The sequence below is a fragment of the Coptis chinensis genome, chromosome 1 (genome assembly GCF_015680905.1).
Source record: "Coptis chinensis isolate HL-2020 chromosome 1, ASM1568090v1, whole genome shotgun sequence".
NCBI classification, from domain to species: domain Eukaryota; kingdom Viridiplantae; phylum Streptophyta; class Magnoliopsida; order Ranunculales; family Ranunculaceae; genus Coptis; species Coptis chinensis.
Window position 1 is genome coordinate 31,065,954 of NC_141456.1, and position 72,089 is coordinate 31,138,042.

The 72,089-nt window shown below is 38.9% G+C and overlaps 3 protein-coding genes and 1 pseudogene across 3 annotated transcripts; 2 read left to right on the plus strand and 2 right to left on the minus strand.

The window, feature by feature from the left end:
* The first annotated feature begins 6,085 nt into the window (after nucleotides 1–6,085).
* Nucleotides 6,086–8,118, plus strand: LOC147523436 (RNA exonuclease 4-like). Its single transcript, XM_086562207.1, has 7 exons — nucleotides 6,086–6,150; nucleotides 6,441–6,592; nucleotides 6,701–6,821; nucleotides 6,909–7,139; nucleotides 7,231–7,437; nucleotides 7,531–7,611; nucleotides 7,702–8,118. Exons 1-7 carry the CDS (start codon nucleotides 6,125–6,127, stop codon nucleotides 7,952–7,954), a joined length of 1,071 nt encoding a protein of 356 aa, XP_086418333.1. The 5' UTR covers nucleotides 6,086–6,124; the 3' UTR covers nucleotides 7,955–8,118.
* Nucleotides 8,119–22,652: 14,534 nt separating this feature from the next.
* Nucleotides 22,653–23,663, minus strand: LOC147523437 (F-box protein SKIP23-like). The gene has a single exon (XM_086571058.1). The coding sequence runs from the start codon at nucleotides 23,661–23,663 to the stop codon at nucleotides 22,653–22,655; it is 1,011 nt and encodes a 336-aa protein (XP_086427184.1).
* A 476-nt stretch (nucleotides 23,664–24,139) lies between these two features.
* LOC147523438 (protein trichome birefringence-like 25) lies at nucleotides 24,140–28,710 on the minus strand. Its single transcript, XM_086598551.1, is given in 4 exon segments — nucleotides 24,140–24,938; nucleotides 24,940–25,277; nucleotides 27,326–27,603; nucleotides 28,156–28,710. Coding segments are annotated over 4 exon segments (1,302 nt in total). The 5' UTR covers nucleotides 28,409–28,710; the 3' UTR covers nucleotides 24,140–24,505.
* Nucleotides 28,711–49,381: 20,671 nt separating this feature from the next.
* LOC147523439 (V-type proton ATPase subunit d2-like) lies at nucleotides 49,382–52,667 on the plus strand (annotated as a pseudogene).
* Nucleotides 52,668–72,089: the final 19,422 nt, after the last annotated feature.

The window sequence follows — 72,089 nt, forward strand, 5'->3', positions numbered from 1 at the left end:
AGAAGCTAATAAGGGAGTTATTGAGGGAGTTTGAGTAGAACTACTCCTTTAAAATAAAATACATGAAACACCCCTTCAAATAAGGCCTCATTTAAAGCGTAACATAAAGGGAGGAGGATTCTATAGGGTTTTTTGTAGCCCTAGAGCCTAGAGAAGACAGTAGGATAATAAGAATGCATGTCACTGAACCCTGATTGATATCCTAGACCAAAAGCATCTTTAATGGTTTTGGCTAGACTGAAAATTGTCAAGTAACTGTACGGAAAAACTGCGTCTTCAATGTTTATGCATCAAAGTGGTTGTCTTCAATTCTTCACACATGGAGCAAGCTATCGAGTGTTAGTGAAGACTAATAGAGTAATAAAATAAGAATGTCACTATAACACATTAAGCCCCTTTTTAATATATCGTGACTGATCGGTCCCCCCAAATGTGTGTTTAATTACATTTACAATGCTTCAAATATGTTTTTCTTCGCGTAATGAGCAACAACTAACTCATAGCTTTTGCTACCTTTTGCAGGATATAGACCATTTAGGACGTATACTTCTAATGCATGCATTTAAGCGCGCGCAAAAAAGAGTATTATCGACACTTCTTGGGAAGATTCCAACTTAGGAGAAAAAGTGTCGAAAATTCAAAGTCAAAGTCAACGGTCAACAGTTAGGGACTCAAAACTAAAAGACGGAAATCATGTACGTCCATAACCCACAAGACCAAAGATTTTGTCCTCAACTCAAAAGTTGGCATCCTTAGGAAGACTTGTTCAAGAAGATACCTAAACCCTAATGAGATGTCTTATTTTTAAAGGATGAGGGCAAAGTTGTAATATGTAAATGGTGTAGTATATAAGCCAAAGTGAGAGGAGAAAGAGCTTACCCTAGAATTAATCTTTGGTCATTAGGAGTAGATTAATATGTTTTAAATTAATAGTTTAATTGTTATTTACTTTGTTTTCCACTTTCATGTTCTTCAAGCTTTAGTTAATAAATCAAGTTCTTATTTGTCTTCATACAAGTTTTCAATCTTGTTTTCCTTTACTCTTATCTCTTTACTTCTTTCTAATTTGCATTCACAACCCCAACACAAGTTCACTCATTTGACAAGTTCAAATGTGTGTTACTTGGTGACTAAGCAATCTAAACAACTTCTTCCATACATGTTTCACCATTAAACAATCTTAAAATCTAGTCTTCAAGCTTCTTTTCAAACAACAATAGTTTTTCTTTGATAAACAAACCATAGTTGATTAGAAAGGCTTAGAGAGTGAGAAATTCCATCATCAAAACCATCCCCATTTACATAGATTTAAGATGAACAATACAAAACCCTTACTCCACTTTTTACACAAGTCATAGACTAAGAGCATATCTAGTAGTCTTGGTAATTAGTAGTCACACAAGTGATATGATATGGAGTGGAAGACCAAAACACCAAGTATATGCCAAAAATAAAGTTGCATCTGTCTCAGGTAATCTTCTTACTTTTAAGGTGCAGTGTCCAAAACACTTACAATGACAGGAATCAAATTAAAATGAAATAATGTGCTGGGAAGCAGGACCTTGCATGGTCATAAGCCTGATTAACCAGGAACTACTGAAGATGGTTTATTGTGTATTTGAATCCAAATGGGAATGGGGGCATAGGAGGATTTATTTGGGAGACGATCTAAAACCTTCGAAGCTCCAAGCATGATAAGGCCATTTTATTATATATATATATATATATATATATATATATATATATATATATATATATATATATATATATATATATATATATAGTCAGGATATTAGACGTATATACTTATTTTAAGCTAAAATAAGTACGTAAGTAAAACTTCAATTAAAAAATGAATTCAAACGCATTTTTTTGTGGATATGATATATTCATCTCCATAAAATTTCAGCTCATTTGGAAATTAAACCTCTAACCATAGTTTATATCATACCCCACAACTTCACCTACAATGTGAATTATAACATAGTTTTTTGCACAATTGATAGAATCCCACAAAATTTCATCCTATTTGGATATGTCTAACTAATCTTATAAAAATTAGTGTTCAATTTTGAACATTTATCTAACGGTCCAGAATTTTCCGATTTCATAATAACATTCGATTAGGTCACACATATTTGAATGAGTCAAAATTTGGTGGGCATGTTATTCATGGTGGGGAGATCATATCTACAAAATTTTAGCCCTTAATTAATTTAATTGTTAGGATGAGATATGGTTTTGTAAGTCTTTTAGAAGTCTCTCTCTCTCTCTCTCTCTCTCTCATATATATATATATATATATATATATATATCAGAATCGCAATCTATATTTCTAAAATAAATTTATCCCCTTTTTCATTTTGACATGGAAGAGAAGATATCGGTTTGAAATCTTTTGATATAGTGGATGGTGTTATAAAAGGAAACATTTGGGAGTTCAATGTTTGATCACCATGTACACCCTGTGGCATGTAAAATATGTTAGTACGAGTGTTGTAACTACCGGTACAATGTACTGGATTTTTTATTGCAAGAAAATAGTCCAGACTCCAGAGGACCAATTTTGGGCCAAAACAACTCTAGAGGACACCATTTTTTTAGTCACACTCACAAGGACAAATTCTAGCATTAAATAACCCATGAACCCACAATTTCAATTTTAGTAACCCTCAATGACAAAATAAGTTGGCCAGGCCTTTTTTTTACTTTTTTTTAAATACCAGTTTTACCACGGATATAAAGCATAGATTTTTTTTTAAAAAATACCAGTTTCACCATTTTGTGTTATGTTTATAAAGTAGAGAAATTTGACGATTGTTCGTACCCAAATAGGCAAACATACATCATACACTATGTTGATAATGTATCAACAATACATATATATTTATTGTTCATACTCCAATAGATGTTTTTACTAATCATACATTGTGTTGATATATGAATAGCGATTGTGCATAACTCATGCATGATTGCATGTTAAGGTATGAATAGTAAATAGGTATGAACAATGAGTGTTCATACGAATAGTGATTGTTTATAACTCATATTGAGGTATAAACAATATCCTAAGTATGAACACTGAACATTTATTGTTCATAGCTCAGGTTGATGTATGAATAGTGATTGTTAATACCCCGAATATGTATGAACAATAATTGTTCATACTCCAATATGTGTTTTTACAGATCATCTATCTAATAAAAATACTTGATGTGGGGCCCACAGGGCCCCATCCGGCGCTACAAATCCTTCTCACAAGTTATGACATGACAGATCTAAAGTTTTATAGGGTATGTGCAGTTTAAAATATTAATTTAAAAGAGAATTGGATCATTGTTGATTTGGTCAACAATGGTTGTTTTGTCGGCTGAGTTTTTATCATTCGGTTGGTTGGGATACTTTTGGGCCTAATTTGAAATAGTGTCGTGGGCACGGACTATATACTAGTACATTATGTTAAGATTGTTCATAATATACACACCATGTCATTTCGGTTGGACAGAGCCGTTTATTATTTTGCGGGTATACTTAACCTTTTATCTACACGAGCTATTTTTTATTTCGCGTCAAAGCACTTTATAACCATTACCATGTGGCATGTTGTACATTGTAATGGCCTATTTATTTTTATTTTTTTTTGAAATGGCCTACTTATAACCATGCATTAACTAACTTTTCAATTGGCCTATACTGCTTTGACATTTCTACGGCGATGTGGATGGAAAATAGGAGTGTCAGACTAGTGATGGTGGTTTCTTTTCTGAACTTTGAGGTACTGTGCACATTCTTTTTCCTAAAAAGAGTGAGGTATCTTCTCCAAAGCAGAATCTGAGTTATGGTCAAAAGAAAAAGACTGTTGACATTCTCCATCAAGTCAAAAGTCAAAGTCCTTTCGACCTTTCCTCTTCGTCGTCTCCATTATTTAGAACAACAAAGTTAAAAGGGAGTTATCAGTAGATATCACCTGCATTTCTATGTGGGAGGAACATAAAAGTTTCATGCTAATATGCAATACATACTACCAAAACAAGTCCATCATGCAACCTTATCATCACTGAATATACTTTCCCCAAAGTTTACATTTCATAACATGCAATGCACGGGAAGTATAGCTAGCTATATATGAGGATAAATGGATAATGAAGATAAACTTCTGATTATATTGACTATAAACGATAAGTCAAAATTATTATTAAAATCATTTAGCAAAAGTGTTCTGACGTGATTATTGAAATACCACAAAGGAAAAAAACAAAAAAACAAAAAAACAAACAAACAAGCCTCCAGTGGGGAGGGTAGTTTGACAGACCCCTGCCATGACTATAGTGGATCCTATCGTCTCAATGAATAAACCTTTTCGTTAGACGTATAAAAACTTGCTTCTCTGCACTATAATGACTTAAAAAATTTTAATCCCAACTTGTTGAGGTAGCATACAAATTTTAAATTTCAGCGTGCGTGGTATTGTCAAAATTAGAACACCGATTTGTACGACGAAATATAAACAATACAGGACACAATTATCTCGTGATCAATACTTTGGAATTACATCATATCAATGGGTATAATAAGTGTATACCTAAGAATTTTTGGATTCTCTAATTAGTGTACGAGTGATCGAAACATATCCTCAAAAAACAGAAAGAACTTACCAAGCCTTATAAACACATAAATGTGATTCTTATCCCCACTTTTTTTTTTCTTGTCAAACTATTAGAGACCGATCTATCATAATCATAAGACAGTGATTTTGTTTGACTAAACACATTGGGAAAACTTCGTGCTAAGGAATAAAACAGAAACAACAATCGTGTCTCAAAATGTTCTGCCCCTACGACAAGTTATTTTCTGTGACTGTTCTAATGCTATATCTTGTCCCTTTTCACTTTCTTTTTCTTAATTTCATTCTATCTAATAGTAAGGTTTTTTCCAGCCCTTTACTATAGTAAACGAAAAACTATAGGACCCTTTGCTACTAATTCTCTCTTAGACAGTTACACATCTGCTCAATGCCTTTGTTATAACCAATAGGAAGGAGCTATCAAGAATGAGTGAATGACAAAGGTGCCAGAGGCATCTAATCCCTGCTTGGAGATTCATCTGCTGATCTTGAGCAACATTTTACAAGCAAAGAAGATAATATGACATCACTGAATTTGTCTGAATCTCATGGTCAACACCCCAAGCAAATATTCTTCCATGATTGATTTACACCCCTAGTTAGATCAAGGGAGGTCAACTAGCATCAATAATAGTAGATTCTGAGTTGGACCTTTGAATGTGTGGACTGTGGATTGCTTTCGAATGTTTTTTGGGTTTTTTTTGTTTTTTGTTTTTTAATAAGAGTTGGGGTTACAGTCCCCACTGTTTTATTAAAACCTCGTGTAAACTTGTCCAGCTTTGTCGTCATCCACAATGAGTTGTTGTTGAGCAACAGGGGGGGTTGTTGGGTTTACAAAATAATTACAACCATTACAAGACTCTAATGCTGCCAGATAGTCTGAAGCGTGATTACACTCTCTATAGACATGAATGAAAAGCACATTGGACATTCTACTAACCACTGTCCACTTCCAGTAGCAGCTTTAGTGTCCCAACATATCCATGGTGCAGCCTCTTTGTTAAGGAGAATCTCTATGGCCCTCTTAGAATCAGAAGCAACGATAATGTTACTTTGTCCAAGTTGTTCACATCCTCTTAATCCCATCGAAGAATCTCTATATATGCTTCGAATGTTAATTACCAGACTTGAAACTTCAAAAGAGTTGCATGTTGAAGAAAACTCCAAAAACTATACACTCATGGTCAGGAAGCTTTATTTAATACCTCTTTTCTTACTTAATTGAGGATTCCATCATCCATGCTAACCTGACCAATTGTCGGGAGGACAAAAATGAAACTGTTGGATTACCTAAGGTTTTAACGCAGGTAGGGTCATGCCATAACCTCAAATCTATCTTTTTTTTTTTTTTTTAAAAAACAAAAAAAACTAACCCATGTTGCAGCATTCTTTATCTCTCTTCAACATCTATATATACTGGTATGTCCAGACCATTCTTCTTCAACCAAAAACTTCTTCAAGAATCTTAGTAACACTCTTTATATTATCTCATTGATTATCATGGATAATTCTTCTGAGTCTCTCAGGTACATTACCCCCCACCCCCTCTCTCTCTCTCTCAAGAATATCCAGGGCTTGTTTTTCTACTTCGAATGTTACAACTGTAGCCAGAGGATTGATGTAAAGTCGAAAATGCTGTACTAATTCAACTAATATCTCTTGGGAGTACTACCCATGAGATAACAGATTCGGACTTGTTTCTAACTAAATTAACTTTCATAATGACCTTGGAGTCATAAACGTTATACTTATCATACATTCACTTCTCAGTGTTTACTTGGGGACCTTGTAACCATATATTACTTATTGTATCCAGGAACAAGTGCGCAGCATGCTTCAGGCAATTCAATAAGAAGGAGCACCTTGTAGAACACATGAGGATCACATATCATTCAGTTCACGAACCCATGTGTGGGATTTGTCGAAAACATTGCAGATCTTTTGAATCACTAAGGGAACATCTTATTGGTGTGTTTCAACCCGTATTACTATGACTTTTACTACCACGTACATGAACTTGGTTAGCTTTGTTCTTGAATCACAAAGCTTGTAAGTGTCTGTTCTTATTGTCTCCAGGTCCATTACCAAAGGTGGAATGTGCAAGGATCTTCAGTGTACGCGGATGCAGTATATGCTTGAACATTCTTGATAATCCCAATGCTCTTCGGTATCACCGTGGAAATTGCCAGTTCTCAAAAAATTACTTCTGTGAGTTAATTAATATTCGAAACTTTTGTTAGCTAATGTAATTTTCCATGCTTCCTTTGAAGTTTACATTGATCTGTTTGTCGCAGGGACTGCTTTCCAGGATGTCTAATTTGGGCATAAAAGACAACCTTAAGATTGATATGGGAAGAACAAAAGGCCCACAAGTAGTTGCACTGGGTTGCAAAATGGTGGGTGGTGGCAGTGATGGATCACTAGATCTTTGTGCAAGGGTGTGCCTTATCGATGAAGATGAGAACACTATCTTTCATACCTATGTGAAGCCACAAATTCCAGTCACAAACTACAGGTGAAATTCAGTTTCCTAGATGTGATCACTTATAATTCCTGATTCTGTCTTTTGTAAATTACTATGTAAATTTGAGCTCAAAACCTTCTAGGTATGAAACCACTGGCATACGACCAGATTACTTGAGGGATGCAATGCCACTAAAGCAAGTGCAAAGGAAGATTGAAGACTTTTTGTGCAATGGTGAACCAATCTGGAAGATACGTTCAATGAGCGGTAAAGCAAGGATTCTTATTGGCCATGGCTTAGATCATGACCTTGATTCCTTAGGAATAGATTACCCTGCACACATGATCAGGTGCGTTCTTAAAGAATACTACAAAAGATTTTATGATATTAAGGAACGTCTTAAACTAGTTTATTGCATACTAATAAATCTGTGTACTCCCAGGGATACAGCCAAATATCCTCCCCTGATGAAAACAAGCAAGCTGAGTAACTCACTCAAGTACCTAACACAAGCTTATCTTGGGCAAGTATCCTACATAACTAGCTAGACCAGTACATAAAATGATAATGCCATAAAAATTTGTGCAAAGAGACTCATATTACATTTCAACAGGTATGATATTCAAACTGGCATTCAAGATCCATATGAAGATTGCACAGCCACAATGAGACTTTATATGAGAATGAGGTCCCAAGTTCATCAAGCAGAGGATTATGTAGCGGCTAGTGACGCACCAAATCGGAATAACTTCCCAGCGTGGAGGCAAAATGAATTGGAGAGGATGAGCCCTGATCAGTTGTTGGAGATTTCAAGGTCTGATTACTACTGTTGGTGCTTGGACAACAAGAAAATATTAGAACCATGAACAGGTTCGAGGGGACAAATTATTATAGAAAAAGGGTATAAGTTATCTAATGGTCATTAGGAAATGGTAATAAATTGGGAAAAGATTTTCCTATCAAGTATTAGGTGTCAAGATATGTGTTATGAGTACCTCTAGTACGTGTGATCGATCTTATGTGTCGGGTCTCCACTATCAAAAAATATATCTTATGTGTAATTTTAGTAACAAAGATGTATTGGAAGTAACAGCCAAGTTGTGATTTCTCCATCACACTGTAATGTTTACTGTTACTTAATAATAAAATTTCAATTATCAAAAAATATTATGGAACAATAATGAAGTATTTGGAGTTCGACTAAGTATATATATCCTTAATTTTTACAATTTTACTACGAATATCGTTATGTGCAGTGATACATTAATGTTTGAAATATTGTGATCTAGAGGGGAAAAGGCATCAACCATAGATCTTACCACTGGAAAGTCGATTAGGTCTGAAGGTTATTTAATCAGGGACTAGCTCCACCTTATTACCTTATAAATGTCACAGAAGGACATGGGGTGACTTTGTAATCTTCTAGGTTTATTTCTAGATTTTCATAGAAATTCTCTGATTTTATTTTTCATCATCACCTATGCCTCAAAAATTATGTATCAGGGCGAACCAGGGTAGGGCGAGGGAGGCCTATTAGGAGTTTGAAAACCCCTACGTAAGTATGAAGAATTAAGATATCAAGGATGTGATGTGATATAGTCACATCTTCCCTCTGAAGTTTTACATTCACCTTATGCCCTTCATACGATTTCGTGGTTCAGCAACCATTGGAGGTGCATGGTAGTATCTAGCTAGTTAGGCTGACAGTCCGAGACCATGTGTTTTGGGAAGAACAGACAACAATTTTAGAGTCATTGACCGATGTTGTTATCAACATTCAAGTATTCATCACAGCTTATAAAAAAAAAGTCATTTCAATCTTCTTGGTAGAGCAGATTGTAACAACGGCTAACAATTCGCCATCAATATTTTAGATATAGCTTTCGGTGTTGGGGAAAATGATAGCAATCGATCCCCACTAAAGTAGCTTGAATATGAACATTTTAAACTCCAATCGAAAAATCTAAATTTTCACTACAACCAACAACCACAAACCTAAATTATGGAATTAACTATCACAAATAAACAATAACAATGTAAAGTAAAATTTACCACAATGAGACACAAAATGTAAATATAAAGTAAAATTTATCACAATGAGACACAAGATATAATGTGGTTCGGCTAATGATGCATACTTCCATAAGAGCAAATCATTTTGTAAGTGTGGGAAGGAAGATTACAATCACTCCTCTAAAGTCTCTTCAAACTTACTAGATTTCCCTTCACTAACCTCTCCTTACAAGTTTTATCTTTTTGTAAGAGTTTTCTCTCAATTTTAGTTGTTCTCAAAATTGGTTTTCTCTACCCTAACTTCATATATATATATATATTCCGAAATTTTGATGTGAAACGAAATTCCAAATCAACTCGGGTTTGTCTCTTGAAAACGGGACTCCTAATCGCGGCACGCATAGGAGCCGACTCCTTGGGCTAGGCATATTAGGGGCGGGGCGTACTTGTGTAAACTTGACCCGGCAACATCGGTTTCAACCGATGTGAGCAGATTGTTCAAACTCCTCATAGTCGATCCCGTAAAGGAGCGTTTTGGTTTTCTCCCTAATTACTACCGGGATGAACGCGGGAAGGGTTAGGATTTTTGATGTGACCGAGGTCGCCGTGAGCTTAACCGCCCCACGATATCTTCTCTCGTTTTTCCTTTTTCTCGGGGAGAGAAGAATCAGTCCGACGAGTTCCAAAGAGGGTGGTATTTATAGAGTTTTGAGAGAGGAGATCCTTCCGACACGCGTATTCTTTTGTACAAATGTAGGGTGGAGATCGCGGATGAGTGTTGGGTTGGATCTGTTATGATTGGGGGTAGATCACGGTAGTCCCTATTTCCGGTGTTGAGATTACCACTAAGATATTGGCAATCATTACCCCAGTGGGATGTGTTTCTATCCGGCGTTCTATATCCGATGAAGTGTTCAAATGCTTGAGATGTCTTCGTTCGCACCACCTACTCGAGCTACTCGCAGAGTCGGTCCGAGTGCCCGCTAGAGGCTTGTTCTCGAATTCCGTCTTGGAGGTCGATATCTTCGGTTAAACTTATGCTCCACGCGAAAAGCGATGCCCTATGAGGATATCGCTCCCCTACTGCCCTCTCCCGGTAGGGGCGTTGGTGTAAGGAAAACGCTACTATTCTTGTAGAAAGAGTCGGACGGGCGTGGTGGAGCGCGAGCTTAACAAGAGTGGATGAACCGACCGGTAGAGCGCCACTTTTGAATATTGTGGCCGTGAACCGGGGGGAAAAGGTAGTTGTATCTTACGCACGCGATAAATCGTGAGCGCGAAGCGAACGCGTCAACGCTATCGCGAACTGCCGAAAAGGACGATGCCTTGGAACACGCGGTGCGGGCTATAAGCGTAGGATGTAATGATTACTCCTTGGTAACCGAACGGGCGGTTTATACAAAATCAGATTTGGAATACGAAAAAGTTACCGTGTTTTCTTCTTCTTCCGCAAAAACCAAACTAGGGGTTTTCCAGAGTGCTCCCCGCCGTTTTTTTTCCCATTTCCATTTGCTTTCCTTTCTCTCGTCCGCCTGTTATTTTAAGTAAGTAGGTTACTATAGGGTTTAGAACCGAATCTTTGATAGAAAAGGGTTGTTATAATGTCCGATTCGATGACACTTTCGGTCGGAGGAGGTCCGAGAGATATCTTTGAGTTGTGGAGAGTACGAGGATGAAGAATCGCGAAGTGTCGGCGTGGGGGAAAGTTAGAAGAAGAAGATAGGATGGGGGGTAACGCCCGATCTCGGTCGAGAGATGACGCGGGCTAGTACGTCAGTCGAGGGGAGAGGTCGGCATCAAGCGATGTGCCCCCCTGAAGAGTGAACCGTCGCGGTTGCTAACTCTTTCCCCGAAATGGGGGCAGCGTATGGGATTAATGTCCCCGACACGGAGATATACGAGCCAATGATCGAAAGTGAAAATGTTCAGAGGTGAGGAGTATAACCCGCCCGAACGGTGGAGTTATAATCTGTGAGGGTTACGGAGAGCGCAGATGCACATACCGCTCTCGAAACGGTATGTGACTTCTTGGCGCTTTGTTGGAAGTCGCCACAATCGGTTAAGTGGGTAACACCGGCGATTATTTAAGGTGTTCGACCTCTTTGAACGCGAGTGGGGAATATGACATAGGTGTATCCGATATAGTGGAGCACTATGTGATACGTCGATCGGGGAACATGAACTTTAGCTTGCAAACCATGACGACGCCGCGTTCGCGTGATCGATGGAGTAAGCAATGAGGCCCGGACTAAGAGACCGTTGTTACTAGTTGGCAATTACCGCGGTGAGCGGGTGTATACTGCGAACTAGGATTTGTAACATATCCGGTGGGTAGGAATACTTTTCGTTGTTATTTTTCGGAACGTTTGATAGCGCTTCTAACAGTCTTTGTTTTGCTTTGGCCGCAGAAGTTTTCTCGTGAAGCCGCGAACCGATCGTGGGAGATAGAAAGATTCGCCGGCCGACTCGTCTTTGAAAAACAAAGCCGGGTTGCCCGGTCGCTCATTTCTTTGAGGAAAAGGGGAGGGCCGCGATCCCGGAAGAAGAGGAAGGTGCAAAAGGAGCGGGCTCTAAGTCGAACGGCGAAGGGTGATGGAGAAGCGTACATAGTGATCCGATAACACGAGAGGAGAGGCGGGTGCGTGCGGGGAGCGCAAAGCTGCCTGTGAGGGGAATCCTCGTGAGTCGGAGGATCGGGCAATCGGCCCGAATGGGGTTCGATTGAGGCTCCCTGTAGAGTTGGAGCCGGTGGTTTTGATCGCCGCTAGAGGGCAGGTCGGAGAGGAGGCCCCGCGACGCCTCGAAGCAGATCGGACGAAGCCGCGAAAAGTAGCTCGACATGCTCGTGGAGATGGTGCTAGCACGGGGGCTGATCTCGATGGTGGAGCGGCCGGGGCCTGGTATCTCGGCCGTGAGTGGGGCCCGACCGAAAGTCATGGACTTGGCCACTTTTGAATGGGGTCCGTGCGCCTCGACCGACGCGATCCCATCCGTGAAGAAGGCCAAGGCTCCACGTAAGGCGATCGAAAAGCGGTGGCGCTCTTGGACGATCCGAAGGACATTTTGTCTATCCGACGAAATGGGGCGCAAATAAGACCGCGGAAACGGCTTTAATCGGCTTTGCCGCGATCCAAAGAAGATAGCGGGTTGTTTGCTAGAACAAATAGCTCTGGATGGCAACCGCAGAGAGCTAGATGAGAAGGGGTTAGCTGACAACTTGAGACGAATGGAAATTGCGCAATGCGTGGTATGTCTATAACTTCATCTGAGGTACTTGCTTGCTTATGCAAATTGCTGTTGTGCTAACCATGTGTATGTTCGTGCAGCTGGTGAGCGGATTTCAGAAGTTGAAAGAGATCGCCCGGCCGCTAATCGATAGGGAAATGGTCTTTGAAGCCGGGTGAGGAGTGAAAAATGTCGGGGCACGCCGCAGATGGAGCGCGAGGAACTGGAAGACTTGAAGAGAGCCCATGAAGCGTTGACTCTGGCCAAGCTGTTGAAAGATACGGAAGCGGAAGAGCTGAGGCAAAAGCTAGGAGGAGCTGAAGATAATGTGCGAGCAGCTACTGTGGAAATTGGAAGGTTGAACGAAAGCACTTTGCACCGCAAGAAGGTTGCTCGGGGCGCTAATCGCCTATGACATCGCCGGACGCCAGACTTCGTTGAACCGAGACCGACTACAATGCCTTGAAGGAGGAACACGCCACGGTAAGGCCCCGGCCCCTCGGTGGAGGAGGTTCCAGGGGATGCCGGTGGGGCGATTGCCTCTTCTGTGAGCGTGCCAGAAGCCGGGGTTGCTCGAGCTGAAGCTGTTGCACCTGATGCAGTGATGAGCTTAGAGTTGGATGGCATAGCGATCATTGTGGACGGGAGAGAGGCTGAGGTCGATGAAGCGTTTGAGCGTGGAGGAGTAGTTAATGTGGCGGGAGATGACGAGTTGTAAAATTTGTTCTTTGTCTGTTTATCAGCTTATATGCTGTGATACAATAGAACTGGTTTCCTGGGGTAACCTGGGCAGTTCGCCTTTCTTATGTTTGTGTACTGTAATCCTGAACAAGTAGGTGTTTCTTGCTGATTCGGGTAGCGAATGTGACGAAACTCGTGTGGGGCGGGTTGGATTTCCGAAAATCTCAAAGAACTTCGGCTCAACATCGAAATTGATGATAAAGCTATTAAACCAGATTTACCCTTGTTTATATGCGATGGTAAATAGTTGTGTTGTGTGTATGTCTGAGTCGTCTGCCCACTCATAGTGATGTAGGATGACACGGCTTAGAATGGAACGTGGTAGGCCCATTGTGGTGGACGACCTCCTTTACTTATGATTGGTAAAATGGGGAGCGCCCCCGTTGTTGGAGTGCTTGAGATTATTGGCGCGACGCCGCTAACGTGAGCATCGATCGCCGAGTCCGCCTCGAGATGCGGTCGAATTGCTCGATTCGCCGCCAACCGCCGCGTTGTTCCGCTCATGTCGCGATGACACGCGGTAGGGAGACGGCGGTTCATGGGACATAATGATGGCGGCGTATGGCGTTTGCGCCTCAAGGTGATAATGAGGCACTTAGGAAAAGACGCGTTTCCTAAGGAATATAAACCGCCGCACATATCATCAAGAGGTTCTCATCATTGTTTTGCCTAAGCTTTCCTTCCTCATCGCTGCTCGCTCTTTTCAGACTGCTTTTCTCATCGCCGCTTGTTCATCGTATGTGGCTTCTTCTCTATCGCGTGTTATTCAGTTTGAGAAATACCTAGAGTAAGTATTAACTTTGCCGGCCGCAACTTTGCGCTAGGGTAAGATGGCTAGATGTCGTGCGTTTGTGAGAGAAACGCCCCCATCAATGGAGGAAATGGAGTTTGAGCCTCATGTTCATGGCGATCGAGGGAAGAGGAAGGTTGTCAATGGAGAAACGGCGGTCATAAGCGAGCAAGGAGAGATAGTCGCCCGTCCGGGCGAATTGTCTTCAATTCGCCACACCGAGGTGGCGAATGACCGGTCGCCGACCGAAATAAGCAACGAAGGGCAAAGTCGCCCGATTAGCCATGTGAGAGTTCGGCCCCGCCATGTAAGGATGTGGGGAGCGAATTCTACTACCTGGGAAAGACGGGGAAGAAGCGGATGGTGAAACGCCGATCAGAAGCTTCCACTTTCGGCCCCATAAATAACTAAGCGCTCAAGGGGATTGTGCTAGATGGAGATAAAGCGTAAGTCGGGACGAGGACATGGGGACACTACTGGGGACGATGGATATGGCCGCTTGTTTGGTGAGTTCCTCAGAGCTTAAACTGTTGTACCGACCTCCAGGGGAGGCTGGTGTTCTAATGATGTTCATGCAGTTTCTTGCAGGGTATGATAAGCTGAAAGAGGCCGCGGCGCCGCTTCAGAGATCGATGGTAACCCGCGACGTGGAGCAGGGTTGATCGCGAGCTAAAGGGGGTGGACAAGAAGAAATCGAAGTGATGTCCACCAAGTACCGAACGAATCGCCGAGAACGCCAGTGATCGGTGGACGGATTTGACGAGCCGGAAAAGGAATTGGCGGCCGCGGATCGCTTTATGCGAAGAAATGTCGGGGTGGCGCTAAAAGCGAAGAAGGCGATAATCTTGAAGTTCTGATAAGCCTATGCGCCCGACGAAAAGTATGACGCTACCGAGGAGAACGAGTGCGGTAAGAAAAGCCCGAGATGCGTGTGATCTTTGAGGTCGGCTCGGCATACTGCTTCGACTAGCGCAGCCCCTGAAGACAAGCACGTCATTACTGAGAATTGATAAGGTGATCGTCCTGTGACTCTGTTAAAAAATGAAGTTGTGATTGTAGTTTACATTTCTCTCTATATCGAGCAAACAATAGAGCGTGTTTTCGGGCTTGCCCGAAAGCAGCTTCGACATTTTCATTCGGGCGAACTGGTTTCCACGAAAGTGGCAGTTCAAGACTTGTTGAATTTTTGTAATGATCATCGATCTGGATTTCCTGGGTAATCCCAGCAGATCGGTGGACGTAGTTGTGATGACGTATTGTCATGTAACGTTGTTTTGGATGTGTATGCATGCTGCTGTGTGTTTGTGTGTAACTAATATCTTGATCTTAGAAATATGCGTCCTGTTAAGTAGTCAACCCTAGAAATATAGGTCGTTGATGTGACAGGAACTGGATGGGTTATGGTGCCTGTGAGCTCCGGAGAGCGTTTGCTCGAGGAGAGTGTTCTCGTATGGTCGACCCTAGAAATATAGGCCCTCGACGTAACGAGAATTGTAGAGGCTATGTAGCCAGAGAGCTTCGTGTGTGCCGGTGCTTTCGCGGAGGCGTTCTCGCGTGTAGTCGATCCTAGAAATATAGGTCCTCGACGTAACAAGAATTGGAGAGGCTATGTAGCCGAGAGCTCGAGAATATGTGCTTTCGGCGAGTCCTTCGAGTCGATCCTAGAAATATAGGTCCTCGACGAACAAGAATTGGAGAGCTATGTAGCCCGTGAGCTCCCGAGCCGCGCTGCATTCGGCCGAGAGCGCTCTCGTAGTCGATCCTAGAAATATAGGTCCTCGACGTAACAAGAATTGGAGAGGCTATGTAGCCTGTGAGCTCCCCCGAGTCGCCCGCGGAGGTAGCGTTCTCGTGTAGTCGATCCTAGAAATATAGGTCCTCGACGTAACAAGAATTGGAGAGGCTATGTAGCCTGTGAGCTCCTGAGAGCTGTCTGCTCGCTGAGAGCGTTCTCGTGTAGTCGATCCTAGAAATATAGGTCCTCGACGTAACAAGAATTGGAGAGGCTATGTAGCCTGTGAGCTCCCGGTAGTCGCCCGCAGAGAGCGCTCTCGTGTAGTCGATCCTAGAAATATAGGTCCTCGACGTAACAAGAATTGGAGAGGCTATGTAGCCCCGTGAGCTCCCGAGTCGCCGCCGGCGAGCGTTCCGGTAGCCGTCGCGGTAGTCGATCCTAGAAATATAGGTCCTCGACGTAACAAGAATTGGAGAGGCTATGTAGCCTGTGAGCTCCCGAGTCATGTTTGCTGCACGAGAGAGCGTTCGCGTAGTCGATCCTAGAAATATAGGTCCTCGACGTAACAAGAATTGGAGAGGCTATGTAGCCTGAGCTCCCCTCGAGAGGCTACGCTTTCGCTGAGAGCGTTCTCGTGTAGTCGATCCTAGAAATATAGGTCCTCGACGTAACAAGAATTGGAGAGGCTATGTAGCCTGTGAGCTGTACCAATACAACTAACTGGAGTAGATAGTATCAGTCAGCACAAAAACTTGTCTTACATTAATGAAAACAAAAGATTTACAACATGAATGGCGCTACTGATAAAATTTTTTCAGTAGATAAGTATTCCAAGGTCGAGGCAACATCTTCCCTTCTTGGGTTCTTATCCAAGATGCTCCATTGCCAACGACGCTCGCTCCACGATGTAGGGGCCTTCCCCATACGGGGCTAACTAACTTGAGTCGCCCCGCCTTTTTGAGCACTAGGTCACCAAAGTTGAAAAAGACCTAGGATGAACTCGCTTTGTTGTAGGAGTTCTTCGTGAGTTTGTCTTGATAAGAGGCTTACTCGACGGCAAATTAAGTCCCGCTTTTCTTCCAAAGAAGTCGACGCCTCGCGGATAACACGGAGTCGTTATGCCCCTCGATTCGACAAGTTCCGATCGAGTTGTAGTGACGGTGGGTTCGGTGGGAATTACGGGCTTCGTGCCATAACATAAGGAGAATGGCGACTTCGCCGATCGGAGCCGGTAGTTGTCAGCGCGAGCCCATAGAATGTTTTCCAACCGATTTGGCCATTGGCTCTTATTCTTCTCAATCTTTTCTTCAAATTTTCCAAGATAGCTTTGTTATCGGGCTTCCTTGACCATTACATTACTCCGAAAGCGCATCGCTGGAGTAGAGAACGATGAATGATCTTCCACTTGGCTAGGAACTCTTTAACCGCTCGCCTTTGAATTGAGGCCCATTGTCCATTATTACGGTGTATGTGGTAACCCAAATCTGGTGATAATATGAGTCCGTATGAAGTTTGGACATGGGACTCTTTGACGGTATCGAGGGAATGGCCTCGACCCACTTTGGTGAAGTAGTCGGTGGCAACTAGGACAAAGCGGAAGCCAAGATTTTCGTGGGATGAATGGTCCCATAATGTCCATGCCCCACATGTGAAATGGCCACCGCTCGCTATCTTGACCGGGCCATTGTTGGATGATATTGTGGTCGAACGTTTGGCATTTGAGACATTTGAGGGCGATGCTTTAGCATCGATCGCATCCGGCCGAAAATATCCTCGAGAGATGGCCTTGTGAGCTAATGAAATGTCACGGCTGATTTCCACATTCTCCTTCGTGGATTTCGCAAAAATTAATTGACCCCGCTCGGGTAATGCATCGTAAGTGTGGGCCACCGATTTCCTGAATAACTTGTTTTGGACTAAACAATAACGCGAAGCTTGATAAGAGACCGCCGGCCTTTGGTATCGCCGCCTCGTGGAGCCGCGTTAAAGTCGGCGGATATAATCGATGATGGGTCGCATCCATGTTTGGCCTAACCGACCGGGCGGAGAGAGGAAATAGGTCGCTTATCATCAAGGTGTGGTCGACTTGGTATGCGGTCGATCGACTACCTCAATGAGAACTTGTCGGGAACGCAACTCGGGTCCGGTAGCCAAATAAGCTAAACTATCTGCGTGGCGGTTCTCCTCACGCAAGAAATGATGTATATGTACCTGCTTAAAGGAAGGCAATAACTGATGAACGACCTGAAGATACTTTGAAAGGTTACCTTCGTGGGTAGTGTACTCTTTTGCAACCTGGCGAACGACCAGTTGCGAGTCACTAAAGACTTGGAGCTCTTCGACACCGAGCTGCAGCGCCATCCTTAGTCCCCTAATTAGTGCTTCGTACTCCGCTTCATTGTTGGAAGTAGCAAAGTCAATGCGAACTGACTTTTCAATCATATTTCCGTCGGGGGAAACTAAGACGACTCCGATGCCGCTTCCACCGAGGTTACTCGAACCATCCACAAAGAGAGACCAGGGCGATTTGACTCGCGTTTGCGTGTTTGGGAGCTCGGTTTTGCTCCCGGTTAAGGTCTTCGACCGAAATCATGAGGAAAGCGAACGACCGACCTTTCGAGTCGCGGGGGGACGAACTTCGATGTGGTGTTCTCCGAAGTTCTTCGGCCCAAACTGCCATTCGAGTAGTCTTGTTTTCTTTATGAAGGACTTTCTTCAATGGAAGGTCGGTGAGAACTTTAATTGGATGTGCTTGAAAGTACGGTCTGAATTTCCGTCGCGGAATACAACAAAGCGAAAATGCTCGCGTTCGGAAGGAGTAATTCTTTTCGGGCCGGCGTGAGTGTCTTACTCGTGAAGTAGATCGGCTTCTCTGAATTGTTTTCCTCTTTAAAGAGAACCGAAATACGGGCGAAATCGGATATGGCGGATAAAGCCCGGTGTCTCCATGTAATCGGCTTGGCTAAGGCGGGGCGTGGTGAGATACTTTTGAGAGTAGCGAATGCATGATGACATTGATCGCTCCATGAGAACGGCTCGCCTTTTTGAGGAGCGTAGGAACGGTCTACACTTATCCGAGGCCCTTTGATATGAACCGGTTGGCCGCGACCATTCCCCGACAACTTCAGATCTGTTTCTTTGTGCGTGGATCGGGCATATCCAAGAACGCCGGATCCGGGTCGATTGGCCTCGATCCCACCGCCGCGACACCGATACCCTAAAAACTTGGGGGACGCCCAAAGAGGCATTTTTCGGTTCAACTTCATGCCCGTCATTTGCGAATTGGAGAACGCTTTGTTCGAAGTGGGTGAGGTGATCACCGAATTTTTGCTTTTGACCACCATGTCGTCAATGTAGACCTCCATGGTGTCGCCTAACATGTCTTTGAACATGTCCGTGACTAAAAGCGTTGATGCGTGGCTCGGCGTTCTTCGACGAGCAACGGAGGACGTTGTAACAATAGATCCCTTTGTTCCGCGATGAACGAAGTTTTCTCTTGATCTTCCTTGGCGAGTGGGATTTGGTTGTACCCATCGTGACGCGATCCATAAAGGAGAGGAGTTCGTGACCACAGTTTGGTCGACCCGGTTACCGTCAATGCGAGGCAAAAGGAAAGCTATCTTTAGGCGTGGCCCGATTGACATTTGTGAAATCGACACATAAGTTTAACCGTGCCATTCTTTTTGGGGGACGCAACAATGTTGGCAATCCACTCGGGGTAGTCTACCTTTCGATGAAACCGACTTGCTTGAGTTTTTCGACCTCGTCATTGATGGCTTTTGAAAACGCAGGATAGTCGACGTGGTCGCTGTCGGACCGGTCCGGCATCGGGGTTCACATTTAATTTGTGGCATGCGGGTTAGGATCGATTCGAACGCATCGATATACCACCAAGCAAAACATCTTTATTCATAGATAAGAAATTTACAAGTTGTGATCCGAGTGTGGGGTCGAGGTTAGCCCCTACATACACAAACTTGGGGTCGCCTTCGTACCAAGATTCACTCTTTCTTTTTTCTCTCTTTGGAGGCTTTACGGTGATGGCGGCGACCGCTTTAACAACTTCGCCATCGGAGGAGATCTGAACACCGGTGGGACGACTGACCGGTCGCCGAATGTGGAGCGACCTTCGGCAACGCCGCCGGGTATCCACGACACAGGGAGGGGCCCCGCCGCAAGCACATTGATGGAGCCGTTCATGGGCGACAATTGTGGCGGCTTGATATGAAATGAGGGCGATCTCTCAAACTTTAACCGACAAAGGTATCGACAAAGGTAATCGACGTTGGTTCGATGCTAGATAATACGGGCGTATGCGCATCGAGGACTCGGAGTGCGAAAAGCGGGTATCGGCATTGGAGAGAACTTCGCCGGAAGAGCCCCCGTTACGCTTGCGGTTGGGGTTGGACTTCTCGCGACTAAGTCCGCGTGCCATTGTGTAATTGGAGGGCTCCCGTATGGTGGGAAGCAATTCCACGGCGAGTGCATCCGCTGATTTGACCTGGTTGCAATGGTACGCCTTCAAGTTGATTGCTTCAAGTTCCATCATGCCTCGAGGTCCCGGGAAACGGAGAACTTGATGTAAAGTAGATGGTACGGCCGGCGATCCTCGATGAATCCAAATACCGAGGATGGCATTGTATGGCGAATTTGTCACGAAACGCGAACCGAAAGTATTACGGGTAATTTTATCCTCTCGAGATCCCACCGATAATCGGTAAGATAATGTCACCAATGGGGTCGGCTCTGGAGCCATTGAACCCGTAAAGGGGGGCGATTGGGTCAACGAGAACGGACTTGGGGAGGTTCATCTCTTGCATGGTGTGGTAAAATAAGATGTCACAAGAACCGCAGGTCGATCAGGGCCAGACCGCCCGGTCGGCGATTTTGACATGAACGCGACCAATCGTCATTATGAGGAAGGCAAACTTTGCTTAAGTCGGCCTCCGCGTGAAAGTGATATCGCTGGCCGCGACTGAACCACACGGGCGAGCTGCCTGTGAAGTAAAATGATAGACTTCTTGAAGAGCCCACCCGACGCCTTTTCTCGGGAAGAGGTCACGAAATCGTCCGGAAGGTAATCACATGAATAGTGCGAGCATTGTCACGATCGGACGAAGTGTTGCCTTCTCTCGACGGCGAACGCGATCACGGGGCGTCCTCGATGAGGAGAGACGAGCCCAGATCCCTTTGGCGGTGACGGGGGGTGGAGATCGACTTGCGCATACCGCATTTGAGCCATCAACTTGTGGACGCAGTGTCGCCATCGAATGCTAATGTAATGTTTGATATAACCAACTTCCACCGTGTCTTGGAGATAATGCTTGAGCCCCCAAAGATGCATCGGGCTTCATGGCACTTTGCTTTATGAAATGCACAAAAGGCTTGCCAGTCGACCGCGGTGCCCGATGGTTGGCCGGAAAAATGAGGCGCTTTTTTGAATCTTATCCAAGATGTGGATCGGGAACGTGTCGACGATGAACTCTCTATTATCCGATCGGGCACGCTGCCGGGGCATGCGACCGGCGCTTCTTGCCCCGTGGGGAACGATCCGAGACTTCGGCGACCTCGTGGCTCTCTGCTAAACCATGGAGTTTTAAGGTTTCCGCAACTTGATGTACTTTGTCGACACGAAATTAGAGCTCGGACGGTGTCTCTGGCGTTTCTTCATCAATGACCCTAGCAAGGTCACCGCTTTCGCTCTCGGCAAGCATTAGAAAAGGCCAGTGTGGCGAAAGATTCTTTCAAGCCACTTTCCATGCACAGCAGTTCGGCCTTGAACCGTCCTAGGAATTCTCGAATAGTTTCGCCCTCCTTGAATGATAATTGAAACAGAGAATCAAGATCCGCTTCTTCCGCTTTGTTGTGGATGCGTCTTGGTGGGGCGGCGAACAAATCGATAAAGCTGCTTCGAAGGTGTTGATAGAATCGGACTCGAAAAAAGAACCATCGAGAGCGCCATCCTTGAAATCGGGCGGAAATAATCTGCAGATGGAGATAATCAAACTTCGGTGGTGAAACGTAAAGTGCCGGACTTTGAATATAGCGAGCCACATCTTCGACCGAGGCGGTCTTTAGCGTCGCATATAGGGAAAGCGTGGGCGGATAAAGTCGTGTGGAGAGGATTTCTTTGAGGACCTCTGCGGTGAACGGAGATGCGCGATACGTCTTAAGCATCTTGTGTACAATCTGTGTCGAGTCCTTCTTCGCAGAGGTCTGGCCAATCCTTTGGGACAACTCGTTAAGCTGCTGATTAACGTCATTGATCTGTGTTCAGCTCCGTTTCCGACTTGTTGTTGCTGATAACTATCCACCTGAACGCGTAACGTAGCATTTTCCTCCCTGAGCAAGGAAATGCTCTCATTCGTTACTCCTAACTGGTGGGCGAGGTTCTGAACTTGATCTTCTATGCTAACCATGCTTCGTGGGGAGAGAGAATAGATGAGATGATCTCGAGTGGCTCTCCGAATGTCGAAACCACGCACGGCGCGCCAATGTAAAGGAGCGTTTTGGTTTTCTCCTAATTACTACCGGGATGAACGGGAAGGGTTTGGAATTTGATGATGTGACCGAGGTCGCTGCGAAGCGAATCCTTCTGCGATATCTTCTCGTTTTTCCTTTTTCTCGGGAGAGAAGAATCAGTCCGACGTAGTTCCAATAGGGTGGTATTTATAGAGTTTTGAGAGAGGAGATCCTTCCGACCGCGTGTATTCTTTTGTACAAATGTAGGGTGGAGATCGCGGATGAGTGTTGAATTGGATGCGGTATGATTGGGGGTAGATCACGGTAGTCCCTATTTCCGTGTTGAGATTACCACTAAGATTTTGGCAATCATTACCCAGGTGGGACGTGTTTTCTATCCGGCGTTCTATATTTTGGCGGTGTTCGTGATGAGATATCTTCGTTCGTACCACCTACTCGAAGCTTGCCGCAGGTCGGTCTTGAGGTCGCTTTGGATTCATCTATCTTTGCGCACGTGTAATACGCTAGGGCGTTGTTCTCGTGTCCGCCTTGGAGGTCGATATCTTCGGTTAAACATGCTCCTCGCGAGTGCGATGCCCTATGAGGATATCGCTCCCCTACACAAATCACGAGATGACATAGAGAAAGATTCGCCTTGTCCCACGAACAACATGCGATCACCTAAACTCTTTACTTTAGACCATGGCGATGAGACGTTATTAACATTCAACATGAATACCTTGAATTTAACAGTGTTGTAACTTTTGCTACTTGATTCAAAAAGCCGATCAACCATTAGCAATTGGCCTGACGATTCCACCAAATAAAAATAATCGGAAATAAAATCAGGTCGATCCGGATTAGGTGGACTCGCAAAGAGGGTTGCCTTTGGGCAAGAAGCCCCGACTTCCTCGTCAGGTAAAATGATCACCCTTCCAATGTAGTCTAGAGCATAAAACTTTCCATCAAAATGTATGATATCATCAAAGAAACACCATCCTCCTTCAACAGTTTTCCATCCCTCATCTCCAATTCTACACCAAGCCAATTCGTCACGATCTCCATATATAGCCATGGCTAGGCAATTCTTTCCTCTAGGACTCGAAGATAACACCAACTTTTTAACACAAAAATGCTTCATCTCAGCCAAACTGAAAAACCTAATCTCTTCTTCTCGCATATTTACGGTCATGACTGAATATTCCGCACCAATTCTCTCTGGGATATACTCCAACACATTTGGAAATGTCGTCAAAGGTGGAAGCTGCATACGAGTACTAGTTAGCGGATTTATAAGATTAATGGAAGGGCTATTTTCTAGTTGTACTAGCCATCCTTTAGAAGATCCTTTCCACAACCACTGTTCAGTCTTTGCTAGTTTCAATTTGTGAACCTCACTGGCTGCAAAGAAAAGATTGAACACTTCAGAATCAGTGTGGTTGCATGGGAGCATAAGACCTGGTAACGTGAGTGGTAGATATTTTGGTATTTTTGGTAGAGAAGATTTCCAAACCGGGCAGACTGCGCGAAGGCGCACATAGTCACTATAAGAATCGAGACGCACCACGATCTCGTCTAGCAAATAATCAGCTATATCAGACCAATCCATCTATCTAGAACCGATTCTGCTGTTGTTTACACTAGAGTTCTTCGTGTCCAAATCGTACACACGAAAGGGGCTTATTGTTTCACATAGCTATTTCCGCAAACACTCTTTACTATAACTCTATAAGTATTATATTGAGATTCTAAACACAATTAATTTGCTAAAAGATATGACGGGAGATACAATGTATTTCCGTTGTCTTTTGCACGCTCAATTACAAGATGTCAAGATCGAATCGTTGAAAAACTAGGACACTTTAATTACAATATCGATCAATATTGTAAGAGCAAGAGTTGGGGTGGGGTGTGATTGGAGCTGATCATCAAATGAGCTGCTCAAGCTTGGCTAGTATATTAAATTAACAAGCTGAGCCAAGCAATAAGAGATGGTATATATTCATGCTTATCGTGCTGACTGCTGAGCTTTAACATAACCTCACTGAAGAGATGGTAGATAGTCAGAGTCAGTGAAAGAAATAATTGCTTGTATAACTCACTGAAGATGTTGATGTTGTGAAACAACTTCAGTAAAAGCCTTTGTTGCGTGGTTATCAAGCAAATTAAGTAGCATTTTGCCAACAAAATTTCCATCATAGTTGCTGCAGACCTGTAAGAACCTTCATTACATAAATAAAAAGAATAAGCAATTTTCATTGAATTGACAGGCTTCCTTACATCTCAAGTACAATGAACCACCAATAGTTGCAGCAGGATTAAGAACACAAGTAAGAATGACAAGTTGGAGTTCATCAAGCAGCATGTTGGTCCTCCTATCTTCTGGAAACAATCTTTGGGACTCAATAACTCCATGAATTCTGATTCATCGGAACAAACCTAAATCATGTGTCACAAGTTCAGTACCATCTGCATTACCATGTCATTCCAAGAGTCAATGGGCCCAGGTAAGCACCAATGCAGGCAGTCGTTCTGAACTGTCGCATTTATATCTTTCGCAAACGGGTGGAAATGCCTGTACGGACCTGGATGTCCGTCAGGCCTTAACAATGACAGTTGACTAGTGTCCAACAGTTTTATAGTTAGTCCCCTTTGGGATCCGACCTCTGCTGCCTTCTCAAACTCCTCTAGTTCAATGGTGCGCATCATTGAATCGATGTCAATCAAATCCATTTCACCTTGTTTAAAAGGAACCATTCTCTTGCAGGTACCTCCACTGAACCATTCCCCATTCTCAAAGTGGTCTGGCGTGGCAGCTCTAAACATAACTGTTGCATCATGATCCGATGAAGTGATGAAGTTGAAAACCATTTGAAGAACTTTGGTAAGCATAATCCACTCCAACTTCTGTCAAGTTCTTCCCTGGACAGTAGTGGCAACCCTTGATTGTTTTGTTCTCATAGTAGATTGCTGTTTTGAGAAACCATTTCCCACCGGCAATTACCATGTAATCATAGTTCTGATATTGGTCAGTCCACTTCTTATCGACTTCATCGAGATACAACTGAATTTCAGCAGATGAAACTCCATCACTGTCTTCAAAAGTTTCAGCGTGAGCAAGAAAAGGAGACCAAACAACTGAGAGGGTGAAGTTGTGTGATGGGAAGTGCCATATCTTTGATCTGTATTCCTTATCATGATAGACCTCAACTGCTTCTTCCACCTAGAATGCATGAAAGTTGACTTAATCAATCACCTTGTTTCCATACGAGACTAATTTGGAATCACAAGATAACATTGGAATCACAATGTTACGTAAATAAAAAAGTAGACAAATTGCCAGTACTACACCCACCCGAACCCAGCAGACTGGAAAACATAAAATGGCATACAGTGCATATATCTACACATTCAGGTAGAGATTTTGATTCGTTGATGCAAATTGTTTAGTGGAGGAATCAATATCTCGACTGGAGCTTCTTCCATGAAGGCAGGAACCAAATTAACTTGAATCAATAGTTGTGACAAATGAGAATTTTTTGGAAGTAAGCTAGTGTTTTTATTCAAGATAAGATCTCACGAACTGACAAAGTTTTACACAGGCCAAAATCCTCCTCTCGTTGGACCACCATTCTAGTACATCAACGAATGGCAGTGGTGAACTAGGCCATTGCATATTATTAAATTTACTAACTTGTAGAAACCTGTTACTAGATGAATGACAGAGATGGGATTTCATTGAATATTCAAATGCATTGTGCGGTCTTAATATGCAGAAGAATCAGTAAGAATCCCTAGTGATAACTGATTACTAACTAATACAACATATCTGTAGTGGTGTAGGGCAAATAATTAATTAAGCTAACTCCTTGTTATGGGCTCGCAGTCTGTAAATGTGTTTACGGTGGTTTTAAACTTTAAAGGTGACGGAACTATCATGCCATTAATATACTAGAAGTAAAGGACTAAGTAAGGAAGGAGAAGTGATTCAGATCTAGATCGTCATGGTTGATGTTAAACAGGGAAGAGATAGGGGAAGAAATTGGTGCATACAGTCAACAGATAAACCAAACCCACAAAACATACTTCTCCTTTTTCTCTTTACCTATTTTGTGTTAGGTAGTGAGAGAGAATACTGGCAAATAAACCATAAAGAAAACTCGAAAGTATAAGAATAAACAGTATATGAAGTGCCAAGTATTGGAATTTTTAAGGTCCAATCTATGAGCAGATCTTGGAAGCATTTGGCACTATAAGCTACTTCTTTTCAAGAGTTCATAATAAAACAGTTCCCTCCTTACTTTGAGTATGTGCTAATTGCATATGAACCTGTGTAGACCTCTCCTCTCATTGAGGAGGTTGCGAGTTCAAAACTCACTAGCGTTGGCTGGGGAGTTGTCCCTCATGTATATGTTTAAGCCCTTAGGGCTGGTGATGGTAGTAGCCTTCAGGCCACGTTTTTCGAGAGTCGGTTACAGCCTTCGGGCCAGATTAACAGTGACGTAGCTACTTACTAGGACCATAGGCGAGAGCAGGTCTTTGTAGAGCTAAAGGCGATGAGACTACTCAAGTGACGCACAAGGACATGTTCATGTTTCATTCGTTAAGACCTAGTTGCTTGGGTTGTAAGCAACAACCTCTCTCTACAAAAGAGGTTTCTGAAAAAAAAATAGAGTATACCCCTAGTAGGTAAAAGGGCAAGGAGTTCTCCTAATCTTTACTTGTGCTGCAATTAACATATGTTTAGATAGAATGATGGACTTTTTGTTACTAATGCCTAAGCAGTTTCTAAGAATAAGCAGGTCATAATTTCAGGTTGCCAGACGTATACCCTTGTTAACTGAAAGACGGCTGTAAACAGTATACTAAGTCCATTTTGGTGTAGCAGTGGAATGAAAACATATGTAGGAGAAGATAAAACTAGTAACAAGAAGTTGGATGTAGCAATGGGATCAGACAGGTAAACAATCCAGATACAGAATTATTATATAAGATAATCACCACTTTTCAAAGGACTAATTGCATATGTAGTAGTAATGCTGTTCGAAGGGGGCATGGGGCATGTTTTGTCATGGAAAGAACTCCCATAAAAACATACTGCCTCTCTCATTTTGCAGACTGCAAAATCTTTGCCTTCCCTCTTGCCTATTTACTCCACTTACCAAAACTTTCTTATTTTCAGTATGTAATCATTTGCATTGTATGACGCAAAGGCTCTAAGTTCACTCAAAGTTATTGGATAACATATTTCCAAGGTAGAACCGTAGTTACCTTTGACAGAATGCAAAGCAATGATTGGACATGGTTACGTGAAATTGAATCGCCAATAAATGCCCAAGACTTATTTCTCATCACAACAAGAAACCTCTCTGCATCAAACTGTGATAGCTCGCAATCCCGTGGCTTCCACCTCCAGTAAAGATAACCAGAATCCGGGCGCCCATTCCTCATACAGTTCTGGGGCTCCTGTATAACATGACAGGTCTCATTGGTGTAAATTGGCCCTGATGGATTTGGGATCCAGTCTCCAGTAAAAATATCACATTTTTCTGCATTATGATTATTATATGGAGTAAGACCTCACAAAGGAAAAAAGTACGATAATAAGCTCAATAAGCATAAACACTTCAATAACGCATAACTCTATCTTTGGAGACATAAAAAAGTATATGAAGTGCTTTATAATATTTCCAACTTTCAAAAAGAAAAAGATTAATTTCACTGTATGAGAATGAATAAAGTGCAATGTAGCACTATCTCTGGGTTTCTCTGAATCATTAGCCCAAAAGGCTTAACAGAATTAAAGCATTTTCAATCATCAAACAAACTTAATGTGAGCTTATTAAACAAATTGCCCAAAACACCACATTCTTATTAAAAAGTAAAACAGTGAGTGCAAATCAAGTTTTCTTGAGATCCCATTTTTAAATTAGTTGATCTCCTTCTATCTTCAGTCTTTCACAAAAGCCCAACTCAAATCTAAGAAAATGAACATAGCACTATTTGGACAAATATTACAAATTTAAAGTAATGAATCCATTCTACTTGTCATCATTCACAAAGCCCAAGCTCAAATCTAAGTATGAAGAAAACTTTCATACCTTTCTGAGCATTCTGATCTCCAGCTTGTAAGATCTCAGAAGAAACAAGAGTTTGAGCAGGAAGTACTAGTGACTCTACACTTGGTTTTTCTACTTGTTCTACACTGATGGGCAAATATCCTATTGAGTGAGAGTAAAGAAGACGAAAAGCAAGACCCATTAAGAAAAACGTAACAGCAAACTTAGCTATAACATGATTGTTCTTGTTAACTGAACTGCATGGGTTCCACTCAAATCTCATTTTCTTCACCATTTTGTTACTTAGTGCAAAAATGATGATGGGCAAGAAAAAAAAAAGTTCTTGAGTGTAGAAGCTTGGTAACAGTGTTAATGATCACGGTAGTGTCAAGAAGTTGAGATTTGAGGAAGGAGAAAGAGATAAACAGGATAGAGACAAAAGGTTGGAATTTAATATAATGAGTAAAAGATGAGTTGTCTTCTTCTTCTTGGTAGTTGGAATAGAAAGTGTAGTAAGCTTGTTTAGTAGCTGTAGTTAAAAAGAAGAGGAGTGTGAAATATGAAACGAACATCTACTGGTGTCACTAGTCAGTGCTAACCATTTTTTCTGTTACTATTTTGTGCTTCTGCCCTTCTAATTTCCGACTTTGTTATTAAAATGTTATTAAATGTACAGTTATTAGTGTCTACTTGTCTAGTGATTATAAGAGAAACATTTGGTGTGGAATCAGACAATCAGGTTGTGATTATTTTAGGCGGATTTTAATGAAAGGGAAATTTCTCGAGCAAGGCACAATAATAACAATAATGTCAATTTGTTCTCAATTCGGGAATTGTCAACAAGTTATTAGTGCAAAACCTGTTGTTTGCGAAATGGAGATAATTATACTAATCTACCGAATTCAAATTTGTAAATCGACGAATACATGTGGCAAACGACGAGTCGGCAAATGACCATAGTGACATAGTCTCTGTAGGCCACTTCTATAAATTTACTGTCGGTAAATGCAACTACTCTGATTAAAAAGGAAAAAGTTGTACACTCGTACCTCATGCCCAACAATTCTAGCTATCTTTTTTCTCATGCTGTAACTTCACTCCCATAATAATGGTTTCTTCATGTGGAAAACAAACGAGAACAAGACAGAGATCTCCAAAACAAAACTACATAGATGTGTGTGTGTGTGCGCACTTTTGCGGCATGTTTTCTTTGACAATAATCATTATTGAATTTTTCACGGACGTTTATGCCACTTCTACGGATTTATGCACTAAAAATCTTTGGAAATGTCAAAAATGTCCATCGAAAATTCAGTTCCCTTACTTAAACTTCGTGTGCAACTTGGGTTTGTTCTGAGTACACTGGCATACAGCAAAGTGATTCCAAAAACACCACAAATCCTACTATGTCAGACTTGCCTAACAAAACCTCTTCCTCTACAATCCAATCAACAAAACCAAATATAATCAAGTGAGCAGAGGGAACGTTTTTGGGCCGAGTGGCTCAAAAAGTATTTTGGTTGGTTTCTGTTAGTCTTCATTCTCGAGCAATTTCTCCTTCACTCTCCCTCTCCCTCTCCCTCCTTCCTTCTCAACCAAACCCAACTCTCTTTCTCCCCAGCACAAACCCATCTCTCCCTCTCTCTTCTCCACCTCTACTCACGCCCCTAGTGCTTGCAGTTATCTAGTACGTATTTAGATTCTATCAATTAGTTTCTACGTAAAATCATTCCAGTGGAATGTCAATGTAACATCAGCAAGCTGCAAATGAAAAACTTTAGGACCATCATTGCTTGGAATCTATCGCAGGTAGCCAAAATCATTTGTCTTCTGGTACTCCTATTGAGTGCCTCCAACGAAGTGAAAGAACAGTTCGAACACGAGTAACACATAGGAAATGAGAAACCATAGGACCAGCCCATTAAATGCTCTCAAGTCTCAGCTACAGCCTAGATATATGGTCACTCCTAGAGAAGCTAAGTGCATTATTGGCCCCGTGGTGTTCCTACAAAGAGCCTTCAAAATCAATACCTACCGTCATAAAAATAACTAAAGAAGAATTTAGGATTTCAGGATAGACCATTCTGATGGAGGCTTGTAGGCAATATTTTGTGTTATAAAATTTCCCATCCCTACTATTTTTCACAAGACTAAAACAAGAAAGTTGTGGATCACCGTCATACAAGAACACACGGAAAAAAAACGTGTTAATACATTTTCACAATAATTCATCACGGATAACTCTATAAGCATTCAAATCATTGTAAACTGTAAATGATCTAAGGCTTAAGCAATATACAGGATTACAGCGGAACTCTTCAGTCTTAACGTCATGGACCACTCTAATTTGATTCTTCAGTCAGACAAAAACTGAACTTAATGTCTGGAGTTCAATAGCAAACAAAGAAACGCAGGAAATTAGCTTACTGCTTACTGTGAGCGTGCATTGTCCGAAATGGTTGCAAGAAAGTTAAAAACACATCTTCTTACTTTACTCCGTTAACTCTACACAAAGGCAAATATCTAGTTATCTACACTACTTCAAAAGGCAAATACCACAATAGTCCTCCAGTGTCGCCAATATAATTCTGCCAAGCACTAAAAGTTCGATTCCTACTAAATTAGCTGTTCTACAATACTAAAACACGAGTAAGTCGCTAAATTCTACATATTTCAAGTGGAATAGATGGTTTGGAAGGGAGGAATCTCCCGTGTGTGTGGTGTGATGGTGGTCTTTTTCTGTGTAAGATGTTTCGGTGAGTAAAGAAGATGCACAACAACCCATTGACTCAGTTCAGCTGAATGGGTCAGTGAGTTGCAAATTGTGAACCAAGGGTTGTTTGTTAAATTTTAACTAATAAAAAAGAAAGGAAAGGAAATAAATGGTTCAATGTAGAAATGAAAACAGTTTTAAAATTGTGTCTGTTTTGTTTTGTTTTTTTTTTTCCCCTAAAATTTTTAGGTTTGGACCATGGACTCAAAATCATTTCCATTTCCCTAGTTTTGTTTCCGTATGAAAGCAGCCTTTCCTTTCCATGGGCAAACAAACAATAAAAAAATTATGGAAAATGTGGACCACACCTCTTTTCATTTTCTTTCCTTAGTATTTCCTTTAGAACAAACAGCCCCAAGTGAAACACGAAGTATATGAAAAGTTGAAATTGGTTTCAGAGAATAAAAATCGTTGAAGAGAGAAATTTCAAGGATGGGTGCTTTTTTTCTACTATTTTGTTTTCTGTGTATCCGTGTGGGTCAGTTTTGAAAACTAGATAACTGATAACTATGTAGAACGAAGATTGGACACTTGTTTTTTTTTTTCCTTCTTTCTACAACAACACGTCCATTGTCAGTCTCTGATAAATACAAATTTAAGCAAATTAACTATCTATGCGTAAACACAAATAATCAATTAACTAAATAAGTGCTTAATCAATATTTCTACTCTCAATTCATTATACAATATATAAAGAGTACGGATTCGTTCCACTCATAAACTATCAAGACATAAATAGAATTCAACTAATCAAACAAAATGAACAATGATGAGAATAATATATGATGTGAAAACAATAGATATAATGATGATAAAAAGGTATAGAGAAGATTCAATCCACCACGCAATTTGATTGACCATTAGGTTGATTATCGAATTGCCTATTGATCTCTAGTGAACACCAAGTCCTCTCGGATTAAGGCTTCACTAGCATGAGAGTTTAGCTCCACCACAAATCTCTTTGGTGGTGGCTCTAAACTCTAGTTCAAGTCTTATGATCTTTACCTCTAAACAATCAGAAGAATCAAACTTAAAACGCTAATACAAATCCATAACCATACTAATTACCAATTATCCTCACATGGCTCTATAAACCTCCTCTAATGGAGGTTTAACCTTGTGTCATAAGAATAATATTAACTAAAGATTGAATAGAAGACATAATTTAAAGATACTTGAATTAAAAGTAAACTAAAGCTTTTATTAATAATTCTAATGGAGGCTACAAACTAAATTTATAAACTAAAACTGAGAGAGAGAGAGAGAGAGAGAGAGAGAGAGAGAGAGAGAGCCCTAATTTATTCTAAACTAAAGAGGGGAGTATCCCATCTTTGCTTTAGCTTTAACCCTTTTTATTAGGAGAGGGTTAGGTTACAATTTCGTGTATGGGCTTTTAGGCTAGGTTATTGACCCATAAATCAAGTCCATAACCCAATTGGGTAAATATAATCCAAGACTTTCAATTCTGGTCGTGTTACTATAGCACACGATTTCATTAACTTATACTACTCTGATCGAGTCAAGGTCTAGACCATTGGAAAGAACTTTCTGAGCCGGTCATTTTGATATAAAATGGGCCTAATTCCGAGGCCTGACTCAAAATATATGACCTTTTGAAGTTCTATTGACTTTTCTTCAGCTCTCTAATCCGGTTTGACTTTCACTTAACAGTGTTGACTTGGGCTTTTTAAGGGCTCTTTCTCCATCAAACTTGGGCTTTCTTCATGGAACTTCTTTAGCAATCATTTTAGCTCCTTTTAGCGCCTAATTAGTAACGAATTGACATTTATTCAACTCCGAAGCCTGAAATACTCAAAATATGTAATTAGTGATAAACCTATATTATTAATAACATAATTGGTTAAATAGAAATACTATTAAAGGGTTTAAACTACAGTTTTGGGCTCTTATCAAACCACCACCAAACAACATTTTGCTTTTCCTCAAGCAAATATGTGAAATTAAAATAAGTGGCCAAAAATTTATTTTTAACTAGTCTCGTTTCGCTGAGTGCGACTGCATTGACCATATGCAATAAGGCCTTAAACCACTAGGAATTCCCTAGTGGACGAGTTATAGCCTCGTGAGAGTTTTCTAGAGAAGGTACTCACAAACTTCATTTATACTACAACAACTAAGAAATAAAAGTAATTGCTCCCTAATTTTATATCGGAATCTATACATCTCACTAGTATTTAAACAAGGATGATCATTCTAAAACTTAAACTAATACATGCATAATAATCAAATCATCTTAAGAAAAACAACTATACAATGAACTATGATATGAAATGCAATGGCAGGTCCGTTTCTGAAACTTTTGAGTAGCGTGCTTAAGTAGGTTCTCACAAGGAATGTGTCAAAACACATAACACTCTGATTTTTCCACTCAAGTTTGCTAACTCCAGTGTGCAGTGGGTACACGTTTTCTCACAATCTCAATGACAATCTAAGGAAGCCGAGGTCGATCAAACACATCTACCACTTACTATCACACAAATCTATTCCTAATTGAGCTAGATGTCTTTATTAGGTGATACGGGGCGTAGATGTTGGTTAAAGAAGGAAGGAAATGGATATTAAAAAAAAAACAAGTATGAGAAAATAGGGTCTTCATATTATGTAACTAGAGAAAACCTCGTTCTTATTTTACTTCTACACTTTGTTTCCATCCTTAGCCTTTTTATTTTGGCTTTTTGACTCATTTTATTCTATTTTTAGAGTTTTTATTTTATTTTATTTTTCTTTTCTTTTCTTTGGATGGAAACTTTTTTTTCTTTTTCTTTTCTGAAGTAACTAACTAATTTTTGTTTACACATGTTTTTATCTTTTCTTTTCTTCACTCATCCTATTTCTCAGACTTATCCAGATAGGTAGGTTGATTTTATTTTTTTTTATTTTGTTTTATTGGGTAAATGATTTTTGGTTTGTGAAAAGGCTAATGAAAGGCCCAGTGGGGCGACTAGCGGATAATAAATTTCATATATATAGGTGTGAATTTCTGGCTATATCGATCCAAAGAGGGCCTAAATTCTCGCTTAGAATATGGTATGGTGATCAATCAAGTGGATGTGTGATTTCTCTACTTGGAATTTACTTCTCCCTTGTGTCATCACTCAGATATTTTACTCTTATGAGGCTTTTAGGCTAGATGCTCACAGGATATGTATTAAGTACTCTAACCTAGGTCTCGAAAAAAATCTTTAGTGATCTGATCAAAGATGCTCATGCAAAATGTTAGTGAAAAGATCAATGACTATTACCTATATATTAATCTAAGTTTCAAAAATTAAATCCTAATTCAAGTACTACATGAGATTTCTAGACTAATATCATCATGGAGAAAGGAACAATACCATTATCACTAAGTGCCTAGTATAAACAATATTTATGATTTTTAATATTTTATAAAGAAAAGTGTGTAATTTACATCCTAAAAGTGCCTAATTTTTGCAAATGTTTCTATCCCACCCCCAAATAATCGAACGCTTTGTCCTCAAAGTATAAAGAGATAAAGAAAGAATTTACCATAGAAATGTGGCAAAAATTGGCGACTGCACATAATTGAAATATTATAAAGATGATATGATAACATGAAGCACAATTAAACTGCTATTGCATACTAACTAAATTGGAGTAAACATGATGAGGAACAATGGGTGGCAAACCATTTTGAAATGAAATACCAAAATACGCCACCCCCAAACAAAATTGGAAAACTCTTTTTAAGTTTGAAATTTTTTTTTGGCCTATACTCTAGAAAAGTGGTATTGTATAAAAACTTGGGTCTTTTAAAGTCGGATTCCCTAGACTTAATGTGATATATATGTATTAACATGCAGTTTATCATATATCAATAATCTAAATAATTGTGGATCTTTCCATAAATAGTTAACATGGAAAGCACCATCAAACAAAATCAAGCAACAAGATTTCCTATGACGTGGTTTAGTGGAATGGGAGTGAATTCTGATGGATCTAGAACCTAATCGAGCATACAGTTTCTTCTTTGTCTTCCTACTAAAGGGATGCCAAGTGAATGAACGTGAGAAAATGGATGGTTGTGGAAGATACATGGGATGTGGATAATTTTGAGAAGGAAAGAATGGAAAAAATGAAAAAGTGTCAGGTGGCTTGTCCTTGGGTGTTCCTTCTTCACCAGATGGGTTTAGAAAGTTATGAAGCATAGGAGAAACAAGAAGGTCAAGTACAAACTCAATGGTTCTTTGAAAAGGTAGAGGGCGAGGAACATTCATGATGGAAGGTGAATGAGTGACATGAGGATGTGAGGTGGGTGAATGGTGCTCAACTAGTGTTCTTAGTTCTATATCATCAGAGGCCTTGAGATATACAAGACATTCCTCAATAGGTGGGTAAGAAGAATCACTGGGATAGAGGGTGAAAAATTCTTCTTCCGTCATGGCGTCAAGAGATGAGTGGATCCCAATAGGAGGGGACTCGCGAGGTGGCAAAGAAGGGTTGCAAAAGAGTCGAAGGAAATCTTTCTCGATGTTATCTACGTCTAGAGAGTATAAATTGTGATCCTTGTCTTCTTCCATAAGAGGGGTATCTACTAGTGTGGGGACTAAAACATTGGTCGCACTAATGTGAGATACAAAACTCTCAATGGACTTCACCTTTCCTTATACAGGCAAACCTAGTTGTCCCTGTTTGAGTCTAAACATGTTAACCTCCACAAAAAGATTTCCAAAAGAAAGAGTCATTGAGCCATCCCGACAATTTATTTGGGCATTGACAGTTGCCAAGAAAGGACGCCCTAAGATGGTGGGAATAGAATCATGAGCATCTTCTGTGTCAAGAATAACGAAGTCGGCTGGGTACTAAAAATCCTGAACTTTAACGAGAATGTTTTCAACTACACCCTTGGGATACTTAATAGAACGATCGGCTAACTGCAAAGTCATTTTGGTTGGTTGAAGTTTTGTTAGACCTAGTTGTTTATATAAATAAAAAGGGAGTAAGTTAACACTTTCGCTCCCGTGTCTAATAAAGCGATTGTTATGAAGGTATCACCTAAGGTGCATTAATCTGATAGGGCGACCGAGGTCCTTGTATTTAACAATTCCGTTATGTTCAGATAAATAGGGATATTGTTCAGTTAAGAAGGCTTCATTGGGTATGTTGGTTTTCCTCTTCTTGGTGCACAACTCTTTTAGAAACTTAGTGTGTCTAGGTAGACTTTTTATAGCATCTAGAAAAGGTAGGTTTATAGTCAGATTTTTAAACACTTCCCTAATCTCATCAAAATTCTCGTCTTTTTTAGACACAACTAGTCTCTGGGGATACGGTGGTTTATCTCTATATTTAGCATAAGGTTCAAAAGTATTATTAGTCTTTGCATTATTTTTAGCCGTTTTCCATCTAGGTGTTCATATTGGAACCTCTACAGGTGTAGGATCATCAATTTTTATGGTGGTATTTAGTAAGGTTGTACCTCTTGGTTGTGGTTGGACTGGAACTTCTACAGTTGTAGGGTATTCAGTTTCTATGACAGTATTCGGTATGATTTCATTTTCAGCTTCCGTTTGCTGGCGATCTATAAGCATAGTCACTTTGTTATCAACTACTCTCCCTGAACGAAGGGTAGTGACTGCCTGTAGGTCCCCTTGGTTTATATTACCATTACAGTGAATACTGTCTATTTTGAAGGCGGTGTTTGTTAACTTAGGATTAGGCCTTTGTTTGACACGGAAACACTTTGTTTGGTTATTATTTTGGTTAGGAGACATGTCAATAACCTTTTGGCACAAAGATCGCATCGTTTGTTTCATCATATTAGAGTTTTGATCATCTTTGATCTTTCATCAAGTTGGAGTTTTGTTGCATAATTTGATTTTGTTTTTCCAACAAAGTCACTACTACTTTGTCTGTAGATGGTTGAATTGGAATTAAGGCTTGTTGAGCGTTCATGTCTTGATGTTGATAGTTTTGGGTCATGGGCACTAAACCTCTATTCTGGTCACTTAAGTTTCCTTGTCCTTGAGGTTGAGTTAACTGGTTGAAGTTTGATGGTTGTGGTGGTGGTTGTGCATAGACAAAAGGACAATAGAAGTTGGAATGCTCAAGACTAAAACAAATATTACAACGAGTAGATTTAATGTTTATGACTGGAGTGGGTTGTTGTTGAACAAAGAGAACATCTACTTTTTTAGTGAGGGCATCGATAAGAGTTTTAAGCTCGGGATCATGTTTAACCTCGAAAGAAGAAGGAGTGGAGCGGGAAGAGTCGTTATCGCCCCAATTGTTGTTCCTCTTAGATTGATCTTCTGAGAAATTATAAGCCTCCAAGGCTCCTTTACTAAGAAAACTACCCCAGTCATGATATCTAGAACCTCCTTATGACGATGCAAAATCCCCTTGAAGAAGGCACGAACAAGCGTGTCTTTCGCAAGATTATGATGCGGGCATTCAATGAGAAGATCAGTGAAACGATTCCAGGCATCTGAAAAGGATGCATGAGGATTCTAACGGAAGAAATGAATCTTTTGAAGCATTTCATCTGTCTTCAGGGGTGGGTGGGTAAAACTGTTCCATGAACAATTGAACAAGTTGAGCCCATGAGTCCACAGAGTTTGGCATTTGGGCAGTTAACCAAGACGCTGCCTTGTTGGCTAGGGTGAAAGGAAACACCCTAAGTTTAACTTGATCCGGACTTATGCTAGGATGATGGAATGTAGTGAGAACTTGTTTTATCCTACGCATATGCTGGTAAAGTTTGTCGTGGTCTAAACCATGAAAATCCATTAGCAAGTTAAATATATTAGGGGGAATTCGAAAATCCCCCACTAGGTCTACAAGAACGATGCACGACTTAGGGCCATCGTTTAGGGCTTTATAAAAATCAGAGAGAGGAGTCTCTTGTTCTTTAACCATTGATGCAGGTATAGTGTGTGAAATTCTAGATAGGCGTGTGGTATTTATGTCTACAAAAAACAAGCCTGTTTATACTAGAATTAAACTCCTTTGACAGAAGAAACGAGGAGTGAAAGAAGTCTGAATGCCTCCTTGCTACGAGTTTGAATAGCGTCTTGTATACACGATCTCAGTGTATTCAAGAAGATAAAAACACTGAATAACTTGAGTTTGAACTAACCTGTGAAATCGGGCTTATTCACAAGAGGGTGCGGGCGTGCTTGGAATTAGCCTATAAATGGTGCGGGGCGCGCTCTTGCTTGACTCGAAGTCCAGGCGCTTGAGGGCGGGGCGCGCTCAAGAATTGCCTATGGAGGGCGCGGGGTGTGCTCTTGCTTGACACAATATCCATGTTGTTGAGCGCGGGCCGCGCTTGGAAATAGGATATCTAGGGGGCGGGTGCGCGCTTCAAAAAATTTGAAATTTTACAGTAGTTTGCTAAGACGTCTACTAAGTAGCCTGTAAAATTTCAGAACAATCGGAGCTATGAAAGTCTTTCTAATTCCCTTCAAAGTTTGTGAAATAGTTTTCGGACACAATACAAACACCTGAATGGTTAACCAATCAAAACAGAGCCTAAAATCACCAAAATTTTACTGGAGACTCCTGACAGATCATGCGTATTCCTGTAAAACTTTTAGAGTAATTGGAGTTCTACAAACTCTCCTTATTGGCTGTTGTTCCAGAAATTAAGTGTTACAAAACTGCAGAAACATACTGGAAACAATCCACTAGTTAGGTGGTCAAAACAAATAAAAAACTCGTAAAAGTTTTATTGCAAACTCCTGACTTATGATAGATGCTCTTGTAAAAATGTTAGAATTTTTAGAACTGCCTAAGTAACCTTACCCGTCAGTTTTTCCCAAAACTTACTGTTTGAAAGTTGAAATGCAGCATTGTAAAGATGGTATTAGTTCACAAGGTAAAACAATTAGGAAAATTCTGAAACAATTCCAATAAATTAATAACACCTTAAATATTATACCTTAAAAGTTTCAGAATTTTCGGAAATTTAAAAATACCTTTACCGCAGTATTCTTCATTGTGATTCCGCAGACACAAGGGAGGTCGGGCGCGCTTAGAACAAGGCAAAATGGAGGGCGGGCGCTCCCGTGCCTAAAACAGTGAACAGTACCAAAAATTGAAGAAATAAAAAAGAAAAATTAAAAGGGTGGGTGGGTTGAGAATAGGGGATTGCCCTTTGGATTCAACCAATTGAATTCTTGTCCTGAAAGAGTTTAAGATGGCAGCGGCGCCATTTGATAAATACAAATTTAAGCAAATTAACTATCTATGCGTAAACACAAATAATCAATTAACTAAATAAGTGCTTAATCAATATTCCTACTTTCAATTCATTATACAATATATAAAGAGTACGGATTCGTTCAACTCATAAACTATCAAGACATAAATATAATTCAACTAATAAAACAAAAGGAACAATGATGAGAGTAATATGTGATGTGAAAACACTAAATAAGATGTCAAAATAGTAGATATAATGATGATAAAAGGGTATAGAAAAGATTCAATCCACCACACAATTCGATTGACCATTAGGTTGATTATCGAATTGCCTATTGATCTCTAGTGAACACCAAGTCCTCTCGGATCAATGCTTCACTAGCATGAGAGTTTAGCTCTACCACAAGTCTCTTTGGTGGTGGCTCTAAACTCTAGTTCAACTTTTATGATCTTTATCTTTAAACAATCATAAAAATGAAACTTAAAACGCTAATACAAATCCATAACCATACTAATTACCAATCATCCTCACATGGCTTCATAAACCTCTTCTAATGGAGGTTTAGCCCTGTGTCATAGGAATCATATTAACTAAAGATTGAATAGAAGACATAATTTAAGGATACTTGAATTAAAAGTAAACTAAAACTTTTATTAATAATTCTAATGGAGGTTACAAGCTAAACTTATAAACTAAAACTAAAGAGAGAGAGAGAGAGAGAGAGAGAGAGAGAGAGAGAGAGAGAGTAGCCCATCTTTGTTTTCCTTTAACCCTCTTTATATAGGAGAGGGTTAGATTACAATTTCGTGTATGGGCTTTTAGGCTAGGTTATGGACCCATAAATCAAGTCCATAACCCAATTGGGTAAATCCAAGACTTCCAATTCTGATCGTGTTACTATATCACTCGATTTCATCGATTTATACTATTCTGATCGAGTCAAGGTCTAGACCATTGGAAAGAGCTTTCTGAGACGGTCATTTTGATATAAAATGGGCCTAATTCCGAGGCCTGAGTCCAAAGATATGGCCTTTTGAAGTTATGTTGACTTTTCTTCAGCTCTCTAATTCGGTTTGACTTTCACTTAACAGTGTTGACTTGGGCTTTTTAAGGGCTCTTTCTCCATCAAACTTGGGCTTTCTTCATGGAACTTCTCTAGCAATCATTTTACCTCCTTTTAGCGCCTAATTAGTAACGAATTGACATTTATTCAACTCCGAAGTCTGAAATACTTAAAAATACGTAATTAGTGATAAACCTATATTATTAATAACATAATTGGCTAAATAGAAATACTATTAAAGGGTTTAAACTACAGTTTTGGGCTCTTATCAGTCTCCAATATTGATTGTTAGGGATAACACTGTAACAGTATATGAGATGTGATAATTTGGCTTTCAGGGCCTAAAAAATGCGTATCAAAATCCTCAAAAGTTGGCCCTCACAAATTTGAGGGGCGGGCTGGCCCGGCCCTCATACTTGTTAGGGGCAGGCTAGGGTCTAGGTTATGGAGCATGGGCCCGGCCCTCATTTGGCCCTTCCAAGCCCTCACTTGGCCCTCATACGTTTTCTTGTTATTTTACATTATATTTATGTATTATACTATAATTATCTAAATTATATAAAAAAAATCATTAAATTAGTTTTCAATAGGGGATAAATTAGAACATAACATAATATATGCGCTTTTATAATTGATTTAATGATAGGTATATAAGTCATACATAAAAGTAAATCTAACCTAACAACATAGTTAAGTATAAAAAATGTAAATGTTTTAAGAATATCATCTCTTCCACCATCTCTATCTATTTTTTTTTTATATTTTTTTTTCTAAAGACAAAAGAATTAGTTTTGTATACTTAGTTAAAATTGATATTCATAATCAAAGTATGATAAAAATAAATAAAAAATCACAAAAAAAAAGAAGAAGAAGTAAACTAGTAAAGTATAATTAGACCGGGCCCGACCCAACCCTCATTTGGCCCTAAAAAATGAGGCGGGCGGGTTAAGGGCTTGAGTTTTCATGCATGACCCTACTCGACCTGGCCTTCAATACAAAATAGGGGCGGGCAGACTCGGCCTTCAATCATGAGGGCTTTTACGGTTTGAGGGGCGGGCTAGCCCGGCCCGGCCCTTTTATCGCTCCTAATGAGATATTAGAAAACACATCGATAGAAGGTGTATAGGAAACAAAAAGTAAGTCGAATGTCCAAAAACTAATCCCTCATAAAATTCAGTAATTCCAATACTAAGTTCAGTAATCAGAATTTATCAGGAATCTACTTGAAAATTTAGAAAGTTAGAATACTAAAATTAAAAGCTGTTATATGCCAATACATGGCAGTGTTCATTTGTTCTTTTGTTTTTTCACGAACTTGATGCCAATCGAGTTTGTGGACCAAAGAGATTGTAGCATTTGGGACAATGGGTAGCATAGTACAAAATTTTGCGATAATTATTGAGATTTCAGCAAAAGATATATAAATATCGCGATAAGTTTAGAGATATATACAAATGTAAATATCGGCAATAAGTTTAGAGATATGTACAACTGTAAATATCGGTGATATTTTGATGATATTTATAATATTTTTGGTATTTTAGAACATATTGCGATATTTGGGGATATTTGGCGATATTTTATTTAGATAACAATTTTATTTAATATTTATTATTATATTTCAAATAAATATAAATGATATATCAAAAAATATCTACAATATTCATGATATTTGTTAATATTTTAGATATATCCACGATAGTTGCATATCAAACAATATAAAATATACCCAAAGAGGGGATATATTCACGATACATATCAAGAAATTGAGTATTAATAAACATTCATATCTTGATATTTTGTACTATGCTGGGTGGTACAACCGTGATGACAAAACTGGGTATTACTTTCTAATTTGTTCCGACTCCTAAACTTCCTCAAGCAGTGAATACATTGATACAAACTCCACTCTTGAACATGTTTTATAGTGAATCTGGGATTTGTAATAGAAATTGGAACACAACCAATGTTGCAATAATTTGAAAAGTCTCCCGTTAGGTCAATGTCCTTGAAGACCTCGCCTTCAACCTGGAAAAAACAATGAGTAAAAGTTTACGATACCATGTAATCCAATCACAAAGTTGTACTCTATTTGGGAAAGAAAATGCTTAAATAGTTAAAATCTAATAACGTACTCAATTTAATTCTAATAACGTTTTAAATCTAAACTTCATACCATGTAGCAATTAAAAGTGGAAATATATATACTATCTATATAATCTATATAGATAATAGTCTTTGTATTGCAATTTGGTAATATGGAAAGTGGAAATACACCAAATTCCATAAAAGAGAGGTTAGATCAGTTGTATCACCTATTTCTTAGCAAGTTATTTCAATTTGGTAATAGCAAGTTTTCTCCAAATATATTCTAGGTGTCCAGTACGTCTTTATCACATATTCACATACGTTCTCTATTAGTGTTTTAGAATAGCAAATAAAACATCAAAACTAGCAATCTCAGGGTTCTTATTTTAGCAAAACAAACTGATTTTACCAAGTAAAACACCAAAACATAGGACTTCCTAAGACTACAATTGTACGATAAAAAGAAAATAAATAAGAAAAAGAGAGAGCTTCATACTGCAAATTGAAGATTTGAAAACAAATGACTTAAAGAATGCAAACAGTACAAAGATTGTGTGTTATGCTCTTACGAAGAGCAGATGATATTAGAATATACAGACTTACCGATTTTGCCATCCAGGCCAACCATGGGCACACTTATACTCAATCGACAGTACGTTGGCACACTTAAAAGCCAGTAAGGTAGCAAACTTCCCATATTCTAATGCCTTTTGCTTTAGGGGTGAACCATGCCCTGGAATCATAGTAATTGTTCCCACTGCCTTACACTCTTTTCACTTTAAAAGACATAGGAACAACAACAAACATAAGGTGTGTTAAACAATCTCCCAAATTCTACAACATTCTCAGATGAAAAACAAAACAAAAAAATGAATCGAAGTTCAAATTCATAACTATAGTGAGAATATAATAATAATAAAAAAAATAGTAATAAAAAAAAACATTCCAATAAACCAACATTTTTTGTACTTCTCTTTTTGCCCATACAAAATTATCATTTATTTTGAGTCCAAAACCATTAGAGAGGTACAAGTGTGTCTTTGAATGTTTGATGAGACTAAAACAAATAGCCAAATGCCCAAAGCCCAACCAGTCAGTTTGTATAATTATAATCACCCATTACAAACCCGTAAGCTCTCCCTCCTTTCTTTCACTCTTAATTCTTAAACAAGCATCAGACCTCAACCTAAACAAAAAATAAAAAACAAAAAACAGAAAACAAAAAACCAAAAACAAATTCAGAAAAGACTTGCAGCGCAACTTGTTGCATGTTTCTCCTAATTATTTGTAAAACTCGTTATCATTATCAATAAAATTTCCACTTAAAAAAAAACAAAACAAAACAAGGCAATTTTTTACTTTCAATGTTAATCTTTTATAGTTTTCTTCACATGATAGTAGGGTTATATAGACTTATAAAATTATATAAAGTTAACAATTTGTTGAATTGTTGTAGACTTGTGGACTAGATTATGTAGATATGTATAGACATAGTAGTATCAATTAATGGCTTAAGTGCTTAAGTAGTTAACTTCGTCATTCCATATTAAATTATTAGTAGTCAATGCACTCTAGTTTTGTGAATTGAAATAAATGCATAATTTTGTTGACCTTTATTGTTTAGACCTTCTGACCAAAAAAAATAAAAAAATAAAAAAATCATACTTTTTTTTTGGGTGGGGTGGAGTGTGCACATAATCTCGCACCCCCTGACTTAGAATTATGGCTCTGTCCCTGACTACAAAATTACTAGATTTGATAACACTACTAGATCTGACAAACAAGAACACTCTAAAATCAACCTTCAAAGGTCATAACAATTTAGAAACAACAAATACTAGAAAGTAAACATACTTTTTGGGAAAGATGTACTAACAATTTCCCCTTCCACACGTTCTCATCCAGACTCAAACAAGAGATCTTGGGGTAGTCGAGCCCACACGTACACTTGAGCTTCAAAAAACATCGACAACCTCAATCGAAGAAAAAAAAACAAAAAAAAAACCAAGCAAATGATACAGAACTCAAACCCTAACAAAATAAACCAACAATACTTGTATATAAAGAATCAAAGATGGTGTTTTATCAATCAATTGGAACAATGATTAAAAAATAAACCCAATGGGGGTTGGATCATTCGGACCCCCATTGGGTTGCAGGGCATAAATGTTATCTAAATTCGCATGATATTCCAATTAATAGAGCACCATTTTTGATTCTTTATTGCATGTCTGCATCTAAAGTGAGAGAGAAGATAATGACAAGAGAGAAGGATTTGTGGGTTGTGGTTTTTAATATATAGGCGAGAGGAATGTGTTATGGTGTAGCGGTGTGGGGGTGTGCTTCTAGAAATATTTCACCATACAATGGTCACTTGACACGTATACACTCGTAATAAGGTGCAGTATTCATTTTGTCTACAATTTTAATATATATCTCAGAATGAAAGGAATCAGTGGTAAAAAATCGACTGCACCAATATATTCAAATTCAGACAAACTTAAAAGCCCAATCCTGAATATACTTTTGAATTTTGATCAATTTGAGAGCCACGCTCCACTAGCACTATCAAACGTATATGTATATGATCCCATGAGCCATGATGTGAGTTTTAGACATACATGACGGCGGGCTACCATCTAACACATATCAATTATTGGACTCATATCATATAGGCATAATTTACGTGGATTGGCTCCATTAATATCTTCAAAAGAATTGACAACTCATTATGGATTGGTTAATTAGGTGAGTTGAAATTTGTAGAAGAAGAAATAAAAACAAAAGTTGACTGGCGGTAGACTCAGCATGATCAATTTATGGACTATAGTGGACTAGCTAGTGGTGCATTGGGTTCATGAGTTCAAGACATACACTTGACCTACATTTTGTAGTGGCTTATGGGCTATGTCCATATCCATTATCCATTATCCATCAATCTTGGGGTTGGCCCTTGGAGATATGGGCTTTTAACTTGAGTATTGGAACTGCATATTATTGACTACTGAGTATTAACTTACAATGCCTTATACTTGCATCATTCCTTCCAGCCCTCAGAAATCAGAAGCAGGTGCAGCATATCAATGTTGTTGGTTTATTTGTCTGTTGGAGTTTAAAGGCGAAACCTTTGCAACGATACTATAGAGTGAGTGATTTTTTGCTCCCAGCGAAGTTGGGTCCAAATGCTCCAAGAGGGCAGGCATAGCAGTAATGTGTTTAGCAAATAAAGTATGACAAATTGCCAAAGATACCAACGATTGCAACTTCCAGTTTTGCCCCTCTCCACCACTGACCAATTAAAAGGGAAAGCCGATGTTTCTTTCCTGCCTATATTTTCTTCTCCAACGAGTGTATAAAAATGTAATAACCTAAAGAAAATAACCAGATTGGATTTTTTTTAAAAAGTTGATCTTCTCCTCGGCTTTGATCCATTAAAATGTGGTATTGTTTGATCCACTCTTTCTTGTTCCGGTGATATCATATTCAAAACATCACAATATAAGAAATCTGTTTTATTTTTGTTGAAGTTGAGATTAACATAGAATAACAATTAGAAGTAAGTTCAAACTAAGAACGCTGAACGACAACAAACATACAGAATTACAAATAATTAACTTTTGATTGTTTCCTTAGTATATTATAGTGAAAATGACTGCTACTTTCAATCAAGTTTTATTGTTTTCCGTTTTTTCGCTCCTCTTTTTCATTTCCATATGACGAGGGGTAAAATTGGAACTCGAGAATGTGATTATTTTTAGCAAGTTGTCACCTTGATTTTGTTCACCACGTGGCTGTTATGCAAGCCCCTTGGAGCGCTTGGACCAAACTGTGCTAGGAGCAAAAAATCACTCCTATATAGAGTTAATGAATAGTCAAAAAGGTTGGCTGGCCATTGACCTACACTTTATCAAACTTAAAAGCATGGCTAGTAAGTAGGAGGATTGCTAGCGTCCTGCCCTTTCAAGGGGTAGGACCATGCTAACCTAAAAACAAACAAACGAAATGACTTGTTGACCTCTTACATAAGTTGCACTTCAGACTATTAAAAAGAACAAAAGACCACTAATGTCACATCCCGAATTTCGACAGAATTCGGAAAAACATTATTTGTTCCCAACTCTTCGATCTCCGAGGTGTGACGCACTCTCCACTTCCAAAAACCCATAAACAGTTTAAATATGCGGATAATTAAAAACCAATAAAATTTTTAACTTAAACAAAAGTCCTCTTCATTACAAAAATTTACAAATGAAAATGCAAATAACCTTATCTCAACTGAAAATCTATATCACCTCAAAGGAAAACAAGGCCTATTTTGAAATGCGACGCTAACGCAAACCACAAGCAGTAACCAATCTTCTTCAACACTAAACCTGTCAAGACTTATCAACTATGTTCATTTAATGAACACACCCGATAAGCAAACATACAAATCGGGTCAGCATTATAAAAATGCTGGTGTGAGTAGCTCTAAAATACAACATATACTTATATATACATACACCATTCATAAGGCAGTTAGTTCCTCCACCGAGGCGCCTTAACTCCCAACAACTAATACAACATCTTTAAGAACAATAATTAAGGCCGGTAGTTTCTCCACTGAGGCGCCTTAACTTCCCACTAACCACATAACAACTATTCTCATAATAAATAAGGCATGTAGTTCCTCCATCGAGGCGCCTTAGGTTCTAACTAAACAAATAACCAACTAAGCATATTATATCCGTACCTCATTTCATGCTCAATTACAGAGTGGGTCGTCTCTGCCCAAGTAATTAGTTTGACCCACCCCTCTGCAAAACTCTATCCAATCATATATTTCAAGATATATTATTAACCAACACATTACCATAATTATATTAATTAAGGCTTTCTTTTTGTGTCCCTAAAATCACGTCGTATCTATGTCTTACCTAGTTTCCCTAGTTACCACAATCGCTTCCCAACGCCGAACATGTACATCCACATGCCTCCCCTCACATAATGAACCCCGTGCGTAACTACCCTGAGCGGGATGCCGCACACCAGGTAACCCTCACACGAAAGCCATTATGCAAGTACTGCCACTATTTGGCATAAAATATCGCGCGTCTCGTTCTATTTTGCGAACGGAATAATCAAGCCACTATTCGGCTATGCCAGAAGGGCCATTCAGATTCACTGAAACGCCAGAAGGGCCAATCATATTCCTTACGCTCGAAGGCCATTCAGATTCACTGAAACGCCAGAAGGGCCAATCAAATTGCGCAAGCCCACACAGGGCAAATCACATGAGTTGTGGTAGTCAGGTTCTAGGATTTTTGTTACGTAATTTATTCAGGTGTCATACATTTATGACTCATAATTATTTTACTATATCACGTGCATGTCAAATACATTATTGCACTAAGCCACAATATTTAGAAATATCTCAATTATATCTCATAACCAATTTCATTCTTTCACGTGCCAGTATATTATTGCACTAAGCCATAATCCCGTGGGAAAATATCCACACATACTATACTATCTCATAGTAGCATCTCACATATAAAATAATAGAGTTTTTATATAAATCTATGTCTCCAAAACTATTGCATTTAATATATATATATATATATATATATATATATATATATATATATATATATATATATATATATATATATATATATATCCCAACATATTATATAATGTCACAATATCAACGTCAAATCGTAATTAGATAATGACAACCAAATTTATACAAGCTTCCACAGCATTTTAGCATTTGATTTGTCCATACAATTTAATATATAAAAACGTAATACAATTAAACAGTCAACAGTACACAATCAAAGTCCATGAATCTAAGTCCGTATATAATTTAATACTCATAAAAACATATATATCAAATTCTTATTATCAGAATTCCCCTCTAGTTACATGCCAATATTATATTGCACTACTCACGTCAAAACTTAATTAGATAATGACAAACAAGGTTATACAATGTTCGACAATATTTTATTATTACAATAGTCCATAAAATCAAATATGTGAAAAACTGGAAAAAGTCAACATTCCACAGTCAACGGTCAACGGTCAAAGTCAACGGTCAATGGTCAAAGTCAACACGTCATTGTCAAAGTCAAACTGTCATTCCATGTTCAACAGGTTCAGGGTCATAGCCATGGTTCGTGGCTAAGGTCAATGTGCATGGCTCATGGGCTCATGACTAAGGTAATGGTTCGGACCTAACTGGCCAAACCCAAACCTTAGAACTCGAAAGTCTAAATGTTGAAAGACCCAATTAGATCTCTATTAAGTCCTATGGACTGGCCCCGAAAAATATTAGAAACTGGCCCAAAACTTTAAACTGAACTGGTCCACAAATTAAAACAAAACCGGGCCCAATCAAAACAAAGAGAACTAGCCCAAAACTTAACTTGGTTCGGTCCAAAGAAAACCAAATAGAAAAGGCCCAAACAAAATAAGGTTTTTGGCTCAACCAATTTAATCCAAAACCGGGCCCAAGGCCCAAGCTGACCTACTGTTCATCTTCTCCAGGCTTCTTCCTCCACCATCACTACAACAAAAGGGGTCTTTTGCAACGCCCTATTTTGCAACGCCACAAAATTGTTGGTAAAAGACATCAATTGCCATGCCTCCCAATGTCACTAAATGTTTGTCGTTAACTAGATTTCTTCAGTGGCAAGCACTTGCAGCAAGTGGCAAATGGTCTAATTATTTGTTTTAAAATAAGAATAAATATATATATTTTAATTAAATTAACCTTTTTTACAACGCGGTTGTAGTGGTTACACATAGAAGTATTCAGTAGCAACAAGTTTTCTCAGTAGCAACAAGTGTCGCATATATGATTTTCATGTGCGGGATATTTGATTTCTCTACCAAATTTATTAGGGGCTAAAAAAGGACAAAATTAGAAAACCGTCTCTCTCCGTCCGCCCCATTTTCTTTTTTTTCTTCACTCAAAGTTTCAGCATCCCCTTAACCCTCCTTACTCCACCACCACAAACCTATGGTAAGCTCTCTCTCTCTCTCTCTCTCTCTAAATGTGTGTTAAAAGTTTAAACCTTTAATTTTAATTTTGGTTTTGGTGCGGTTTTGGGTTAATCCTCCACCACCGGAAAATAAATTTAGGGGTTGAACAATTATTTTCCAAATAGTAAAAAGGATGTATGGATTCGAGGCTATGACGTTTAACATCCACGGAGGTTATTTAGAAGCAATAGTACATGGGCATAGATCCGGTCTTTTAACAAAGAGGATTATAACAATTTATGTCGATGTGAAACTCTTGATGATATTAAGATGCATCTCTCTCATCTTGAATATGGCCCTTATCTACAAAACGGTATTCAATTTCTCTTTTTTTTTTTTTTTATATAATTTTACCTTAATTCTTGTTTATTATAACCAATTGTATACAACTTAATGGTTTACTGAGCCTTCCCCATTGCATACAACTACGATTGTGGAGAAATGTACTCTTAAACCTGGTTGATGAGTATAAGCACATGTAATGTTATGCCAAGCCACGAGCCCTTTGTCGACATTCCTAGAGTATATCACGTATGTTTATTCTACTCATCGCTATATTTCCGTCGGTATATGTAAAATATAATTAAGGTTTTTCGTTGACTCTTATAGGTATGGTCACATGATTGATAATGTTGTCCTCATTGTTCTTGGTACATAATTGCATGAGTGAGATGTGAATGAATTGTTAGAGAAATGTCATCCATTGGGTATGTTTGACAGGTAATGTCTATGTTCCACGGTAATATATAGCTTTTGATGCTTCACTCTTTGGATGAATACTCATCTTCTACTTTCTTTCTTTCAAGATTGCTAGTCTTGCGGTTGCTCAAAATATCGCGTGAGCTTTACCGCTTAGTGCTTGTTGACACAACTTTGGCACCATACTTCTCTGAATGCATTACATCTGAGGTATGTTCACTACCCACAATTGTTCTGGCTCGGTAAAATGATAATTACATAGTAGGCTCCAAAGCAAAGAAAACATAGCAGAAAAAACATAATTACTAAGGATTCTAAAAAGCACTACCTAGAGTTCTTGCAGACTTTGGGCCATGGATACAAGGATGCCTTAATTGATAAATTAAACTCCTATCGTAGCGCAGACCCTCAAAATCTTTGAGGTTTGGACCTCGTGATAATAGGACCTTCATTTTGGATAGCATACTTGTATTTTGGTTGACAGTGAATGGGCACTTACACCTTACGTTTTGTGATGATTGAACTTGTGTTCTCTGCTATTTTAACAACCCGGATAGGTAGTACAATTGAAATCATATTTAGATGAATGTGATTTTTGGATATTGACGATCATCGGCCTATCATCCTATGAAGTCTTTTATTTCAGTTATATAAGGAAAACATTTTCATCTAATTTATTTGGCCACGTTCAGTTAATGGATGTTAATTCTTTTCTCTTGATTGCAACAATGGGTCCATCATAATGCTTTTGTTTTAAATCAAAACTTTCCGTTCTCATCTTATGAGAAGACAAAAGTAAACCAATGACACGAGAATATATAATATCATTTGGTTCTCGTATAGTTGGGCTATTCTTTAATATCTCTTTAATACACTCTTTGTAGGGCTTGGATGATATGAACATTGAAATTATGAGGAACACACTTTACAAGGCATACCTCGAAGACTTTTATAGGTTTTGTCGTAAACGCCAGGTGTCTTTTGATAACACTCTATTTTTGAATATTTGCAATTGCACTTTTTAATCGGGACTTTGAAATTTCAACCACGAAACTTGGGAAGCTACCGCGAGATTATGTCCGATCTCTTGGCTTTTGAAGCCGATAGAAGAGCTGTTAATATCACAATAAACAGGTGGGTTTATTCTTGAATAAAAAACTTTTCTCCTTTTTCTGCCATTTCTCAAATAAATCGTACTAACCTTTAGTTTTGTCATGTCCGATTGAGGGGACTGAAAAGTCTAATTGACATTTTCTCAATTATTTTGTGATCGTTAATTCATTTACCTAAACCTAGTGTGCTTTCTGTTTTTCAGCATTGGCACTTCATCCCACTCGAGATGACCGCAGGAAGCTCTATTCTAGTTTTGGCCTCTGTAAAGTGGCTCCTCAAGCATATTTCTGTTTGTTTGTTTACGTATAAGAGTTCTTGATCAAGATTAGGTGTATCATATTTTTCTTTGCAGCAGTCATCCTTATGGCCACGAGGAACTGGCTGTTTGTGAAGACATAGATCAAGTGAGTTCTCTATGAATTTTGACTCAAAAGCCCACTTTTTCACTCAAATTGTAGAGGGTCTATTGATAAGATCAAAGTCTATGCTTGTATCATTCTTTCCATCTTTGGTTATATTGTGTTCGTTTAGGTTGAGATTGTAGTTGAAATTTGGTTTGGGCAGCTTTATTTGGTAAAAACACTATAGTTTATGCTATTACTATTTTGTTATCTCACATTCTCACCATTATAAGAATGAAACTTGAGTCCCCTAACTCTCACGGGACCGGAAGAATTAAAATGTGGTATGTAGCAAGTAGGAAGACTGGAGTGGGTGCTCTACCGATCTTTGAAAGTGCATTGTTAGGTGTTTGCTGAATGAAAGCTAATTGTTCAGCTGCTTTCTAAATTTGTGATTTTCTCTCTATGGTATTCCAAGCTCAGTACGAAAATCTGTCAATTTGATTGTGCTTATAGCTAATTGAGTTATGAATTCTTTGTGTTAGTGCTCATAGGTGATCAGGCTTTACTATGTTAATGGGACAGATATGTGATTGGATGCAAGATATTTAAGGTACTTAGATCTACTAAGAACTAGTTTAGAATATCAATTTTATGTGTTCGAAAGCATTATGCGATTATTATCTACTACAGAATTTTGTCTTCTCCTTTATTACGTGAATTTGTTACTTAGATTCTTTGTTTTTGTTTAGTTAGTCTAAAGTATTTAGTATGTATGGTTTTGCAATGCATGGTTTCATAAGCTCTGAATGGAAGGAGCACTCATTAAATTAGGGGTGATGGTTCGAATCACTCAATCTGGATCCAATTATTTTCTTAAAAAACAAATAAACAAAAAATTATTTTAGATAATTTGGTAGCAACTAAGTTTAGAGCATTAGCATTTAGGAATGCTATATGAGTGCATTTTAGCTTTATTGTCTTTATTCAGTTACTTACTTGTGTCTTTTTTTTTAAAATTTTGTACCAGATGGGCGATCAGATGCCATTATGACTAATGAAGAATACTTGGGTGGATGCTCTTCAAATTAGAAGTTTATGGACTTTTGTTGATTTTGCTAAGTTGGTTTTTAAGAAATTTGCCTAAATAGGTTGATATTTGTGGAAATTTTGTAAGACGGTGTATTGGCAAAGACCTGTATGGTTGTGTGAAATATTTTTATAGTGTATGATTTGATTGAATGAAATTAATATATTTTGTTATGATCATTGCGAATTGATATGGGGTGGTTGTGTTCATCTATGTAAGTTGCATTAGGTACAATCTGCAAATAAAAAAGATTCAAAATCGTGCAAATAAAAAAGCACTATTTTTCCATGGCAAGCTTAAGTAGCTATAAACACCTTTTTTGCAACGCTCTAGATGCAGCAGATGACTTAAACCTTTTGCAACAAACAAAGTGTGGCTAAAAGGTTTTCATTTGCGATGCTTCAAAGGCATAGGTAAAGGTACACTTTTTGCCATGCTTGATGGTGTTGTTACAACTTATCTTTTGCAACACTAGGCGTTGCTAAAAATTTGAAATATTTTCAATATCAATTAAATTTGAAAAATAGAAGTAGCAACGACCGATGGCGTTGCAAAAGATTGGGAGCTTTTGCAACGCCACACATTCGTCGCAAATTTATCTTTGTGACCCACTTTTTTAGCAACGCCTTTGCGGCGCCCTATTTGGTGTTGCAATTGGTCAATTGCAACGCTTTTAGGACTTTTAGCGATGGTATATGGCGGCTTGCGAAAACCACTTTTCGTTGTAGTGCACCGGTGAAATCGACCACCACAAGCTTCCACACGACCACCCAATTTAACCAATCGGTTTTAATCCTTGCAAAAACCCCTACAACTTTGTCAAACACAAAAACTCTAATTCTTACATTCCAAATTCTTCAACCAAACTAGATCTGGAAGTTTCTCGCCGCCATTAATGGCTTCTACCACCTCCGACAGCCCCCACACACTCAAACACACCCCCTTCCATCGACAACCAACCCGACTACCTTATACATTTCATTTAACCCTTCCTCCACACTAGATTGACATCTCGTCCGCCATTAACAGAGCTTCGACAGCTCCCATTCGACAGCCCTCATTCCCACCTCAATCAATCCTCCTAATCCCATTACCAACAACCCATTCAAATACCCAAACAAAAAAACCAAACAACAAAGTTTAATCTAAACTGGGCGATTTCTGGTCGCCATTATCACAGTTGTTCAAGCTTCCACCACACTCCCCAGTAAACCAACAATCTCAATTCGTATCCCAACCACCGTATTAAACATTGTAAAGGTTCAGAAAAAAAAAGATAGTATACAAGACGATTCTTGGCTCGCGCCGCCGCCATTGTCGCTCTGTCGAGCTTCAACAGTCCAAAAAATATAACCGACTTTACTAATAAAAACAAAACAATCACAGACGAGGAAGAGCAAGAAAAATAATAGGAAACAATGCACTCTTGTAAAACTGTTATACTCCCGTAAAACATCTCCGTATAAACTATATAGGCGATAGACGAGAAAAAGGAAAAAAGAAAAACTACTCACCTTAATTAACAGCTCGACGAATCCCTCGTAGTCCGAGTCGTCGCGCTCCAACGCTCGAGCAAACAAGCCACCTCCATTTTTAATAAATGTTATTCTCTATGAACCTTATTTTCCAGAACAATACAAATATATACTTAGGTTTGAAACCCAAGCCCAACACAGACTCGGGCCCAGAAACCAGGCCCACATATCCCAAATCCAATTCAGCCGATTTTATAAATAAATAATTTAATTAATTAATAAATAGAAAATTACGTATTTTAAATGCGGGCGTTACAACTAAGTTAACTCAATCTTCTTCTTCCACAGTTCAAAAAAATAACGGTGAATTGCTGGATGGGAAGTTGAAAAAATGATTGTGCTTAAATAGCCCGTTGAAAGTGGCAGAGATGTTTTAATCTCATTTTGGGTGGACGTGGTCCCCACACAAAAAATAGTTTTGACAAAAACACAGTTATGTTTATACCCTTCGTCCTTTCTCTCTTTATTTTCTATCACGAATCCTCTCTCTCTCTCTCTCCCTCTCTGTCTCTCTCCTAGTTTAACATTTTCCAAAGGCTTGTGTTTTCTTCTTACCCACTAAGAAGGTTCTAAATATGTTGTCATACCATTAAAAAAAAACATGTTGTCATAGGAAAATGTAGGTATCCTCTTCCAAAAACAAACTATTTATTTCCATTGCTAAGGTGATGATGGTGACCACCATACAATAGTTTGAACTAATAGGAGATTGTAGCCCACTAAGTATAATGTCCCAAACTATGAACACAATATAAGCCTTGTCATAATGTCGTACATGGGATGTGAGATACAATGTTTTAATATATATGATCATGTTTAGTTTAGTTAAATGTGTATTTTCAAGTTATCCAAATACGAATTATTCGAGAATGAAATCCAACTTTTGATGGAAAAGTCATGTAGAGATGGGAACATTTGATGAGTACTTGATTATTGGAAAGAGACCTGAAGCAGTAGTGGCAATAATGATGAAAATCGTATTAAGCGTGTATTTTCAGGTTATCCAAATACGAATTTAACAGCACCATATAATGTCGTACAAGTGAGATACAATGTCTTACTATGATCATAGTTAGTTCAGTTAAACGTCTCATTTAACAGCACCACATAATGTCGTACATATAAGATACAATGTTTTACTATGATCATATTTAGTTAAGTTAAATGTGTATTTTCAAGTTATCCAAATACGAATTATTCGAGAATGAAAGCCAACTTTTGGTGGAAAACTCATGTAGAGAGCGATAGGAACATTTGATGAGTACTGGATTATTGGAAAGAGACCTGAAGCAGTAGTGGAAATAGGGATGAAAACCGTATTAAGCGTTTATTTTTAGGCTATCCAAATACGAATTTGATAGCACCACATAATGTCGTACAAGTGAGATATATACAATGTCTTACTATGATCATATTTAGTTTAGTTAAACGTGTCATTTAATAGCACCACATAGTGTCGTACATGTGAGCAGTGGCGGAGCCAGGAAATTCATCCAAGTAGGGCACCATAGAATGTGACTACTGACGATAAATTCCTAATACATTTATAAGTACATCATAATAGCTTTTTTAATATGAAAATGAACAAAATATATAATAAATACATCATTAGAAAAAATAAAAAATAAAAAAACCAATTGGTCATAAAAAAGGAAACATAACTTGGAAGAAAAATTATCAGTTTATAATTTTATATAACTCCAATAACATAATAAATTTCACAATTGCCCTCGGCGAGTTGAAGGATGCCCTGAAGCTGAACGACCCATCTTTTGGAAGCGTTGAAGGATTGAACCATGAAGCATTAAATCTCCGTAGTTTATTGTATATAGGTGTTAATGGAAACTTGTGCTCACGGGGCTGAAAATGACTCTTTAGTAGATATGATCGACGAACAAAATCTTGCTCATTAGGAGGATAATTTGAAATTCGAGGGCATAACCCCATATCAGGAAGATTTGTATGATCATTCTCAACACAGTTTCGCTTTAACGTAGGTTGCACTTGATTAGGGAGAATATCTTCTACTACCATAGCTACAAGTGACTGATCAGGAATAGGCTTTCTTATGAGGAATTTGTCCATATCAACACAAAAATCAATTGCATTTTGTTATAAGAAACCCCACATTGCAAAAGCCCAAAATTCTCAAAACCAGGGTTACTCACCTCCATCTACCAGTCAATACACCCCACAACTCAGCAACAACATAGGCTGGGGGGCTGCGCTGGGCATTAAAGTTAGACACTAGCAGTTAGGCCTTTTTCCTTTTTCCTATATATATATATATATATATATTAAAAATTCAAAATTGAGGGGGGGCCTAGGCCCTACTTAGTCCAATAATAGATCCGCCCCTTGATACATGCTCAAAAAGTGCATTTTAACCCTCGATTATACCTCTTGTTTAGCCATCTTAGTAGACTAATAGTGTTTGTAAGTTATGTTTTATGATTCTACAGGTGAAAAAGAGAGTTTTGTGGAATATTAGAGAAAAAGGGGTAAAACGGAGCAATTCGGAGCATTAAGGATCACATGGGAATCCCATGGACAATTATGGAGAAGGCCAAGGAATTGAAGCTATTAAAGATGCGACTTGGACCTATTTTAAAGCCTATTTGGAAGCCCAAGGCAAAATGATTCGTTGCTTGGACCAAAGCCCGCTAAAGAGGATAGAAGGATAGAGCAAAATAGGGAAAATAGAATTGCGCGTCTGGGACGCAAGGATTGTGCATCCAGACGCAATGCTCGGGTCCGAGACGCAAGGATCCTGCATCCAAATGCATGAACTGACACTGTAGCTACTTCCTTCTCAGTTTTTGAGAAGAAGTTGAACTCCGAAAGAAGTTGATTTGTATTAGGAAACAAATGGCGGTTTGGAATGCTTCTAGAACTCATTGTAACCCCTATAAATAGAGGACCTAAGTGCCTCATGAAACTGACCAATTCACTTATATTCTTGTCTCCATAACTTGAGGCCGAGAGAGATTAATAATAAAAGATTCGGTTTTAACTAGTCGAGTCTTAATAAGTTAGTCTTTCTAGTCTTATGTTCTTTGACTCTTCTTCTTCTTATTCTTCGTGTTCTTCCTTATTTATGGACGGCTAATCTTCTCCTTCAAGGGAGGAGATGAAGCCAATGCTTAAGGTTTAATGATTCTTCTGGTTCATGGTGTTCTTCAATCAGGTTAGTTCTTTATGTGTTTAGTTATTAGTTCCATTGCCAACACCAGGGGATGGAAGTATAGAATAGGGTTTATGTTTTGCAATATTAATATCATGCTAGTGTTTTTTTACTTTTCTTCCAGTAGTATAGTTCTTTAGAGTTAGGGAAGTATTCTTTGTGTTGCCTTAGAAGGGGTAGCTCAGGGAGTGGCTGCCTAAGGGAAGTATTCTTTGTGTTTGCCTTAAGTGATGATTCATTGAATGGCCGCTCTATTAGGAAGTACTCCTTGATGTTGCTCTCGGTAATACATTGAATGGCTGCCTGAGCTTACATAAAAGGAAAGAAGATATTAATAGCATAAACATAGGAACAACCTTAAGTATAATTAATTGTTAATGATGTTTCATCCAAGAGGGCATCGACACTCGCTCGATTGCCTAATTGTAGTCTACTTGTGAGAACAACCATGAAGCAGAAGGCCATAGATCAAAAGTATTGGTGGATTCTAATCTCTTGAATTCTCTCTCTTATAAATTCTCAATAGTTTAGTTAGTTAGTTTAGTTTAGCATTAGAATCTAAAATCTCTACAATTATAGTTTTTAATCCCTCAAACCCCCTTTCCAGTCCTGTCCTTCACATAACAAACACTTAAAAGTGGAACGATACCCTACTCATTCTTTAGTTATTGAGGGATAATTAGGTTTTGATACACTTCTATTTTGTTCAACGACCATCATCTATCTACATTATCCATATACCATTAATAACACAAAAAGGAGTAAGGTCAAATGGCGCCGCTGCGGGTTTAAGTTGTTTATGTTTAACGTTTTCTTTCAAGATTAGAAATTTAGATCTTGAGGTAATTTTAGCCGCATCATCCATCCTTTTGAGAAAGAGAGAAACTTAAAGGACATCTCGAAGATAAGATCTACCATAAAGGTTAGTCGAATCTTCATTCTTTTTATTTCATTCTTAGTATAGTTACATCGTAGTTTAGTTTTATTGCTTTATAGTATAATTGCATTTAGGATCTTTTCAACAATTGAAGTTGTAAGCCAACATAGTGAAACATCAAACTCTAGTGTTTATTGTCTGAATCTTGACAAACGGACTATTGTCTGTGGGCCATGATACTTAAGCAATCCAAGTGATTCACCATAACCCTAGAAGAGATAGCTTTAGATAATAGGCGAGATACTAGCTGCAAAGCCTAACCCAGTTGAAGGAAAGTAGTTTTACATTTTAGTATAATTTAGAATAGTTGCATATTAGTTTAATTGCATTCAAGCATAGTAGGATAGTTTTTTGTCATTTTTGCATAGCATTTTCTAGCGTATGCCCCGTCGTCCATATCATCGTTAGGTAAGAACACAACAGTGGACAAGGTTTAACAACCGACTCACTACTAGACGAGATTGATACAATGGCCGCACGCAATGATGGAGGTGTTATGGACCCAAATAATCCTGAAGCTATCCCACCCATGCAAGCACAATAGAGGAAGAAGCTAAGTGATTTCTATTCGCCAATCATTGGAGACCCACCCAACAGTATTGTTTTTCCAGAGACGTAGCTAACCGGTTTGAACTTAGAGCATCGGTAATCTCTATGCTTCCAAAGTTCAATGGTTCGATTAATGTTCACCTTATGTTCACATGAACAAATTTCTATCGATCCTCGAACTTTCAAGAACGGAGAACATCGGGGATGAGAGTATCAAGTTAATTCTTTGTCCACTCTCACTTTTGTAAAGCATCCGAATGGTTTCTTTGCCGCGGTGATCAATTCAATCAACAACTGGGAGAAGTTGAGAACAAAGTTTATGAACAAGTTCTACCCACCCCAGAAGGCAGATGCCATGCAGCAAGCCATCGACAATTTCAAAGGGAAGGTAATTGAAGATATCATCAAAGCTGGGAGAAATTCAATAATCTGCTAGTCTTATGTCCACATCATGGTTATGATAAGAGCACACTGGCTCATTTTTTCTTTCGAGGACTTTCTATTTTGAACAAGCAGATGATACAGTCAATGCATCAAGGTAAGTTTACATCATTAGATGGAGAGGAAGCCTACAACTTTCTTGAGAATTCAGCTGAAGACACTCAATAATGGAGTACTAGCAACGAGGACGTAGCTAGAGTGGAGGGGGTGCCGAATCAATTTGGCAACCAAATGCAAGAAGACCCAAATCAAGTGATGCTATCAATTATGGCAAGCCTATCACCAGGACTTGAAACTCTGAACAAAAAATTTGATCAGTTCTCCATGAATCCTCCAAAAGCAAACAATTTCCAAGCTAAACCTCAGCCATCCAAGCCATGTTATGCCATTTGTGAGCTATGTTCTGATGAAGGCCACACCACTGAAGAGTGTTCGTACTATCTAAATACTAATGTAGAGGCATGTAGTGTCAACTCTTTAGGAAGAAATAACCAGTTCAATCAGAGACAGAATTATTGGAAGCCACAAAATACAAATCAGAGGAATTTTCCTCCAGGATTCCAAAATCAGTCAAATCAGTTTCAGAATAACCAGTATTAGTTCTAAGACTGCCAGCAACCATATAGAAATCAACAGTTATACCAGAACCAACAATACCAAGCCAACACAAACAGAGAGTTAGTACCAGATCTTATGAGTGGATACATTACTCCTACTCCCCAGTCGAGCAAAGTAGTTATCCTACATCTGGAAGAAGCTATCACCACCATTGTAAATGAGCTCAAAATCGGACAAATCAAAGAACCCGTAAGTTTGGAGAATAACTTTAGTGTCATTCAAGGCCGGATAGGGCAAATTCTGTCACCTTTGACAGAGAGATAAAAATAGCATTACCAAGCCGGCCGGAGCCAAATCCGAAAGGAAGAGGTGTCCCCGCAGTGGATAACCCGAGATTACTCGATGGAATGACCAAGTTAATCTTTGTCACCACTCCACTCGAGTCGCAAGAAAGTTGATAACAAGATTGTCTATGAACCAGGAAAAGATTCTGTGGAGCCTAAGGTAACTTATGTCCTCACCATCCCACCCAGTTCTAACATTCTAGATATATCTAGTGTTGTGCCACCCGTTGAAGTTATTGTTGAAAGAGAAGCCGAAGAACTACTGTGGAAGTAAGTAAGAAGAAGCCATCACGAGTGACTCCACCTATCACTCCACTATCTGTTACCAAGCCAACCGGGGTTCTAAAGAAGAGAACCGATATTGAAGAATCCGCCAAAGACCGCTTCTTCAAACTAGTGAATATCATAAAGGATGACCAAAGATAAGGAGATTTGCGATGTATTTCAGAATTTGCATATTAATATCCCATTTCTGACCGCCATCAAGCAAGTTCCCTCGTATGCCAAATTCGTGAAAGATCTAGTGAAGAAGAAGAACAACATTCCGAAAGAAGCTTTTATCGCTCCAAGATGTTCATCGTATCTACAGAATCTAGCGGTTGTGAAACTGAAAGATCCTGGAAGTCCAACTGTTACATGCAGAATTGGAGATTCTTTGGAGGAGCAAGCTTTATTAGATTTGGGTGCCAGTGTGAATCTTTTCCCATATTTCGTCTACGAGAAGTTATGCTTCAAGGATCTTAAACCTGCTGATGTTACTTTACAACTGGCAGATAGATTAGGGAAGATATCTAGAGGAATCATTGAAGACGTTATAGTCAAGATCGAAGATTTCTATTATCCGGTTGATTTCAAAGTACTCGACACAGAACCTACATCTGGTAGGCAGATACCAATCATTCTAGGCAAACCATTCTTGGCCACTGCAAATGCACTCATCAACTGTCGAAACGGTAATATGATGTTATTCTTTGGTAATATGAGAGTCGAGACCAATGTTTTCCATATGTTACAGCAACCACAGGAGGTGTGTGCTGTGAACGAGTATGCATGATTGAAGCGTTAGCACAGGATTATCTAACTCATTCATATCCTGCCGACGAGTTATTAAAAGCTCTGATAGACTCCGACTGTGAGGAACTTAGTGTCTAGGAAATCAATGTGATTAACGAATGCTCTCTCTCTCCCCACTCTTCCATTCAAAGGTGATCGGATCTGCTTTCTAACCGATGGTTGAACATTGTCAAAGAGAATGAGATCACTCATTTAGTTTTAATTTTGTAGTGGGTTTTTCTGTCCAATCCTATTTGTGTTTTGTATCGTACTTTAGTCGATTTTTTTTTGGCAATTTGTTTTAGCAGATGGATTTGTTTAATTTTTTTTGCAATTTGTGTTGTTTCTAATTGAATGTTATTACTATTGATGAAGCTTTTCAGAGAAGGTGAATTGAGTTGAGTTAAAGAACTAAAAAATTGCTCTTAAAGGCATTGAGAGGAAAGCTATTTATGTGAAATTAGCTAGGCTTTGGCAGAGATTGGTTTTTGGAAGCTTTCAATGAAGGCGTGAAACTATAAGGAGTAATCAATGGGAATCTGCTCTTAAGGTATACAACCATTGGCTAATTTAAGAGTTTGTTTTTAATCATTTATTTATAACTGTTTAATCATTTTTATAAGCTGTTAGATTTTTAATCAGTATCAGAAGTGAGTGCTTGATAAGATACAAAATAGACAACAACTGAAACTGTTCAGTTAGTAGCACTAATTGTTAGTTGGGTCTACTTTCTTTCACTATTCTATCTTACAGTTCCCGTTCATCACTTATATTTATGAGTTTAAGCCCATTCTTTTGTAAATATACTTGGGTGCTAATTTTGATTTTTTTTTATGAAAATTTGCAAATCGTAGGTTCATGATGCAACAATCTTTTCTCTAAAATCTTCTAGGTTATTAATTTTTTCCCTTAAAATCTTTGCATCAGTAAAATTATTTCATATTGCCTTTATCATTGGCATTTTCTTAATTGTGCTTTATTTAGAGAAGCCTTTCCTGTGCGCATCAAGTCTTAGACAACATTCAGCTTAGAGTATGATTGTAGAAGCCTTTAGCTTTGTTAAAGGTACTATTTCACTAAGTATAGACACAAATTTAGAGTGTCACTGTCCACAATTAGGCTATCCATGTGAGCTATTTAAGCTTCTTTTGGCGTGAAGTAGTTGTTGCTTTGGAATTGGATGTGGGAATTCTATTAGTTAGTATTAGTTAGCTGGTGAATCTTATAGTATTGCTTCTTTTTCGTACTTTTAAGTAGTAATACTTAAAAGTCTATTGTCCCTAATCACGTGTAGGTCTCAAATCTAAAAGTTTTCCTATGGTTGAGATTTTGGATTTTGCCACAATTGGGATTGAGTGTAGTACTACAGTTAGTGTGCTTAGACTAGATATAATAGCTGAAGTCGGATTGCCAACGGGGACATAGCCATAGCTCTTGAAGGGACAATGAAAATAGTTTGAAATCCATTGATAATCAAGTAAGATTCTAAAATTGAATAAATGATTTTAAGCATTTTCCTAATCTTTCAGTAACATTTGCTGGGTTTTTATGATGAACCATGTGATTGGACTATTCAACGAAGAATTTCATTATGGTTTCCATCCAATCTGAAATTATATATGTATTTCATGTGATATGAATTGGTTATTGCTTAATATTGTGATTCATTTATGGTTAGAAACCATTTTTTAGAGCTACCAATTTCAGTTTTTCTGAATAACAAATTAGTGGTACTTTGGAGGCCCTGCTTTGAGAAAATCATTCTTGACCATTTGTGTTTTACATTTTTTGATGTGCCTATTTGTTTGATGTGTAGTTCATTTTTCTTTTGCTCAGGTGATTGCTGACAATGTTGGTGATAATGTTGGTGATATTACTAGGATGGGTTCTGATAAAACATAAAATGAAATAATCTACCTACGATATGAACGATGAACTCAAAACGTAAGTAAACTAAAACTATTCGACGTGTCTATGTTTATCAAAGTTTCTACTCTCAATTCTATCGAAATAGAGTGGAGTAACAAATTCGTTCCACTCCTAGTTCTCTAGCATGGAATGTTTTCTAATCTAATTAGTCGGTCTTAAGTCTAATGAGAGCTTTACGAAGGGTGTTATACTACGATACCTATATGAAATTGATTATGTTGAATTTAACTACGAATGCTATGGAAATATGATTGTTTTTGAATCTAGATAAAGGATTAGAGGGAAATTGAATCCACCTCGAATCCAACTTAATAACCTAGTATAGATTCTTGTATCTCGATTCTTACGTTCTTACGGCAAGAATTCGAGTTCTAATCCCTAGTGTTCATGGCATTTCTACCGAATACTAACTAGCATGTGAGGTCGTCCACCCATTCTCATGGCGAATCACGACCTTCTAGATTGGAATAGATTCTACAATGCTTCTACACTATACCACTAAGTTTTAAATCAAAGGCTTCATCAACCCCTAATGGAGGTTTTAGCCTTGAGTCATCAAACCATCATTTCCCATTGAATTATAACTACACATCATATTAAAATTCTAACTTAACTAAATTAATTAACAATGTTTCAATCTACTTAAACTACGAAATGATAATTAACAAGAATTAAAACTAGATCTATAAATTGAGATGACAAAAATCGAAATTGACAAAATAACTATTTTATTTATCTAATCAATCAAGAACAATGATTCAAAGACTTAATCTAAAACAAGAATTGAAAATGGAACTACAACTTAATTAAAATACTGGAAACTAGATCTAGAATTATCTATATTGTTTTAGGTCTAACTAGCTACCATTAACAAAGAGCTAAGCTTTGGTTTTTATATTTTCAGATCCAAAAATCGTGCATGGGCTTGGAGCCATGTTTTGGGCCAGAGAAACAGGCCCAAAACCCAATATTTTCAGTCCAAAAAGGCCTATTCAGCTGCAGTTGGCTTCAATAGACTTTTCGTCCACTTATGCTCCTCTGATTGGGTCAAGGCTTGAACCATTGAAAAGCTCTTTCCTAGCCGGTCGTTTTGACGTAAGGTAGGTCCCATTCCGAGGTCTGAGTCCAAAGATACGGCCTTCAGAAGTTCTCACGACTTGTGTCTTTGTTTTCGCCACGCCCGACTTTTCAGCTTTTGACCGGGCTTTAGAAAGGCTTTGTCTTCTTGAATCTTGGCCTTTAATCACGAAACTCCTTAGTAACCAACCCTTGCTCCTTTATCTCGCTAAAGTGGCACATTTCTGCACATAATGGACTTTGAAACCTGAAATGCATAAAAACACGTAATCAGTGTTAACTCTTAATTATTACTCACATAATTGGTCTAAAAGTATGACTGTTATTCTGGTTAAAACTACAGTTTTGGGCTCTTATCAAACAACCCCCAAACAGCATTTTGCTTGTCCTCAAGCAAAGATGAGAAATTAGAATAAGTGACCAAAAATGGAGTTTTATCTACTTTCGTTTTCAAAAGTGCGATTGCATTGACCATATATGCAACAAGGCCTTAAACCACTAGGAATTCCCTAGTGGACGAGTTATAGCCTCATGAGAGTTTTCCAGTGAAGGTACTCACAAACTTCATCTATACTATAACGACTAAGAAATAAAACTATTGTTTCCTCATTCATGTCCCAACTATCTATACATCTCACTAGCAAAATGAATAAGAATAACCAAGTCAAAAACCTAAGCTAATATATGCATAATAATCAATCATCTATGATACAAATATAAATACTATGAGTAATACTATGAAATGCCTAGCAGGCTCGTTTCTGAAACTCGGAATAACGTCCTTAAGTAGGTCCTCACATAAAATGTTAAGGCGAAAACCACTCGATTTTTCCTCAAGTTTTCATACTCTAGTGTGCGATGGGCACACTTTACCTTACAATCTCAATGACAACAAGGAAGCCGGAGTCGATCAAACACATCTGCCATTTACTATCACACTAACCTATTCCTAATTGAGCTAGAGGTCTTTATTAGGTGTTGCGGGGATTAGGAGATGGTTTAAGAAAGAAGGAAATGGATATTCAAAAGGACAAGTCTGAGATAGTAGAGTCTTCATATTATGTAACTTAAAGAAAACCTTATTATTTACTTTTGCTTCTACACTTTGTTTCCATCCTTAGCCATATATTTTCTTTTTCTTTTTCTTTGGCTTTTGACTCCTTTTATTCTATTTTTTTTGGAGTTTTTATTTTATTTCTATTTTTATTTTTCTTTTCTTTGGATGGGAACTTCTTATCTTTATTTTCTGAAGCAATTAACTAACTTTTGTTTACACCGTTTTTTTTTTTTTTTTTATTTTATTTTTTTTTATTTTTTTATTTTTTTTTATTTTGTTTTGTTTTTGTAACAGGGTAAAGGATTTGTGGGTTATGAAAGGCTAAAGAAAGGCTCAGAGGGGCGACTAGCGGAAAATAATTAATAGGTTTGAATTTCTGGCTATATCGATCCAAAGAGGGCCTAAATTCTCGCTTAGGATATGACATAGTGATCAAGCAAGTGGACGTGTGATTTCTCTATCCGATTTTACTTCTCCCTTTGTGTCATTTCTCAAATGTTTATTTCATATAAGGCTTTAGGCTATATTCTCACAGATTTGTAGAATAAGTACTCTAGCCTAGATTTCAGTAAACTTATCTTGCTAACAATCATAGATACTCATGTAATATATTTATAGATAGATGCAAAGATTATTACCTACATATTAACCTAAGTTTCTAACAATTATTCTCGATGCAAAAGCTCATTGAGACTTCTAGATTGTTAAGAGCATAGAGAAAGAAAGCAATACCAATATTCCTAAGTGTATAGCATAAACTTATTTATTTATATTTTGAAATTTTTGAAACTTTAACTAGAAAACAATGCATATTATACATATCTATATCCTAATCAGATGCCTTAATTACACGTGTTTCTATGCCCCCAAACAAGAAGCATGCTTTGTCCTCAAAGTATTGTAAATAAAGAGGGTAGGAAAAATACCATTGAAACGCGTGTGAAATTCAGAACATCATCGCAAAACAAAGTTAGAGCGTTACTAATATAGGAAATAAAACTCGGCGCAACTCTATAAGAGTTCCACCCATTATGGGGTTAAGAATTAAATATGCTTGGGACATAAGCGGACAATAACAAAACTAAAAACTTACCTTATCTCCCGCTTAAATGTCCTCCTCCTCAGTAAAGAGATGAGGTTCCTTCGCATCCTGCCAGTCCATTATAACTTGCCAAGCTTGCCGCCATTTATCATCTACTAATGCTAACCTGTTAAGTGTTATTATGTCGATGGGATGTACGCAGGCGACCAATTAAAGGCACCGCCATCCCGCCAAGTCATTATTCGCAATGAGCGAACCACCCCAATTGGTGGGTCTCATGACTTCAACCCTTTTCCAATCGTGAATTGTGCACGTATCACAGTAAACAACTATGCATGATGCGGCTTACCAACACGGGCATAAGAAGATACTTACGCCTCATGGTTTGGGCTCTCTTAAGACTAGCGACTAAAACTTCGGGGAATGTCATATCGGCGACATCCCTCGCCTAAAGCGAGGAAAATGTCACCAAAGAATACCGTTTTGCGAAATGAACCGCCATTCCCCAAAATATTCATCGGGATGAATAACATGGTGGTGCCTATGTTTAGGGGGAAAGGCTACCAAGGGCAATGCTATATAAGCCCTCGGTCCATTACTCGAAATACCCCCTCCCCCATAATACTCATGGAAATATGTATAATAATAAAGATATGCATTATCGGTCATATATGCCCATGTGTGAACGAGGATCGGTATTGGTAATCCACGAAACTAAAGCAACCACATTTTTTATCGAATTGATGTGTCGTGTCTTCGACTACGACGGAGAATTCTTGTTCTCCATCCCGATTACAATAGAATTTAACATGGTCGTAGAAATAAGCGAGTTTGTGGTGAATATGAATCGCCATCACTTACCGTAGATGACGCCATCCTAATCGCAGGATCCCGTGGCCGGAACCAATGTCCATAGGTCTCGGTGCCCAACACATCTTCGAAGACTGTTCGGTATGACTATAGGAGATGTCATCTTAACTCTCTTTGAACAACGGTTCAAAAATCCCGGGATGACCCTCAAAAATTGGAATTTTCCGTTAACAGTATAGGTAGCGGGTTCGCTCACATAGAGGCGGTGGTCGCTTCGTGGGTTTTAAATTACAGTGTTTTGGGCTTACATCAAGGAGGGCGCTGGTCGCTTAACTAAAATTTGGGAAAGTGTACAAAGCGCAGCGCCTCGACGCGTCTTTGAAACGAAATTTGGAAGAAAAAGAAGGAAAAGCTTGGAGTGAAAGGTGCGGGATGATGGTGGGGTGTTGTGTGGTTTGTTAGTGTAGAATGAAGGGAGTTTAAATAGGTTTTGAGCTTCCAAAACGAATTGGCAAGTTCCCAAATTGTGTTAAGGCAATTCCCGGAAATAGAAAAATTCCAAACCCGAAAACGGAAACAACCCATTTTCGTGATTTTCTAAAAATCCTGGTATCTTTCATAATGGATTTAGAATAGTAACTTCTAAACTCTTCTACATTTCATGCTACCACCACACAAATCATAGATATGCCGATATCGGCCAAATTATCAACCTTTCCTTCAAGACTACTTTACCGCGGATGATCATATAACGAATTATGCTCGTTATAAATATTACCACCCCCAAACAAGTCGGGAAGGTGGGATTAATGATAAAAACAAGCAGTACTCGAAATTAACTACTTAATTAAAACAACACATTAATATTTAAATTTAACTACTTAATTAAAATTCAACTAATAAAACAATCAAAACCATGAAATAACAGCGAACACAACTGATGGTGAACACCTAGTTGTGTGATGAAGATGGACCCTGAGATGGAGATTGGCCCTGGGATGGAGAATGGCTTGAACCATCCGTCGCCTTCGCAACGACTCATGCACAATGGGACGGCTGAAACCGAGTCCTCCACGGGTGGCATGCGTCGTAGCATCTCTATTCGAACAAGCGCCGCCGTGCTTCCATCTCAACCGAGTATCGCATCTTGGGCTTGTTGATGCCGTGGATAGTCTCCATGTTAGACAGGGATATCGCCCTGAACCCGCCCGAGCATTTCAAGTCTCGTCGAAGGTTCGTTTGCTTCTTTGAATTACAATCTGTCTATCTCGAATATCTTCACAAATACCATAAACACAACGCAAGGCGGTTTGCAATACTTGCATCGTTCTAAATTAGAACTACATTTATCTAATGCATCGTCATCCAGACATGTCATATCCTCCCTTTCATCCTCCGACTCATCCATTTTTTCTTCAGACAACGGCCAAGTCTCTTGGATGCAATCCGTATAGATACTTGCATTAGAATGCAATTTGATCTTAATAGGAGCAGATCTTGCGACAGCTCTAAAGGAGAGCATGATCTTAGTGATCAATACGGGAAGAGGCGCCAAGCTCTTCCCCACTCCTCGAATCACATTAAACATTAAATCAAGGATGCAGAAATTATACTTATTTGTTTGCAAAATCTAGAGAATGTGCAGACATTGCAGGCCGATATCACTGACTTTGTCTTTCCGAGGGCGTTCCTACCAATCCACCGAGCTCTGACCCGGTTGATTAGTTCTCGGAGTTGGTCAGCGGACGAATGAGATGTCGGATTGCATTCACCCTCCACGACATTATCCTTCATCAAAGCGGGAACTCGAGAATCACCGGATTCCTGAATTGTCGTTACGAGTTGCTTTCAAAAGCGTAATTCCTAACAGTTCATTCGACAACCGCCTCTGCTTATTTCCTCCTCGTTCCTGCTACCTTTATGAAAATCCTATCCCCCTCCAATTCTCGCTTCTTATAAAACTGTTCTACCAAATCATGGTGATAGAACGCCTCAGTCGAGTACCACAGTCCGTTCCAATGCCTCCTAATCATTTCCGCGTCGTAAAATGGCGCGAAGCTGTCGGACTCAAACGCGTGCTCCGGCAAAATTCTTCGTCGTAGCGCCATTGAAATTTCTGAGACAACTAATGGGTTTGTAGACTGTGGGGGAGGCGAGTTTGAAGAAAAACAACTAAAACAACGGTGGCGGCGGTGGTTATTTGAATTGGTGGTTGTTTTTCGGAGTTGGGGTGGTGGTATTAATGGTTTAAGTAAGATTTTAGTTGGATTTGATTATCTTGGTGTGGGTGTAGTTAGGTTTCCTTCTCTCTCTTTTTTTTTTTTTTTTTTTTTTTTTTAATTTTATTTCTGGTGTTTAAGGTTTGTTTTACCTTGATAACCGGCTGTATTGACTAAAAATAAAGAAACCGTCGCGTTTTTTTTTTTTGGGAAGGAAAGAGCGCACGTGATGCGTCGCGGTTTGGGCCCAAGCCCAGTTTGAATTCCTAAATTTTCCGATTTTTCGCGCAATTTCAAACTCAATTTGCCGCTTCGTTACTGGCCCGATTTTGGCGAATGAGTTATGGAAATGATTAGTAGAGAATTTCCAATCTAATGATCCATAAAACACTCAATTCCAACCATGGGTAACGTATAAAAGGGTGGAAAAACGCCTCGAAGTGCGTGTGTGACCTAAGTTATGCGAACGAAGGAATTCTAAGTTTAGATTACGCCAACCCAATTGAACTACAAGTAATGGGCCTAAGCAACACCAATGGAAAGTTCGAACAATCCAAATGGAGAGACCGATTGCCCACCCACAAACAAATTTTTAAACACAAAATTTGTTCTAACGCGGGTCGTTTAAAGTCAGATTCCCAAAACTTGTTGGATTGCTATTTCTATGATTAAGAATTTTCTATTATTATTTATTTTATTTTTATTTTATTTTTATTAGTTTATTATAAGAAAAACGAAAAACAATAAATACATAATTCACCCCTTAGAGGAGCATGACTAAAAAACCGAGAAAACATGCAAAAGTGGAAAACGTGAATTATGTTAACCGTGGACTTAGGATCCGGTACTTACAGCCACACACTCCATAGGGAGGGCCCGTTACCTGAATGGTGCACTTACCACTATATGGAAGTGAAAGGAAGTACACCAATGACAAAGGTCAATCCTCATAGACAGGGTCCTGCAAAAGGACTTCCTCTACATCAGGGGACAGAAGTTCGTGAAAATGTTTTAACCGTTGACTATTAACTTCAAAGGTACTGTTGTCATTTGGATTTACCAAGGTGATTTCCGTAGTAAGTGACTTCAAGAACTGTAAAAGGGCCGCACTAACGGGTTTTTAGTTTTCCGGGAAAATATGTAGATGCGGGGAGTTGTAAAGCAAGACCTTTTGACCGACTACAAACTCTTTGCGCCAAGATTTCCTTATCATGAACACGCTTCATGTTAGCTTTATCATCCTTCGCGCGAGATCGTAAAGAATCGCTACGGATTTCTTCAAGCTCATTCAATTGCAACTTGCGTTTGACACCTGCCTCATTAATATTGAAGTTAAGGCTTTTATAGCCCACGAGCACGGTGCTCTAATTCAACAGCAATGACATGGTTTCCCAAATACAAGTCTAAAGGGAGACATACCTATAGAGTTTTGAAAGCAGTTCTATATCCCCATAAGGCATCCGATAGACGCTTCGGCCGGTTTTCCTATCGGGGTTTACGCTTGTTTCTAAAATCTTTTGATTTCCCTATTAGAAACTTCTACTTGTCCGCTAGTTTGTGGATGATACGGAGTTGCTACTTTGTGTGTAACTCCATACATTTTTTTCTAGGGATGCAACAACTCCGTTGCAAAATGTGTTCCACCATCACTAATGATGGCTTTAGGAATGCCAAACCGACAGAAAATATATTCTTTAATAAAAAATACAACGGTCTTATGATCATTGCTACGGCAAGCTAGGGCCTCTATCCATTTAGACACGTAGTCCACGACAACTAAAATATAAATGAAACTGTGGGAAACAGGGAAAGGACCCATGAAATCAATGCCCCAAACGTCAAAAATTTCTACTATTAAGATTGGATTTAATGGCATCATATTACGTTTCGTGATTCGCCCAAGTTGTTGGCAAGGAATACACGTCTTGCAATGCACTTGGGCATCCTTAAAAAGGGTAGGCCAATAAAATCCACATTGAAGCACTTTTAGCGGCTGTTTTCATCCCACTAAAATGGCCACCACACTTTTGTCATGGCAGAACGATAGAACTTCATTGTATTCCCACCGGGAATACAACGATCTAATAATCTCATCCGCACAATACTTAAAAGGTATGGCTCATCCCAAGAGTATAACTTAACTCGCCAAGAACTTCTTACGCTTCATTTCTTGACCAATTATAAGGCATAACATCAGCCGCTAAATAATTTACAATGTCGAAAGATACCATGGTGTTGAAAAAATCGCGATACGATGCTCATTAGGAAAAGAGTCCGGTATGGACTCGAATCGCCCGATCGCCGTCGTTTGTGAGTCTAGATAAGTGGTCGGCAACTACGTTTTGACCCCTTTTTGTCCTTTTTATTTCTAATGTGAACTCTTTGCAGAGAAGGATCCATCGGATTAATCTCGCTTAGCATCCTTCTTTGCAAGAAGGTACTTAAGAAATCGCATGGTCCGTGTAAACTAAAGTTTTAGAACCAACCAAATAAGGACCTAAACTTATCTAAAGCATAAATGACAGCCTAAGAATTCTTTTCGTCAGTTTGAATAATTCCGTTGAGCATCGTTTTTACTTACTAGCATAATAAATAACAATGGGACTTATTATCTAGTTTTTGTCCCAAGACTGCACTAACCGCATAATCACTAGCATCACACATGAGTTCGAAAGGTTTAGACCAATCGAGGTCAGTATAATTGGTGCAGAGGTTAGGGCGCTTTTAAAGTTTCAAAAGCCCGCTACGCTTAAAATTAAAATCAAAGATTGCATCCTTCAAAAGCATTAGTTAACGCCTAGCTATTTTTTCGAAAGTCTTTAATAAACCGCTCTAATAGTAGAGTCCGTGGTTTAGGTAGAGA

Bases quoted from the DNA above. Each gene is read 5' to 3' on its own strand.
- LOC147523436 (XM_086562207.1), top strand. From the start codon at position 6,125: ATGGATAATTCTTCTGAGTCTCTCAG. The intron at 6,593-6,700 runs GTGTGTTTCAAC...TATTGTCTCCAG, and splicing joins ACTAAGGGAACATCTTATTG to GTCCATTACCAAAGGTGGAA. The intron at 7,612-7,701 runs GCAAGTATCCTA...ACATTTCAACAG, and splicing joins CTAACACAAGCTTATCTTGG to GTATGATATTCAAACTGGCA.
- LOC147523437 (XM_086571058.1), bottom strand. From the start codon at position 23,663: ATGGATTGGTCTGATATAGCTGATTATTTGCTAGACGAGATCGTGGTG.